The sequence below is a fragment of the Pezoporus occidentalis genome, unplaced genomic scaffold (assembly GCF_034315485.1).
Source record: "Pezoporus occidentalis ecotype Australia unplaced genomic scaffold, CSIRO_AGI_Poc_V1 ctg144, whole genome shotgun sequence".
In the NCBI taxonomy this organism is placed as follows: Eukaryota; Metazoa; Chordata; class Aves; order Psittaciformes; family Psittacidae; genus Pezoporus; species Pezoporus occidentalis.
The window spans coordinates 1,171,801-1,243,889 of NW_026913252.1; the positions used below are offsets into that span (position 1 = coordinate 1,171,801).

A 72,089-nucleotide genomic window follows, 5' to 3' on the forward strand; every position below is an offset into this window, starting at 1 on the left:
TCAAGTCCACAGACCAAGGTTTGAAATAACGCAATATGTGCTGGAGATGTAGTACAGCTGGAATGAACCAAGTGTGTGTTAAACTGTACAAGTGCCCTGGGATATCTATTTTTACAATTCCTTCAAACAAATCACAGACAAGACAAATATTAAGAATTACTCAAAAACACAACCCTGTACCCATAAAACTCCATTTGGGCAGGGACAAATATGTGCATGGCTCGAAGGGAGTATACCTTATGCCTTCTGTAGTTTAGAGGCATGTGTTTTATTTTATTTATTTATGTCAGTAATTCCTCTGGGTCACTGAGATTTTGAAATCTAAGGCCAAGGGCAGTGGCTACAATAGCAGTTGTTGGGGTCTTTGTAGGCAGGAGGTGGAAGGAATGAGTCTAATTCCCCAATGACACCAGTAAGATATGGGAACAGCCAAGCCAGCCAGACTTGCCAACCGACCATGAGGACTCTTGTCAAAATGGAAGCACTGAAGGTTCCTAAAAACAGATGCTTTTACTTTTTTTCTCTTGCTGTAAACATTGCATGCAGTTTGCTGCCAGCCTGCACACAAAACTCTCCCAGGTCTGCTGGACTGATAACTTGCTTACGTAGACTCTGTGGTTATGGTTGTACTGCAAAGAGAGTAACACTGAAATGAGCATGTAAAAGGTAAAATACCAGTGAATCTGTGATTCCTGGCTTGACTAAATCTCCCAATAATTTGAATATTTGTTCCACTCTGATTTTTACTGTTCTGAATTATTCTTTTCCCTTATTCTCCCCTTGGCTTCGTAATTTGGCAAGTCCTATTTACTGATTAGTTTTGTTTCCTTCTAAAAAGGAAGATCAGGGACTTTGTGTCATCATCTAGGTCAGCTGGGTCACTATAAACATAGCCTGAAAGCATGGAATGAAATCTGCACAGCCAGCCTCACAAGTGCACTTCTGTGGAGCTGGCTGTCTGCAGGAACAAAGACAAAACCTATGTCCAGATGTATGCAGAATCCGGACTCTGTTTCCCAAATGTTACTCAGTAGCTGACACCCTTTGGCAAGCGAAAGAAACCCTTTTGATACTATCCTGAACATTTAAAAAGCAGTACTAAATAGATGGTAGCCTTAGAGGTGTGATTTATTTGTTTTATGAATCACAGAAGAGTCCATAATTCATAAAAGATTAAGGCTGAAGCAAGTGGAGATTAATGTCTTATTTCATGAAGCACCATCATTAGCCGGTCCACACTACAGTACTTTAATGGTAGTGACAGAAAGAATTGTCTTTTAACATTTTTTAAATATTCTGCATTTTGCTTTGTCTTTGCCAGGGGGATTTCTCCAACACCTGAAAGATTTTAAAGGGAAGAAATCCTCTCTCAGCCCTAACATTGTTACATACACCTGCACCCCACATTACTGTTACAGAGATCCGCAAGATCAGCAAGATAATAAGGACAGTTTTCTCCCTGCGTGTTGATTGCTTCAAGCTTTTGGGACCTTTAGTCATGCTGGGTCACACTGAGAAGACTTTTCTTCAGTATATTGTCCCAGTTTACAGCTCATCTACCATGACAAGAGTGGCTTTTGGTACAAATGCACTGCAAAAATCTGGCATAGCTCTCCTCATCCACTGTGCCTGCTTCTGTTTCTGTCAGACCAAATAACCTTGTTTTATGCTTTTAGGGGCTTCACTCTTTCCAGGACCATAATTAGTTGAATCTCATCTTTTATAGGAATCATCATATTTATTTTTGAACCACAAGTTATGTCCACAAATGACTTTATCTTTCATCATAGACTGCTGTATCACAACACTACAGTATTGAATACAATATAATTTACTCAAATCTATTAAAACACTCCCATTTCTGAAATCCATTACAATCTTCCTTGTTGTTATTACCATATTCAAGAATGCCAACACAACAAGAGAATTAACTTGATGAACAGTCCTGCAAAATGTGCCATTACAAGCTGTTTCTAAAACATCTTTCAAGGCATCTCTGTCAGTTCATGGATTTTCTTTGGGTTTTTTCCTTTCTAGAACTATTTGCTAGCCCTTAGTTGTGGTAAGTGATTATTTGTGCTTTCAAACAAACTCCATGAAAAACGTTTTTCAAGTGGAGATCAAAGAGCAAAGGCAAACATAAAAGCAGTCTTATAAAAACTGTGTATTAAAAAAACTAAGCTCCATCCATATGCCAATTACATCCAAACCTCATGGCCCCTTCTCTATAAGTTTTCCTAAAGGTGATAGAAATGTCAGATGAAACAAAAAGGGACACATTATATAGACAGAATTTATCATGGAGACGGGAGCTGGCTCTCAGTAACCTTCTACTGAAGATTTCTGGTTGGAAAGTGCAACTCCGTAGAGCAATGCTTACAGCACAAACTGTGGTCCCCAGTTACTACACTCTGAGGGCTGTAATCATTTCTAATGGTTGCAGGTGCCACTAAACAGGGCTTCCACAAGCCTGGGGCTTAAAACGATGCCCTAAACCTACAGAACTGCAAAGTCCTCAGCCCCTAGGAGGGATTTGTTCTTAAGAACTAAGGGCTAGTGTTACTCTCTGAGACCACACATTTCCAAAATTCACATCTAAAATGAACTTACAGTCTATCCTCCTGTGATTTCCCTGAACACCTCTGTACCAGTTGTTCATTTTATTGGCTTCTGCCAGTGATGGGATGGTAAGGCACAAGCAGGAAGATTTCCTCCTAGGGCATAATGTCACTGACCACTAAGGACCCCAGCTACTCAGGTGTCTGGAGTAATGACATGGCATCAGCACTCAGTGTCTTAAGTAAACAGCGTAAAAGACTTCAAGTGCAGTTATTTTAGATAATTAAACGTCTTGCACTTGCTGACTAAAGTCGGTCCAGATTGTTCTGCCACATTCATGCAACCATAGCAACTTCTTTCTTGCACTGTGTCCCAGATTAATGGGAACACCTGGAATCAAAAACCTCAGGCTTGTGAGTAAGGTACATAAAACTTTATTGATCCTTCGTGTATGGCATGGATCCAGTCACACAGCAGTGATTCACTTTCCAAAGCTCTGTCTCAGCAAGGAGCAGTGGTGGGCTCTCCAGAGATCCTTCTCTTCTTTGGCTACTTCAAAGTTCCAATCAGGAATATTGTAAGATGATTACAGGAAATTACACATTCTTTCAAGAGATGTGGGCTTTCGTCATTTCGATTTTAATAGATTCAGGTTTTTAAAGATAGCTAACAAATAAATATAGTTTTGTCTTGACTATTGTGTTTATGGGCTCATTTCAACACTTTAAAACCCCCAGATGTCAAAAGGGTTCAATGGCAGAAGCCTGTGGGTAATTAAGGTTAAATTTTAGCTTTGGTCATATGTGACTGCTCTTATAAATGTGGTGAAACACAGTTGGAGCACATATCCCCGGAGAGTAAATAGGCAATGTTTTAAGGAAGCCATGGAAAGATAAATGGATGCAGAAGAGGCTCTGGAATTTTGCTTGAAATAATTTTTGCTTTGCTTTTAATGATCAAAACCATTCCTCCCACTGAACCACATAAAAAATAGTATTTGTGTCTGTGCCAAAGGTGGAGCATAGTGTAGACCCACTGAAATAAAAGACAAGTGAAAAATTAATGAGAAACTGGAAACCAGCAGCTCGCACCCTGTGAGCAGTAGTCTTTTATATACTTCTTCCATAGTGAGCATCTCAATGGGGCTAAAATCACAGTAGCTCTTCTGACTTCAAAGGAGATGTACCAGTTGGGAAGTAGAGAAAACAGTCTGAAGAGCACTGTACCACGTCTGCACAACTTAGGAAAAGAAGAGAGCCCCTAATAGAACAGTTAATCACTCAGCAGAGGAAGGAATATTTTTATCATAAAAGAGTTTTAAGTTAAGAGTAGAAGCATCTACAGGTGATCCAGCTTTGACTGAGGCACTCATTGCCCAAAAGGGAAAGCAGCTTGGAACTTTAGCAGTGATTTCTAGAGTCAGGAAGGCACAGACAGGTACAACAGACAAGCCTGAGAGATACAAGCGTCTTTTCCTGTAAACCCTTCACCCTCTAGTATCTCTTACAGAAGAAATCAGGAGTCTGAGACTGCCCTTTCACAAAGCCTGCTGACACACATCTCTGGAGGCATCACAGACCTGGATTATGTCCTAACAGGGTCTTTTCCCCCCCTCTACTAACTACAAAGAACCCACTAATTAATTACACCTTTTTTATCTAACTATGTGATGTTTACAATACTGGTTCCTCATGCTCTTTTGGGAAACTTCAATGAAATAAATGGAAACATTCTCTCTCTCATCTGTTTAGCAGTCATGCAACACAGTTTTCCAAAAAAACATTAGAATTTATGGGGCGGACATCACAAATCACTGCAAATATTCATGTGTGTTCTGTTGTTATTTATGAGCCAAAAGAAGCTGTCATGCATATGATACTGAATCAGAAATCTGAGGGTTTTTCCTGATCTACTGTTTTTCCCTTTATATTCACATAATAACATTTGTCCTTCGTAGCATGTTTAATAAATTCATGCTATGGTTTGGAAACGATGCCTTTGTAACCTAGGGAGTTCATTGCCACCTGCATCCTGTAAGTAGCACTTCTCTAAACCCACCCTTTCTGAGGAGTTAGATATATAGTGTTTTAATTGCATGTCATTAAATGCTTTACCTATGCTGAATATTCTCTATGAAGTCTATGGGGCCATAATCTCCTCCCTTGAAATTAACTGCATTCACATAGCAGCACTGGCAAAGTATCTGTTGGAAGGCAGGGAGGCAAATAGGATCTGCACTAGATCTGAGTGAGACCCTTATTTGTACTGATACCCGAGTCCTGGGTTTGTGGGTGTTATGATGACAGAAGTTATCAGTATCATATCACTCATATCCCTGGCAGAAGAAACTTCTGGTCAGGTCAGATGCTCCTGAGCCCAGTGGAGCTCCTTGTCCTAAGACTCTCTTTGACCTTGCTTTTACTGCGTGTGATCTCAGCAGGTACGCTTCTGCGCCACCGCTCGTTTTTTGAAAGGCTGTTAGCTAATGAAACCTCCCAAATTCATCAAACAGAAATCAAGTAGGTGACAGTGCTTGAGAGGCTAATTATGAGTGAGTCAGTATCCAAAAGAGAGAAGCAGGACATGAAGAGCCAAGAGCTGTGTGGACCCACCACCAGTAGCCATGACTGTAGCATCGCCAGCCAGCTCTGCTTCAGCACTGAGGTCTCTGCATTTCCCAAAGCCAGGTTTTCCATGAGCTCTGTCTCCTGGCTTCCAGGGAAGATGGAATTAAGCAGTGTTTTACATAGGTTAGGCCATTTGTACAGGCTGCTCCCCAGCATCCTGTTAGTTTGGCACTTTCTGAAGCCACACAAACTCTTGCTGCAGTCGCTCCTGACACAGGGAACACTTGTAGACTGACTCTCCCCTGCTGATTTTTACAATGCTTGCAGGACCAGCAGCACCCCTGGAACCTCTACCCCCCCCCCCCCCCCCCATCAAAATAGGTTGAAATTGAGCAATGAGTCCAAAAGTTATTGGGGAGGGAAGGAGGATGTAGACACAGCCACACAGACAGCACTATTGCATAAGCCTCGTTCCCATGAGAAACCAGGCTGAAAAACAAACTGTCCTAACATGGATTCTCATAACTCTGCCTAGTAAGTAGGTCATGCCAGGTCTCAGACTCGTGTTAACTCTCCCTTTATCACCAATGGGCTCTCCTCTAGGAGGCAGCCCTATTTTTGGCAGATTTGACCCCTCACGTTTCAGCTCATGAGACAACCTTAAGGAAAAGGCAAACAAACAGACCCTCTCACGGGTTGATACAATGCAATGTCAAACCCCACCGTGGTCTGGTACTACAGCAAGATTTATGCTGTGGGCAGAATCAGGGAGCTAATAAAACATCAGGGAACAGGCATCACACTGACCAAACCTACCTACCTGCTCCCACTGCTCTAGGAGTTCAGGGCTCTAAAGTGATATCCTAGATCTCCAACGGGTCTGTTCTTCCCTTGAAGTAGGAGAATCTTCCCCATTAACATAAATGGGAAACATGTGTCTGCCCTGAAAACAGAGTGGACATTAGGCCTGTTCCCGAGAAATAAAATCTTTGCATGCATGATACAGAGGGGCTTAAAGACATCTGTGCAGAAAATATATGAAAAAAAGTAGCCTTTCAGCTTAATTCTGAGGCCTCACCCTCACCTCTATGCATTTATCTCCAAGCTCATGAATAGATCTAGATACACTTTCCTGGAGAACCCCAACAGACAAAACCAGTCTGTTTTGTCTGCTCTGAGTCTGATTTTCAGACTCTGCAAACTCCTGGCACCGGTCACCCTCAGGCATGGACCAGGCGTCTGGTAGTCCAGCAAGGCAGGACTTGCCATTGGAGCAGCCCCGAGCGCTTCCTAGAGCTACAATCTCTTTGCCTGTGAAGGGGAACTTCATTTTGCATCCCTTTTGTTTCCACATCAGCTCCTGTGTGTGAGAGGGGCTGCTTGGCTACTGACCAGGGCACAGCTGAAAGGGAATTCTGCACACTGGTATGTAGAATAATCAGGATTTCTGCAGTGGATCAAAACGTTTCTGGATCCCTTCCCCCTCCATCAGTGGGAGTTGCAGTGCTAATTGCTGTGTCTTGTGCACGGGCCAAATGTGAGATGGGGTGACCCACTCTGGGCTATCCTTTGTCATCCGCACACTTTGGTAGGCAGCAGCTAGATACACAGCTGTTCCAGGGTGCTGAAATCCTCCTGCTTTTGAGTAGTGCTTGCTGGGAATGCTGATACAGGAATATCGTCACACCTCCGAAAGCCAAGCGGCTGTAGGACTTGTGAAGGAAGTGGCCCTGATGGAAAACAAGAGCAGTGCAAATGCACACAGGGAGAAGCCCCCCTCATTTCAGCGGGTACCTTTACAGAAAACCACTTCTTTTTTTTACACATAGAGGAACCTTCTTTCCCTTTCTCTTTCTTTTCTCCGAAATCAAAACAAAACGAGAAACTTCTCCACCTTCTGTAGCTCACCAGTTCTCTTCTCTTGTGGGAACTCTTCACAAAAATGATCGCCTCTCAGACTCCCTTTATTCCCACCAGCTACTTCCTTGGTCAAGAGCTGCCACATAACACCGATCTTTGTGTATTTATCCCTACAAATCATCAAAGTAATCAGGGTTTGGTCAATGGGGTCTTTCTGTGTTTTTCTTCTTGATGTTTGATTAGGAAAGGTTGTCACATATATGTCTGCTCCCCACACAATCTGCCCTGTTCCTGTTCACTTTCTACATATGCTTTCCATAATGTTCCAGTGACAGGCCACAGCTTTATCCAGTGTAACTGCCTGAAAATGAATTCTGCAAATTTTTTGTTTATAAATTGGACTGGCATCTCAAATTAAAGAGCTAATGGCTTTACAGCTCCGCCTCTTGCAAATTGCTTTGTGAGCACAAACATTACAGGAGCCAAATACCCCCGCATAAAGGGACAGGCATAACCACAGTAATGATAATAAAAAAAAACAACATGAATGCCTTTTAGGAACAATTAAAAAAAATGGAAATGCATGCACTATCATGCTCACTTTTAATTTCCATATCAGGTTACTTAAGTCACACATGGGGATTTTACAGGTGATACTACCTGTCTTGCATGCAGTGTTACAGCTGGATTTAAAACACTTTCCTGGAAAAAAGGTGAAGAAACTCGACGGAAAAATAAACATTGCTCTGAAAAGTAAAAAAAAAAAAAAAAACAGAAAAAACAAACAACCCCAAAACCTTCTACATTCCAAGATAAACTGTAAAGGAATTGCAAAAAATACCTGGGAACATTTACTGAGATTTAGGAAAAAAATGAGATTTTTCAAGTTTTACCTGACCATGGAAATAACCAATGTTCCTTCAGCTGATTTGTTCTCCATAAACCTCTTCTATTTTCTGTCACCTAAAAATATCTGGCTCTTTCTGAAAATCTGATGAAGAACCAGGCTCCTTTCTCTTCTCCCAACATGCCTCAGCTTGAAATCATCAGAGCTGTGATGCTCTGCTTCTCTCCTCAGCCGAGAGTGTGAACAGCGAGGATAGGATTTCTCTCACCTAGTTTTAACCACTGAAAAAGTGAGTATCAAGTGCAAGGTACAGCTCTAGGTGCTTTTTATGACCAGAATAAAGAGAATAGCCCTTTGGAAGTGCCACTGACTATTGATGAGTAATTTAGACTAAACCCCTAAAAGTAGGTGAGATGAATCCCACCCACAGAGTTTTCTTCTTCCTTGAGGCCAATTAGATATAAATGTTGCTTCACCATGATCTAGTTTCAAGACTTTGAAACAAGGCTTTCAGTCAAAAATGCAAATTCAGTGAAAACAAGACCTTTTTGTGGGAAAGGGCTGGTTTCTGATTCCTGTCTTAAAAAGATATTTAGGAGAAAACAATAGGTGTGGTTTCTACATTTTCAAAAAGCAAAATTTCCATTTTATGTTTGAAATGAGTCTTGCGTTTGAAATTCACATTTATATAAAAGTCATTAAAAAGTAAAGGGTCAACATAAAAAAGGAATCCTTCCATTGGCCCAACCTTTCCCCTTGTATTTAAATCACAGATCTGCAAAGAAATTTCAAATTTTCCCTTTCATCCTGATTTAGATGAGGAAAAAAACCCCAAACCCCAAACAACCAAAACTTCAAACATCTATTTGTGAAACGAAAGATATTTCCAATACAGCTTTAAAGCTTCATCTACAGCTGAATCACCCTGTGCTAAAAGGGTAGAGCTGATTTCATTTGGGCCAGTCATGCTGCTGTTTTTGTCTTTTGCTGTTCAGTGCCCCACTCCAGCCCTGGTTATGAGTACCCCAGATTCATGGTGGGGTGCTGCTGCCAGTGCCTTGGCCATAAACACTACGAGAGGTGCTGGGCACAAATGTGGCTGTTTTGCTCATGCTCTGAGCCAGAAGGACTTGACCTAGATCCCATCCGAGAGCCAGGCGAGCAGGTCAGCAATGTGCAGAACACCAGCTCGAACACCTACCTCTGCTTGGACTTGGTGCCTTGCTGCCGCAGCCAAACCAACCCCTGGTGGGTGCTGAACTAAAAAGCCAACAAACCCTTTAATAGATGCACAGAACCCAGAGGGAAGATTTGCTGTGAGTTTCCTTCTGGGTGAGCTTATGCTGGGCTGCGTGGGGGAGTTTGGCAAAGCATCCTCCAGCTTCACCTGGTCAGAGCAGAGCTGTCCTGTTCCTTGCAGACAGTTTCCATGCCCACAAAGTCCCACAGTGCCCTTTGAGCTGTTGCCACTCCTTAACGCAGCCACATGAAAACCAATATTGAAAAAGAGTTAACATCTCAGCATGAAACTAAGCTGTACAGCATATGCTTTTAACATTAGAAAGAGGAAACAGTTCAGGGAAAAAGATGCAGACCTGGCAAGTTTTTCTTTGTGGGGGAGAAAAAAAAGAAGAAGAAAAAACTGGTGGAGAGTTTTGCCTTTGCTGAGAGGGAGTGGGGACAGAGGAGCAGCAGCGCAGGGCTGAGGGTGCAGAGTGGTGCCTGAGAGCTGCTGCTGCTGCTGTTGTGGGGTTCAACTCACACAGGTCCCTGCCCCATTTCTGACAGTGACTGCAGGGTTGTTTTCCCAGTGACAGCCCCTTCCTACCGCAGCCTCCATGGCTGCGAGATGGGTTTTGCAGTGCTGTGCAGACCAGTGTGAGGAGCGGCACCAGCTCCATGTGACTCAGGAGCGTGCAGAATGGTGCTGACAACAGCTCTGAGGTTTGGTGCATTTTTACAGTCCCCAGCTCCTGCACCTACGCAGAAATCTCAGCCTTCATTTATTTCAGTAATTAAGTTAGGAGGGTGTTTTGGCTACAGAGAGGGACTTCAAAATACTGATTGTGTGGATTCCAAAAACAATAAGCAAATATGTGGAACATCATTCCCTTTTTTCCTTTATTTTTTTTTTTTCTTTTTTTTTTTTTTAAACTGGAAAAAATATCCCTCTGTCAATTTTTAAACCAGTCAGTATCTTGTGATATTAGAAAGGCTGCGGTTGATAATCCTCTCACAGGAGTAAGTAAAAAGGCACACAGATCAGCCCTGGAGCACCAAACCTTGTTCTCATTTCTCCAGTGGGCCAGCACGGGTGTAGCTGAGAGTAAAAGCAGACCCACAGGCACTGACTGCTCCAAGAGAGGAACGGGATATTGAAAACAGCAGGCCAGAGCTTCATTTTTTGGCCAGTACCTTTGAGACGAGCATTGCTCACCCATCAAAGCCACCCAAGCTGCCATCTTGGATTTTCCTCCTGATTTTTAAGCACCGTCATTTGCAGGCCTGCTAATCAATGCCAGGCCAAAAGCCCTGTGCGCAGCTGGCTCACAGGCAAGAGAATGGCAGAGCAAGAGGCTGCCCCATCAGGCAAAGCCCTCGGATGGTCCAACCCTGCTCTTCTAAAGGCAAATATTTCACTGTGAACCATTGAGAGCTTTTGAGTTTGTGGGATCAGGGTAAGGGCTCCTGTGTTCTTCCTTCGCAGGGAGATAAATCAATTATGTGTGATCTGAGGGTTTATTGGGAGCTACATACATTCTCTTTATGTCTTTAATAAGGATAGAGCTCATACTTTGGATCTACTTCCCTCCAGCTCTTTTCTTCTCTGCCGCCTTCCTATTTACTGCACGTGTGTGAACACACGTGTGCACAAAAACCACAGACATGTGGACAAATAACCCACCAGACTCAACCTGTTTGAAAGGGACTTTCAAAGAGAATGAGCCCCTTCCCTTCACTGAAATCAGAAAGAAAATGGGACCCTGAAATGCTCTGGTAGGAGACCAGGAATACTTCAACCTCACTGAGATGCTCTTGCATCAGATTAGTGCCCATCTGTGCTGCAGTGTTTCTAAGGATTGGCTTCCACGTGTGGGCACTCAGCTGAATCTCTGCGAGTGCTACATTTATCTTAGCTCCTGATTTCCTTTTTCTTCTTGTTTCCATCACTTGGGACAGCTTGACCTTCCTACTCCATGAAGTGCACACCCAGCACCTCCCTTCATCTGTGGCTCCGCACTTGCAGGGGGGGCAGGAAGGGGACAGGCAAACCCCACCAGTGTCAGTGTGTCCTCATTGCTTATGGACCTGCTCTCACATATCTGAGGATAATTTGCCAAGGTTCTTCATGCTTTAAGGGAACTTTCTCACTCGGATGTGTAAACAACAGGGTTTTTTTCTCTCTGGAAGAGCTGAGGGAAGGCAGGTGGTTAAAAGTTTTGTGTATAGATCTAGATTTTAGGGAATCTGGGCTGAAAACATTTGAACCAGCCTAGGCCAATACTTCAGTGTGGCTGTGTGAAGTCAGAACAAATCCATTTCTTTGGTTCATGGGCTCTGTGCACAGGGAATTGCACAAGACGGACCCTCCCTCTCGTCCTCTGCTCATGTCAAGGATGCAGAACGGAAACTTTACATGTGAGAAAAAAAGGTTGCCTTGAAGTTCCATGAATCATTGTGAGGGGCATTGCCCTACCTTGCCTCTTCCAAGTCATCTCCTCTATTTCCTCTTCAAGGTATCACGTGAAAGCAAACCACAACAGGCTGTGCCATTGCTTGCTCAAGCATCTTATTTTTATCCAACAGCAAACATCTTCACTTCCCCCTTTTCAGTAGATCAATGGCTCTCCCAAAATCTCCTACTGCAACAATGCACCCTGCAAATTTAACTGTGTCTGCACTGATGGCATCTTTAAGAGCCAAATAACTGACCTGCTCTCATTTTTCTTAAATGGTGACATTTTTATCATTCGAGAGATCATGGAAAAAAAAAAACAGTGAAGAAAATGATGTATTTTCACCTCAGATGATGGTCTCTCTTGACACCACAATCGCTCTCATGCCTCTGTTTCCAAACTTAAGATGGCCAGTACTGAGCAAAATCAGTCAGTTTACTCTCAGGTTTTCTCCATTCATTTTCATACAAATTTAATTGCTTTGAATTTTGGCTCTCAAGGGATGAATGAAAATTGGTAAAAGTATCAGTAGCTGACTTCTTTTACGTTTAGAAATAAGAAGGTGCCTATGGTTTCTCCTCTACTTTCATGTACTCAAAAAGCCAAACCAGTTGATAGTATTGTAAAGACATAAAATATTGGTGAGTGAAAAGTCAGACACCGAAAGAAATGTCAATGAAAAATGCATGTGCTACCCACCAGGTCATGTGGCCTGTCACAGCACTCAGTTATGGGCCAAGGAATAAAGTGCTAGTCCCTGATCTTACATCCTTAACTAAGAAAGGAACTATTTCAGCCACAAAATAAACTAAACCCAAACAGGAATGTGCTGGGAAGAGGAGGATTTCTGGCCATGCAGGGCACTGATGTTCTCTCTAAAGGGCAAGGAGCAGTAGAGTGTTTCATTTCTTTTCAGCCAGGTCTTAATCCTCCTTTAGGCACCTACAGCACAGTTGTCAGCAGCTCTCTGTGAGCTCTCCCTGAGCCTGCAGTCTGGATTCATACTACAGTCCATGTGAGGAGAAAACATTGATTTTTTCTCTTGTGCTAACTGGGAAATGGGGAGCGCTGGAATCGAAGCAAGCATTCATTTTGGTGTGCAGTTTATTACATTTAAGCAATTTACTATTAAGACATAATAACTCTCCCTGTCCCCCACCACCAAAACAAAGATGCCATATGCATCCCAGCTCAGGAAGGAGACAAATCTTTTAGAGTCTTCTGACACTACTAGAAACCTGGACATCTGGGCAACCTGGAGTCCTGGAGCTCCCAAAATGTGTGTTTTTCCTTTTGTTTAAGACAGGGACAAAGCACAGCTCCCTGCTGTAAGTGACTGCTCAAGATTTCAAGCCAGACACCCTCCTTTAGTACATAACATTGTGCTCTTCCTCTTTTATCTGAGCCCAGAGCAGGTCCAAACTGGAACTTCAAACATATAACCAACAGATGTTGTGAACATCTAGGGCCCCAGAAGGCAATTCAAATCCCATGATCCCAAAAGAGGAACTTGCTTCATGAAATGTTTTCTTGCACATACCCACAGATACTAGAAATCTCACGAGGACAACTGTGAACTGCTAACATTTCCACTGTTCAGAAGGAATACTTTTCCAGTCAGAACAAATAAGGACAGTTTAGTAACTGCAAACATAAACCAGAGTCCTGCTTCAGCCACACAACTGAAATGCTGCATCTTCGCCTAACCACAAACCCCATCTGGATCCTGCCATCACCCTTCTCGCTCACATTTAATTCTAGCAGCTATCAAATCACTTCTCTGACCCAAGTTTTGCCTCCCTGTACCTGTTAGTTTCACTGTGCCCACCCAGTTTTCAGCTTTTGGGGACATCTGCAAAACATCAAATGACTTTATTAAAGGTTTTATTAGTCAGAAGAGGCAACCTCTTTAAAAGGAGAAGCAGGAGGGGTTTCTTTTTCCCCAGGCTGCTGAAATACACAAATATTGTCACATTTGCTGAGGCCATTTCAAAATAAATAGATGCAGCCTGCAGGCTGGATGGTGATGGAGATCTACAGCTGGAGGGTGTAAAATTGGAATCCCCATCTATGGACATGCCACAGGGCTGCTCCCCTTGTGCAATACGCAAAGGAAGGAAGTTGAAAGGAAGCAATTTATGAGTTAGCCCTGAGTAATACAGTGATATGGTTAGCAATGCAGAGGTAGAAAAGCCTGTATGACAGAGTGAATATACGCGGGCTTGTAAATCAGTGCTGAATAGGAAATGAATGCGAGAAGGAGAAAAGTTGCCTAGTATTATTAGTGTGCATCCAGTAAGGTCACGGGCAACAGTAGAGGCATAGGACAAGGGAATAGAGGAAGAAAGGCTGCTTTTTGTATTTTATGTCTACACCTCAAATGTAACATAAATGGACAAGCAGTGTTGTCCTTTCCTTCATAGTTTCCTCAGAAGGAGGCAAGTGCTGTAGAGCACAACTATTAACTCCTAACACCCAGTCTGAGAAGGATGGGATATATTTACTTATTCAATAGGCAGAGTCCTGACTCAGAGGTAATAGAAGGGTTTTTTCTCTTATAATTTTGCTTATCCCTCCCATTTACTTTTTCACAGTTCTTCATAATGAACAACTTCAGATGAAACAAAACACATTCAGCTCCTGTGCTGAACTTGAATACAACTATACAGCAACTTTTGCTGGAGGTCAAAAATGTTGAATGAGTTTTTCCCCTCATTTGGCATTTTTGCCAAATTAACTCCTTGGACCCATCAATGATCAAAGATGTGATGAAGCACATGAAGGGGTAAAGGCTGCCCACTGGTGCAATTCCTTTCTTTTATTTATTTTCTGTTATACTGAAAAAGAACCACACCTCGGGTACATACTTGAGTTTTGATTAACCTCTGAAGGTTTAGACAAGGTTTGGGGTATTTATTGAAACATATACATGAACTTCAGGCTTTTAAGATTTGGTAATCAAGATTTAATTTATTTCTGTATAGACAGTTCCAGCCTACCAATTGTTATGCATTTGTTTAAAAGAGGAGGTCTAATGGCAGCACTTCTGGCTCCAAAGATACAGTCCAGCATTTAGAAAGGCACAAGAAATGTAAATTGAACAAAGAGTTTGAAACCATCTGCTGAATTTTTATTTAATTAAGGCCTCATCTGCATTTAAAACTGAAATTAAGGTAAGGGGTGAATTTAAATGAAAAAGAGATTGATGAATAACTTCATGGGCATTCGAGTTCGGGAAGAAGAGAACATTGTCCCGATTTACCTTAACACACTTCAAAATTATGTTATTTGAATTAGAGACACAGACTTCCCTATTCAAGAACAGGAACATCGATACTTGGAGTTAATCAGAAACACTTACTAAAGAGCAATCTATATGCAAGACAGTTTATGAAGAAAGCCAGCAAGGAATCCTGAAGTAAGCTTTGTGTTCCACACGTAATTCATAGAATTGCAGTTTAGGGAAGTTTCAAGCACACAACTTACCAAACCTCACACAGATTTTTCCTAGTAACATCTTCTTTGGGTGTAAATCTGGTGTAATGAATAGAAATAAGGGTGTGTTGTTTAAGGACAGAAATAATACCAAACACAAGTGTAATCATAGGCAGTTTGGGGTCACATGGGTCTTTTTGGTTTTGCCAGGTAGGCTCAAGCTGAACACAGAGAAGCTGTGAAAGCTAGACACCACAGGGACAGTTTGAGGCTGAAAATCCTGGTCCAGCTGAGCAGAGGAGATCCAGAAACCCGCCCCGAAAGTCAAGATGTCCTGGGATCCCTCCAGACACAGAATAAAGGATCTGTCTCATTCACTGTGGCACCAAAGAAGGATCTTTTGTATTTTTCAAAACAGGACTTGCACCCATGCATTGAGAAATCTCTCCATTACTTGGCACGAGCTGCAGCAAGCCTGAAACTCCCATTGAACTGCCCTATGAAACTGATGAGACATGAGTTATTCTAACAAAAGCCCCAATGGTGAAATGCACTGATTTCAAGTCACACTTTAGCCATACTCAGTTTTTGCTGTCATCAACAATGTTTCCCTGACCCCCCTGCCCTGTAGAACAGGACCAACTTTATTAGGCCTTAGAAGACCCAAAATTTTTATCTCTGGATCTTCTCCCACAAACCACACTTTAGTGATTCCTATAAAATAGCCTTTGGAGCCAAATAGATGCAATTTTGCTAAAGTTAAAGAATCCATTTTTCATGGCTTGTCGGGATGAATAGAAGCCAGGGCATTCAATTCAACCTGTGCTCGACCACACAGATTTGGGAAGTGATACTGTCTTGCTTGGCTCAGGGAACTTAGCCATGGATTTCAAGGGAAACATGGAAATGGAGACTGACTCTGAACTAGCCCAGGTTACTGGCCTGCTTCTAAAAAATGAAAAGAAATGTAAATTCTTCCTTCTCAGAAAACCAAAACATCATATTAACAGTGGGCTTACATCAGGCATTTCATTACAGGTCACTTATGACCATGTTCCTCTTCCTTTGACAGTTGGGTGGACCACCATATAGGCTGGAACAGTACTAACATAAAAAATTAAAATTAAAACCCCGACCACACTAATAGCCCCACCAGGGAACAGTGATGAACTCACAGTGTAGATGATAAAAAGAGCAGCTGTGGCGATCTCATATTCATTGCTGGTGCTTACAGCATCCTGCAGAAAGTAGGAAGCACTTCGCTTCACCACCCGAATACATGTAATTTCCCCCCCAAATAAACAAACATTTATCTTAGTTTGAAGTTTTTGATTATTTCCCCCCAAATTCTTTCTTCTCGGAGTCACAACTTACCTCAAGATGCATAGAGCTAAGACACTGCAGATTGCACAGGAGCCTAAAACCTGCCTGTAAGTGAATAAAATCAAATAACCGTAATAAAAAAAAAAGTTAATTCTAGGCTTTTGTTTGTTTCCTTTGTAAAATTGCCATGGGACTAAGGAAATATAGTAGTGCTTAATTTTAATAGTTCCATCATTGTAGATTAGCTGGGTATTAATTGTGTTAATGGTGATCATACTGAATTCATTTGGTATTTATTGAGAGACCACCTGTGCACCCATATGGTTTCCATCATTATTTAGGAGTAGTTAATGGACCCATTAGGAGTTAGCAGAAAGATGTGGGCTGGCAATACTTCCCGAGAGTGGTCGAAACATTCTGCTGATATCCATTGCGTTTTGAGGATTTTCCAAGGAGCTATTTGCTTCCCACCAATTTTCCTTCTCTCTAAGTTCCACATAATCTCATCTTAGCTTTCAAATGCTCCTGGAAAAATGAATTCATGTTTCTTGGCCTCTCACAAACCTAGGGGGGCAACCTTTAGCCTTCTGATCTTGCAAAATGTCCTTTAACATGTTTGTGCGCAGCTCTCAGAGCAAGGAGGGCACAGGAAAGACTTGGGGGGGGGGGTGCACTTGTGTGCTGGGGGGAGAGGGAGGGGAAAAGGGGAAATGTTGACTGGGACTCTGCAGTGTGACAGATTTGCCCACGCAATATGTAGCCTCAGTTGTGCAAGACCAGAAACCTGTGGTGGGGAGGGGATGGCGGGGGAGTCACATGAGGGGAGTCAGCCTTGACTGTCAGCAGAGAAGGAAGAATGTTTTGGCTGGGTGTGGTGGTAACCAAGGCTGCTCGCTGACCGCAGTGACCTCCTGCTTTGATCCGCATATCTGAAAAGGCACTGCTGAAGCTCCGCTCTGCACAGGGCGAGTAAACACGCGCGAGGGTGTAGAAAAGAATTTCCATTTTTGGTGCCACGACAATGGGCAGATGGAGGAGCATCTGTGTAGCTTCAGTGCAAAAGGACAGTTATTTTGTTCAAACTGGAATCTCCGGAGCAGTCTGAAGTGAGAGAAGTGAATTATTTCCCCAGAAACAGGGAGCCTCACTCCCCCCCGAGTCTCCTACCTAAAAACTTTAGGTGTATTTTCTGTGTGCATCCTTAACAATACAAGGTTTGCAGGATCTCTGCTCTGTACCAATATCCATCTGTCAGCCATCTCTAATAACTTTTGAGCTTACTGGCCAATTGCAACCAAATTTGATGAAACAGTAGAGGTCTCAAAGGTTTTAGGTTTTGTAAAAATGGGGAGAGGATAGAGGAAGGGTCCCAGCTAATGCTGCGCAAGAGGCTCAGTCTTCCTCAGCTGTAGCCCTAGACAACAGACTTCACCCAGGTTTTTTCTCCTCAGGGAAATCTGTAAGTTTCTCTCTCTTACAGGTGTCTGAAAAACCTTTCCCTCTGTTTAAAGAATTTTAAAACTCTCTTCTTCTCACATACAAAATTAACAAGGAAAGCATTAATGCTGCATCTCTTCTAGAGTTCAAGTCAGGAAGCCACATGGTACACATCATGAGCATCCCAAATTCATTAGTTCTCTTGCTCATGGAAATACTTGTTTTAATAAACAAGGAAGAGACCAAGCTGTCTTCTGTTTTTGGTAGAGAAACTATTAAATTAACAGTTACTCATTATAAGTGTATGCACAAGGTGAATGAGGCCTGAAACAATCATTTCTGCATGTGAGGAATATAATCAGGGTGCTATTGGTATGACTCTGGTGATTATTCATACTTATATTCACAACCTGATCTTGTTAAATGAGGCTGTGTTCTCAGAAATAGCACACTTGGCATTTAAAGGAGGCTCTTTTCTGCAGCCAGCTCAGACTTCAGTGCATCTCTTGACAGGACCCCTTCCTTTTCTAATCTGTATATATTTGAGCTGTATTCTTAACCTCCTATTAATACCATAGATGCATCTGTGTTAGCATTTTCATAATTCCCTGTTGAGGGAAATCTCTCAACTGTCTTCATTTATGATACTTACGTTTGAAATTCACAAACTAGATTATGTTGGCGAAAAGTTAAACCAAAAGATGTGCATTGAAAGGGCTTCAACTGCTAGTAAGCTTTCAGTCCAGTGTATCAGACTAGATCTACTGCAAAATAGCCTCCTAAAACCAATATGATACAGAGGTTGGGTTCTCATCACCAACAGTTTCACTGCACAGAACTGCCTCCATTGCATTGCTTCTCCGGTTTTTGTTCCTGTGTCAGCTCCCTGTGGAGGTGAGAGCATTTGTACAGAGTGGGTTATTGCACTTCAGTAGAAGTTTCTTAACTTCTGATTTATGATATTATGAATATTTGTGATGTTTATGATATTATGAGTATGAATATTAAGATATTCTGAAGTTATTTCCCAAGATTTAAGAAGGTTGGGTCTGGGCTGGTTGTTACAGAATTAAGTGGCATTTCTCTGATAAGGAACAATTTGAAACGCAAATAATTTCTGCCATGAATTAATTGCCTTTGACTCCTCAGGTGTGCTCCAGTCCCCCCTTACCTCACCACCAGGGAAGAACTTCTGCCTAAGATCCCATCTCAATCTATCTCCTCTCTGGCAGGTTAAAGCCGTTCCCCTTGTCCTGTCCCTACAGGCCCCTGTCCAAAGCCCCTCTCCAATTTATTTATTAATATTTATTTATTTGTATTTAGTTTATTTATTAGTGAGGGGCTTGCACAGTGTGCCCAGAGAAGCTGTGGCTGCCCCATCCCTGGCAGTTTTCAAGACCAGGTTGGACACAGGGGCTTGGAGCAAGCTGCTCTAGTGGAAGGGGTCCCTGCCTGTGGCAGGGGTTGGAACTGGATGAGCTTTAAGGTCCCTTCCAATGCAAACCAGGCTGGGAACCTATTTCACTGCCTCTTACTTAAAATCCCTCCCTTGTACATTTTTTAGGGTCCACACAGCTGAGGCTGCACCTGAAATGCAAAAGCATCTCCAAGTCTTACCTCCTGCTTTATTCAGTAGCAAAGCACTGAAAGGACTGGAAACAAAGCAAGTTGAAGCTCTTTTCAAAGGTGTTGAAAACCCTTGCAGCATCTCTTTTAAGCTAAGATGAGCAGACAGTAGATCTTCCTAGAAATCCACACTGAAGCTGCTTTGTCCTGTATGGAAAAGCATTCCATCACATCTTCCACCTACATGTGTTTTTAGTGGAAATCCATTACTTCCTTTTGATGTGCTTTTGGGGTGTAAACAACAATAATGAAAACAAGACTCTGAAGGCAGTTTCCCTGTGTGAAGCAAGGCCTACCCAAGTGACAGAGAAGCCAAAGAGAGCATTTTGAGATTATTCCAGTTCCAAATGGAAATTCAGCAAATGAGAAGTGTTTGCATACGTGCTGAACATCGTGTGAAAGCTGGATGCTGTAGGGGCTGTCTCTAAGGCCACATAGCTGTTCCCAAACAGTAGCTCTGTGTTTAGAGGTCAGTGCTGCACTTAGCAAGCTCCTGTGCAGGGATCTGTATGAAAGAGGCTGTATGCCTTCCATACTTGCAGCACTGGTACTGGGGCACCCAAAGGTGACAGGAGAAAGCTGCACACCTGCGGGGTGGTCAGGATGCTCCGTCTCTGCAGGAAGATGCAGAAGAGGAACTGAACTGGTTGGGATAGGTCTACACCACCAGTTAACAACAGATTTAGGCATGTTGTGTCCAGCTCTCTGTGTGTGTTCCACCCACACTGCTCAGTCACACAGCATAGGAAAGATTTCCCCCAGCTTTAGATATCTCCTGTGTCTAAATACATTTGAGTAACCAATGTAAGCCTCTGTGCAGACACGACACTTGAGCTAGCTGGCTAGCGTGGCCTTGTTTATAGCTATTAGTGGGCAGAGAGGAGTGCTGCTAAAGCATGACTCTTCTGACCTGCTTTAGAGGGTCCTTCTTAGAAGCAGATAGTAACCCTAGAAATGCTTGTTCTTCTCCTTTGATTATACACCACAATTAGCTCAGCAGCAGATACCTGAGGTTTAATGGAACCTGAGGTTTAATGAACCCCAACTGCACTGAGGACACTCAGACACAGAAAGATATTGCACATGGTCAGGGTATAAAGCTCTTCAATGAAAGGTCATAGACCTTTGGAGACAGACACTGGGTGCAGCCAGGTTCACTCCTGCCCTGTATGAGGGATCAGGCTGAGGCCAGCATGTACTATGGCTGGTCCAGCCACAGACCGTGATGCTGGGCTAAGCACTCCTCTTTATGTGGCTTGTGCATTAACATGGCAAGGATGGAAAGATCTAATCCTGAGACTGGGTGTGAGCCTACACTTTCCTGACAATCTTCAAGGTCTTTTCCAACCTAGCTGATTCTCTGATTCTGTGACAGCACAGAATATTCCTGAGCCACGTGGAGCCAGTGACACACAGCTTCACAGAGGGGTTTGCCTACAAATGGGGTCTAGCTTCGAGCTGGTGATATTTAGTACTGAAATAGGGGGTGATCTCTGTCACAAAGCTTGGGAAACAGAAGGTAAGATGTATGGAACCAGGAAAGTAATTGCCACCAGCCTTTGATCCTTAACCTGTCTATCAGACTCCACAGGAACTCCCCCCAAACCTGAATACTCATTATTTATTTTTATGATTATGTTTTTCAATGGACTTTTACCCTTCCTTCCTCTGGGTACAATCTGTGTGGCCAAAAATAATGTGAGATCTGGTCTTCTACCGTGTTTTGACTCCCAGGGAACTGAAGAACCGTGAGAAGATCCAATCTGATGTTATTTCAGCCCCACAAATGCTCCCTGAGTGACTCAAAGTGCTTGGAAAAAAGAAGTAAACACAAATACCTGAAACAAAAATATAAGTCCCCAGAGCCACACGCACCACAGTCCGTCAGAGCAGGAAGGACAACCCAACCCCTCCCGGTGATGTCTGTCTGCAAGGTTCTCTGGGTTATTTGTCCACATTTAATGCAGCTCTCAAGGGGAAGTTGAACAAGTTGTGTTGTTCCTTTTAACGAGTTATATTCATCTGCCTATTTCTCCTCTTCTTCTCCAAGAGAAGAGACTGAACCAAACCTCAGAATCTAAATCAGTGAAGCTCCGTGACTGTCAGCTATAGAGCTGGATGCAGCATTTTTCCCTTTCAGTCCTCTGCTCCCTCAGGCTTGCCTGAAGGATGGCATGAATTTCATCGTATCTTGTGTGCTGCTTTGAATCATCAGTGCTTTCACCTCTAAACACTGGGCTCATCACTGTGACCAGCCACACTTAACACAACCCACCTGCTCCCAGTGCAACTGCTTGCCACTGCTTATCCCATCCCATCCCATCCCATCCCATCCCATCCCATCCCATCCCATCCCATCCCATCCCATCCCATCCCACTCTACAATCCCCATGTTCATGACCATGCCGGAAATCTTATTTTACGCAAAACTTGTGTTCTCACCTCAGAGGAGACACCACCACTGTGTCTCCTGCCCCTTGCACTTAAGTGGGTCTTTCAATAGACACTGTGGGAACCCATCTACAGCTGATTATGGTGCAGACCAACATGAGTTTTATCCCTCTTTGTGGGAGACAGAAGATATTTTTTAGGCTGCGTAAACTACCGCACATTAATCATAAATGCTTAGTCATCTGCAAGGGGTGCTATGCCCCCTTCATTCATTACCTTATTGCAAGCTTTATTTTCTTAAATGCATGAATCTTTATTTAGTTTTCTTTCTTTTAGACATGAATATGTGAGTCACACGTGCAACACGGATCTGAGAATCTATTGACACAAGAACTAGTTTTAAAACATGGAGTATCCAAATATTACAGAATGGAGAAGTCATACTGTGCCATAGCAAATTCCAGCCAGTAAGTGTTCAATTTAGGATAATACTGAAAAGTCTGACCTCAGTTTTACCCATGCAGTGTCAGTGTTCCAGTACAAACCAAGAGTTATTTACAGTGGTGCCCTGGGAGAGATGGGATCTTCTGGGACTTTCTGGCTGCCAGTGATGTACAGTGACTATTTGGGTTAGAAACAGTATGCCTGGACCACTGGGTTGTAGGTCATAATACCAAAGATATTGCTGTCTTTTTGATTGCGCTCATTTCCCCTTAACATAGGACAAACCCTTTTACCTCCTTGTGTCTCCATCCAGCTCTTGTCTATTCAGCTAGCCTGGGCACAGCTTAGCTGCAGCAAGCAACAGGTGATTTTGTTACCCGAATTGGGTGATCTCTAAAATTAAAAGGTCAATCAGACCTTTGAATCTGAAAGACAGCATTTCTATTTCGGGAGGAAAAAAACTTTTTGGAGATGGGTTGCAAAGCCACATCTCAAATTCTCCAAGTTTCCATCTAATTCAGGCTCAGGTTTTTAGCTCAAGCACATCTGGAACTATTCTTCCTTCAAACATGTGGTACATGTCCTAGAAGAGAGTATTTTTAAACAAAATAGTAATAAGAAAAGGCCCCAGACCAGGAGCAACCCTCTGCTTTTCCACAGAAGCAAGGCAGGGCTGCTACCCAGGGCAGTGCCAACAAAAGCCCAAAACAAAGTTATGTAATAATGACAAATATCAAACTGAAGGGAAGCCGGGAGGGGGGAATGTCGCTCTCCCTCTTCCCGCATAGCTCCCTCCTCCTGTTTTCCTGGCCCACTCATGCGTAACTGACTCCAATAAACCATGAAAAGAGCAACTTGGCAGCAGCTGGCACGCTGGACCTGGGCAGATGCCAGCAGCGGGGCTCCCACTGGCTTTGAAATTTGTATTTTCATATATATATATATATATTAAAATACACGTATGTCAGTCTGAATGGCTGAGTGAGCCACTGAAATGAAGACAAGCAAAGGCAGCGATTGGCATACACTCTGCATGTTCTCCAGATTTTGTGTCCCCTTACTCTGTCAGGCTAACTCCTCTAATGAGGTTCTTATGCAACTTTACTTACAGGGAGCCTGAGTCCTTCTGCTTTAAGTCAGTAGGAAGTTTTCAGCTGATTATCAAGACTAGTATTTTGTCATATGTTCATCAGTCACAAGAAGCTACAGAGTTTGACTTTCAGTGTCACAGTCAGGAAGATTTCTCTGTGCAATGAGCAATCAATTAGATTTCTCTATGCAATTAGATACATAAATATGCCATTTTCTTGTTTGTATCTATTATTTATCCTGTGGAGTATCTCTTTCCTGAAGCCACACTTGATGCTTTGTGAAAAGGGAAAAAAGGACAGCCTCAGCCCCAGGGGAATGCCCGGTGTGATGCCTGTTGCTGACTTTCCAAAGCAGCAATAAAGATCTGCAAAGAAGGGGATCCCTTTGAACCAGACTGTAGTGGTGAGAGCCCTTCGGGAAACAAAGGGCTCATGTGGGTCATAGAGGATGAGGCAGCAAGGCAGTTGCTATCAACATCCAGACAGGAGCACAACCTGTGCTAAACTCTCTGTACCCTGTTATCACAGTTCCTCCACTTGTTTAAAGGGCAACCAGGATCTGCTTGAGCACATCTTGGAGTCACACCAACATAAATGTCGCCTTTTGCTTCTCTGACCCCTGACAAGTCTTTGAGCATCTGCCCTGCACAGGCATTCAGCCATCTCTGAGAAGAGGACTCTTCAGAAAAACAAAGTGTTTTCCTGTGTCTTGAGCTGACAAATGGAGCAGAGACTCCAACAACTCACAGACTAAACAGCAGAACCTATTATTTCTTTTTTGTTTTAGGACTCACATCAGCGACAGAGAATGGAAAAAACGTGTGAATCAGGTCATTTCCAAGTTACGTGATTCACTCCGATAGGATGTTGCATTTCTTTGTCTCTCTTCAAAGAATCATGTGGAACAAAACCACAACATGCTGCTGACTTGCTATGGGGTGGGTGGAGGGAAAGAACAAAAGTGACCCTTATTTTAGAAAATAGCTATCATGCTCATGTTCTTCCAGGTGTCTTCAAGGCCTAGAGAGGTTTGACAGAATTCCCATGAATGACCCACAATTTGCCCACAATTCTGTCCCACTATCTCTCTCTCATGTATAATAGAGCTGGAAGCTTGTGGTTGAGTGACCTCAGCATCGTTGCAAAAGTTTGCTTGCATTATTCTCACAACACGTGATTCCATAGGAAACACTACTCTATGCCTAGCTACTTTTCATTAACTCTTTCCTAGAAGGCAGAGCACTGAAGAAACCACAGATACGGGACCCTCTCTCCATGGGACCCATGCAGGGCAGTTACAAGCATTTGCCCACATCCCACACCCTCCAGGGTGGATTTTCTCTGCCCCAGAAGGACTAGAGGGAGCAGTGCACGGCTGCAGCGCTGGTCAAGTTTGTGTGCGTTTGAGCTATGCTGCTTTTTACCAGATGCACTGAAGAAATCTGCCCCTGCCCTCCAGGATAAGGTGCTATACACAGGAGCACTGACCTCACAGTGCCTGTTTGCCAGCCCAGAGTACTCTGGCTACCCTAAAACTACATGATTGGTATCTTAGTCCTATACATGTTAGGAGTGCACAAAGGGAGCAACAGAGTGTTAGATGAAATACATTTTTCTTGCTTTAAAACATTTGAAATACTGGGGGAGACACAACACGACACACATAGAGAAGCACTGTCCACTTTGAACTTCTCTATCAAGTGTATGTTTTATTCCCAAAACACTTTTTTTTCCCTCCTTCTTTCTTTGTATAGAGATATTGGGGGCTGGGTATGTTAGAGGGGAAGTTGTCCTCTCCCTCCCTGAGCCCTCTTTGCTGTGAGGAAGCAGCCCAACTAACATGGTCACCAAAGGCTCTGGACACTGGGATGAACAGCTTGTAAAACTGTCTTCCTGCATGTTTGCAAAACACTTAGCACAGCAAGGGTCTGATTGTATTGCTACAGTGCTGGTGATAGATATAGCTAATAATGAAAGCAGAAAGAAACTGTTACTGGGTGGTGCATGAGAATGGCAGAATTGGCTATTGCTGTTTCCAAGCATATGAAGATTAGGATGAGAAATTCTTTGCATGCATAGTGAAGTGTTGCTTCCAAAACCCAACTGAGGATGTATGGAAGCAATCCTTAACATGTTTGTTTCAGGTTTGGTATGAAACCTTCTTCATATTACAAGACACAGTCCCACTGCAGGTCTAAAGGAGACCCCAGTCAGGAAGGATGCAGTGGATAAATGCCACAGGACAGGGCAGGCACTCTTCAAATCCGACAGTGAAACCAGCATAATGAAACTTCCTACTGCCATGCAGGGAAATCTTGTTCATTTAATCAAGTCCTTCCAGTGCACTGGAATATAGATGTTTCCCAAGGGATGACAGCTTCAGACAGGAGACTCCCAGCAGCAAGAAGGTAGAGCCAGTAAAAAGATGGGAACACACAGTAACTGATCACTGTGTATGGCTCTAGGATGAAGGTGTCCCTGCCATGAATGGAGGTTGTCGTGTTCCAGAGTCCCCATTTAAACATGTTAGGTCTTGTTGTACATAATCTGGATGAAGTTCAGGTGTTGCAGAGGGACAAACCATCATCTGCTCCACAGTGCACCCCTTGTGGTGTGGGTGCTGAGCACACGGAGGGGTCCTGGGGGCTGCGAGAACTTTGCAAGCCACAGGAGCAGCCGTGCTCTTCTCCCCTGAGACAGGGCCCTTGCTGGCTGCCAAACTGTATGCGGTGATTATGCAGCATGGGCATCCCTTCAGCTGCTAAGATAAGGCCTTCTGACTCATTTCCACTTAGAATCTAGATGACAGTTTGGTTTGAATTAGCCACAAGCTAAAGCCAAAACCCTGGTTCTGAACTTTCTCAGATTTTGGGAAGACTCCAGTCTGGATCTGAGCTTAGTACATGGCTCTCACTTACATAGATTATAGCCAAACTGTGGATCAGAACATTCCCAGAATATGGGGAAGCTCAGTGCTCGTATTTGGTGCTGGGATCATATCAATCACAGGTTTCAAGGATGAAATACTGTCCCTGCGTTAGCTTATTCTTTGTTTTCTTCCATAGCTGGTGTTTAACAAGTGCCTTTTTAGCTCCGTAATTGTACCTTCCCAGTTCTTGCAAACAAGAATAAACAAGAAAAAAAGAGATGAGTGTGTGTGCATGTATATTTCAACTGGGAAAGCATCTTCTTTTGAATTTGCCTATTGGATACACAAGAAGCTTTTTGGTTTCAGATGACAGTTGTGTCTCATTCATAAAATTCTGGACACAATTCCAGTGCCCTGACTACCAGAGCCTTTCAGCGCGGGATGTGGCACCATGACTGCAGTGAGAGCTTCTCAGGCATGCGCTGCCCCGCAGCTTGCCCTTGGATGAATCCTTCAAAGAATAGGACTGAAGAGTAACAAAATTCCACTTTCAAGCTGTTCAGAAGACATGGTGCTAACAAACAGCTCCCGAAAGGCGAGATCTTGCAATCTGCTGTTGTGGAGCAGCTGAAAAGCCGGTTCTCAAGTCCCGGGCATCTCAGTGTGTGAAGCACAGGCAGGGAAGCACAAGAAATCCCACAGAAGGTGTTCCTTCGAACGTCTGGAAAATGTCAAACTGCCTGCCACTCTGTGCTGAGGCAAATCTCAGCTCCAACAGAAGGCTTTGTCAACACAGTGCCATATCATTAGCTCGAGGTTTATACACTTCAGTTGACACCTCTCCCTTGTCCTACAGATGTTGCATTACATTTAGGATTAAGCCTCTAACAATACAGCTGTTTGAACACATGTGCATTTTCCACTCAACAAACCGCAAGGATATGGCAGCAGGGTTACAACGTTTGGATCCTAGGGCTAGAATGAGAGAAGCAGAGAAAGGTGTTTCATTGGGAAATCTCTGTAGTTTCTCCTGTAGTTTCTCTCTTTCTGATTTTATTCGCTGACTGTACTTAACTCAGGCCATAGGGAAGGTAAAATCTGATTGATATTGCAAGTGACAACTGAGGCCTTGAAATTATTTCCTCAGTTCATCTTCAAGAGGTGTTAAGCCCACAGCATTTTGCTAGTTCTAGAGAAGTAGAGCCATTTTGACTTTTATTTGCAGAAATCCACTTTATTCCAATTCCTGTTAATCCTGTTACTTGTGAATAAATTCCTGTTACTTGTGAATAAAGTAGAACCTGCCCCAATAAATGGGTTTAAAGAAGAATTATCATATATGCTCATAAGTGAAAGATTTTATAATGTTCTTTCCACTTTTGCCACTACAGAATAGGAGAAGCAATGGCTAGGTTTTACTGGGAGTCTCACAAAATCATTGAATGCCCTTTCTGCTATCAATAAAGTACAGAAATTGGGGAGACTCACATGGGTGATTTAATAAAATAAAGTGAGCCCCCAAATGGGCTTCTTAAGGAACACGAGGACTCGGGTATCATTCTTCTCTCTTTGCCAAGGGCATCTATTGCAGGTACATTCAATTATTTGACTCCTGATTTACATCAGTTGTTGTAAGAATTGCATTTCTTTTTCATCTGATCAACATCTGCTTTTTTTTTTGAAAAACAGATGTGCACAAATCAATCTGATTAATGTGCTTGATTCTGCAATTACTGCGGGATAAATCAGCAGCGCGCTAAAATCAACCTGGTGTCAAATTTATCCTCCTACACCTTCAGTGTTCAGCCTGACTTCAATTAGATTTTTGCTTTGTGAAACTTCTTTAGATACAAAAGGGGTAAAGTAAAACCCAGAGTGCCAGGACACGGAGCATTTCTGATGATGTGGTGTGGAGTTACCACTAACTAGAAGTGTCCGTTTGGGACTGCAATGACAAAATGCAGCAAATCTTTGAATAGGCTGCAGGCTATCTCATGTCTTAACAGGGCAGAAGGGACCCTTTCTCATAGTTACTCAAGCATCTGAGATAGTAATTGGAGTTGTCAAAGCAAAATATAAATACGTATAATTATAAAAATGAAAAATATATAAAATATAAAAATACAGACTGATTCAAAGGACATGAACCTTTCTTAAAGCAGTGAGGGATGCAACTGATTATCTAGTGGAGAACAACAACATATGGCTGTTTTCTTTGTGGCTCCTGCTGCTCCAGGAGACAGAGGCAACATAGGAATTGAAAGTAGTGGAGTGTTCTTTACAGATTTAGTTATAACTTATTTTGATGTCTACATGAAGGGAAAGGTGAGTGGGAAAATTCACATCTTCCTTACAGGACCCTCTGCTGCTTACCTTAGCCTAGTGTAAGGTGCTATTCACAATGCCCTGTGTTGTGAAAAGACTTTCATGTTCGCCGGTGTCATGTTCTGCATCACTTTTTTAAAGCTCCTCCAGCTTCAACCCCTCCCACGGGCAGGGACCCCTTCCACTGGAGCAGCTTGCTCCAAGCCCCTGTGTCCAACCTGCCCTTGAACACTGCCAGGGATGGGGCAGCCACAGCTTCTCTGGGCACCCTGTGCCAGCGCCTCAGCACCCTCACAGGGAAGAGCTTCTGCCTAAGAGCTCATCTCAGTCTCCCCTCTGGCAGGTTCAAGCCATTCCCCTTGGCCTGTCCCTACAGGCCCTTGTCCCAAGCCCCTCTCCAGCTTTCCTGCAGCCCCTTCAGGCACTGGAGCTGCTCTCAGGTCTCCCCTTCAGGAGCCTTCTCTTGTCCAGGCTGCCCCAGCCCAGCTCTCTCAGCCTGGCTCCAGAGCAGAGCTGCTCCAGCCCTCGCAGCATCTCCATGGCCTCCTCTGGACTTGATCAGCTGTAATCCCCCATGACCTGCCCAGTTCAGCACAGCAGATGTTCATGGGTCATGGCTGCAGCATTCGTTTGTTGTAGGTGCGGTGCTGATACTGTTAGCACTGGGACAAATATACTCCTTGACTTTGATATTTTTATAAAGAGGGGTGATTTAGGTGAGAATAAAATGAGGAATACTTTTTTTCCCTTATTCACTCTGTCACAGCTGACTTTCATCTTCTTTAAATATGGGCCCTATGATCAGAACTCAAATCCACATCCAAACCTGCATTTCCCCCAAATCTGGGGGTGTTTTGAGCTGGAATCCATCACTTACTTTTTTATTTTTATTTCTTCTTCAGCTAGAACCTAATAAATGTGCTCTATAAAAAATGAGCTCAGCCAACATCTGGAGGCAGATAAAAATCCTCCAAGCTACTGTTCCACAATCTTAGGGATCATTAGCACTGCAGAATGTCTATACAGAATATTTATCTTAAGCATATAATAAAATGAAAGCTACTGTGCCAAATTCAGAACAACCTCTGATGAAAAGAAATGCCTCACATCAACATTAAGCTAGAGCTTTTCTAGCCAGAGAGAATCTTTTCTCTAGCCAAAGTACAGCAACTTGTAGTTACAAAAACTTAACTCTAAACACAGGTATGGGGGGAATTTATTATTTTAATTGTGAGTCTTCATCACTGGTTAGTTTAATGTGTCTCGCCTCCTTTTTGTTTTAATCACCATCCCCCTCTCCTTGGGATGGTTTATCGCTTGTAAATTATTTGTCACATCGTTGTAATTCTATCCAGATCCTTAACTTTCTAATCATGCATCTTTTATGGGGCCTCTTTTAAAGAAGCACTATAATTACTTGCCAAGGGTCCCTGTAAATTTTATCAGGCTGTAAAATATTACACTTTAATCATTTGGAAAAAAAATAATTGGAAATGTTCCCTCTGAAAGGGTACACGATCGATCCTGCGAGGAGCACGGCACTTTCGGCAGTTTTGCATTTGTTCCTGATGCATATACCTCAGGAGCCGTCAAAACTCCTCCACTGCATTCAGTGTCATGGGGAAGTATTAATGGAGAAACTGGCCTTTGATTAAGCTGAAGATATTGCTTACTGCAAGTTTTAGCTGTTGCAAAATACACTGTGAGGATGGCAAAGGGTGCTCTCAAATTCTCTCAGTTGAAGTCTCAGCAATCGGCTTGGTGAAAGAGGTGTTTAAGAGCAGAGCAGAAATGCAAAATAAACTGTAGACACAGGAATAAGCCGAACCTTCCTTATAGGAAATTGAACCTTTTTTAGAGAGATAATTCTCTGTTTCCAAACAGATTTTGCAACTATCATCTTGTCATTTAGTTTTATTTGTAGCAAATAGACAGAAATACACATAACATTTCTACTTCTAATATTTCACAGAATCACAGAACTGTTTGGGTTGGAAGGGACCTTAAAGACCACCTGGTTCCAACCCGCCTGCTATGGACACGGACACCTTCCACTGGCAGCAAGCACTTTGGACTCATTTCTGTCAACCTTTACAGCAGGAACTAGCAACTTCCATGATGCTGTTTTCAAGAACAAGTGTGAGGAAATTATGTACGTGATAGTTACCTGAAGTGTTTTCTGGAACAGCGTTTCACATGCACCATTCCAAACATTGCTTTGCAGTTATTTTAAGTCTATATGTGTATAAGGTTTAAAATTCTATGTCATGCTCATCACCAGCACTTCAATTAAAGCCCTTGCACATTTCTGGTAAGTACGCATTTCCTTAGATAGCTGAGCTGAAATACGAGCGAGTTAAATGATTTGGTCAAGGAGCACAGTAAGCTGGAAGCAAAGTAAAATATAGATCTCACCTCAGCTCTATACTCCTGGGGACAACTATGGGATATGCTTAAGAGGAAGGACAGCCTATCTGTACTATTTCTCTTATGCTGAAAGAAGCCCTGAAAGGATCCTCTTATCCTATCTGTCCAGTGGCTTTCAGATACTATCATGGGAATACCCACAGTTTTCTTTCTCTATATTGGACCAGATAAGACTCATCAGTGCTCAGACAGGTCAGGTAAAGGCACTGTTAGATCTCAGCATTCCTGTTTCCCAGGTTTTCTGTAAATACAAACTAAAAGTACCTTTCCTGAATGCCCTTTCCAGAAAATCTCTGCACCACAAGTAAACCATCCACATTCTGCGCAGCATCAGCTTTGCAGCAGCCTTTGGCTTGGTGATCAGTGGCATTGAGCATGGAGAAATCTCTGTGCATCAGCACACGTGTGCAGGTAAGGCACAGAGCTGTCAGAGCTGAGAGTGATGTCTTACAGCTAAAGCAGTCCTAAGGGCCAGTGCACTGCACCACACAACAGCGTTCAGGGGACCATAAAGTAAATTTCTTTCATTCATGATTCAGGCAAAGTCAAGAGATGATTGTTCATGAATGAGACAGACCCTGACCATTATTTACAGTAGTTGTTGACCACCAGAAACTGTTGAATGAATATCCCTTATAAACCATACATAGGTAAATATAAAGCTGGCTCAAGTTGCTTATGTTGTTGCTATTCTTAATAGCCGAATGCTGACAGAAGGCAGTGATGAGTTCTAGCCATCGTTAAAGACAGATATAGTTATGGATGAATTAGTCATTGCAAGACAGGGGTTCAACTGAAGTAACATTTCTACCTGTAGGCAGGTTGTCCACAAAGACATCTATGTTTGTTTCATATCCATCTCCATACTAATACAGCAAATAAAGAAACTCTAACAACAGGTAGCCTGAAAAGCATAAAATACATCCACTTGCAATTAACCAGACATGCTGCAGATGTCTGAAAATCAGTATAAGAATGATTTCCACAGCCTGACATCTGGTCCTACAAGGGTCCCTGGGGACTCCTCTGCTGCTGTGTGAGCTCAGGGGTCAGGTTCATGCTCCAAGACAGCTCCCTAAACCCTTCAGCTGTTTACCTTGCTGCTGTAAGAGTTTACACCTCTGCTCACAGCTCAGAGGGAGGAAGCTGTCCTGCTGACTTGGAAACGCAAGTACCAGGTTTTTAGTCTTTAGCCCTGCTTCAGAGCCACCCCTCCAGGCAGGCAGTGCCACAGGCTGAGCCAAAATGGGTTCAAACCTGGACATCAAAAGAAAAAGATAAAACAAAGAAAGAAGAAAAGGCACGATATGCAGATCTATTCTGCATCCCAAAGGACAGGGAGCAAAACATGCAAATAGTTGCTTTTTGGAACCTGCGAAGTTGCCACTGCCTGCAACCAGCGTTACCCCCTTCTCTGGTTAACTCAAGCCACTTGACAACCACTTCAGCATTGCTCTTTATTCAAAACAGCCACTTCCCTTTGATTCCTCCCAGTCAGGGACAGCACTTATACTCCAGCCTGCATTTACACTCCCTCCTTGTCTAGATTTCCTGCCTTTATCTGGAAAGCCTGGTCCCCCCTGTCTCGCTCTGCTTACCCACCTGCAGCGATGCGGATGCAACCTGGCAGCTCTGAGCCCAGCTCCTGTTGGGACTGGCAGGAGCAAAGCCTGCTGTGGTACATCAGCAGCTTGCTGGAGGGCAGGCAGCAGCTGGAAAGCAAACAGGCTCCCAGCTCTGGGGGTACAAGCTGTCCTGCAGGCTGGCTGACAGCTACACATCAGCTCCATTGAACAGGAGGGCAGGGAGACACTTTCTGCGTGTCAGCTTTGCAGCCAGGGATGCGGGGACTTGCTCCTTTCTCCTTGCATGCAGACGGTATCCATCACCACCACCATTTTCTGTAGCAAGGGGAATGAAGAAGAGGAATTAAATGCAGGACCAGAAATAAACACTGGTTTTGGCGCATGTTTTTGCTAATTTATCACTTGCTCATTTCAACAACTGCTTTGTAAGTGGTTAGCAAACTTTATTAATTTCTGGAGAGTTTAGTGATCACTATCTATAATACTGAGATATGACAGTGAAATAAAGCATGTCCTCAACTGTTATGGCTATAGGCACACAAAGTAGAGTCTTACAAGCTGGACACTAATAAAAAAGCCATAACCCCTTTTCTCTTCCCCTTTTCTCTTCCATCCATTACTATAAAAGCATCTTAGCTTCTGGTCTGAAAAAAATATACTTCTCAGTATGTCATCTACTAAAGATCTCTACAGAATAAAGATCCTGTATTTTTTTCAATATAGTAATTAAAAAAAAAAACAACAATAAAACCAAACAAAAATCAACTTGTACTGGACTGAACACCTGAGGGCTTACCTAATGGTGATGACCTGACACATGGTGTTTTGAAGATGACAGGGCCAAGATCACAGTGCCAGTGTGACACCGCAGCCTGACGTAGGGCTTTCAAGAATACACTGAACACGAAGCCTGAGCATGCAGGACTAATACATGCAATCACCAAATGCTAATTGGTTTCTAAGGCAAGCTGTATCAGATGAAATGTAAACCAAAACAGAATCTGTTTCTCCAAGGCTTTTAAAGTTAAAAGCCTGGCTAAGCTTGGGTAGTTAGAACCAATAACACTCAGATATTCCCTTTGATCCCATATTCCTGCATGTCCATTATGAAACCATCAATATCGTGTGAAGGTTAGAGGGAAGGTGTAGGCTCTCTGAGGATTGGCCAAATGCTACCTTCGCATCTCTCCCAGCTCCTCTTTCCAATATTTGTCTTCATCAGTGATTTTGATACCATAAACAATGACAGCACACATCAAACTCAAGGCAGTGAGGGGATAAAGAAATAAGAGATGTTTGCTAGGGAGGATGCTGGCCCAAGCAAATGCGCTGCTGCCTGGCTAGAGATTTGCTGTAATACTGCACCTCTAAGTATTGTATTTGCCTCAGGCAGCTTCCCTCCATATAAAGAGGAACATTAAATCAACAAATATTTATACACATTGACTTAGAATTCTGTGAATGCAAAAGTCATTCCATCTCGGGGCCCTAAACTGTAAAGAAGTTCCTAGGAGGACAGAGCATGGGTACAACAGCAATGAGGTCTCTGACCATCTGCTCTTGCTCCCCTGGATTAGATGGGAACTTTCTTCATTTATTTGGGATGGAGAGCAGAGTAAAGGTGTGCAGTTTGTCCCCTTAAGTATCTACCAGATTCCAAAGTCTAAGAAAATATCAGCACTGCTTTGCCAATGACTCCCAGAAAAAGATTGTCACAGGGATTATTTGCTGGGGACAGAGGAGGTAATAGCCTACTGGTGCTGTGCAATCAGTGCTTAATTAAAAGTCCTAAACACAGCAAAAAATCTGACAAATTGTTGGGAAATGGGACAAAACGTCTATGGCTGGAGTTTAGATTTTTTTTTTTTACCAGATGCTAAAATCAATGAGCTGAGACAATAAATGGAGAGAGGTGTAGCTGATCTACAGGAGGTCACTGCATGCTTCTGCCTCTGTCACCGAGAACAGTAGAGTTCATGCCATGGAAAGGCTGCAGTATCTTTTCCAGCTTCCGTAATGTCTGCACTGCCTTTTTTAGGACAAAGAAACCCCTACCTGAAGGCTATGCTGCATAGAGGAAAGTGGCATAGGCGGGCAAAGTTCCGTGAAAAGATTCACAGTGGCCTGCTCCATAGTCCCAGGGCAAACTCGGCTTTGCGAATGGGATGCCAAAGCTCAGGTGCCTCATACACCAGGCAGTGGTTGCTTTGGGGTCCCATTAACTCTTTGCTTTTGGGTCACGTGGGTGGAATCACCATCCCTTGCATTGTCCAAGACCACGTTGGACACAGGGACTTGGAGCAAGCTGCTCTAGTGGAAGGGGTCCCTGCCCATGGCAGGGGTTGGAGCTGGAGGAGCTTTCAGGTCTGTGATTCTATGAGCTCTTGAAGGGACTCTGCTCCTGGGCAGGTCTGAGCTTTCAGACTCATCAGGATGTCCTGATTCCCCCAAAAGCAACATCTTTCTGATACAAACAGATCTCCAGTGCTAAGAAGTGGAGCTGAGAGTGTGCTGTTGCCATAGCAGGGGCAGGGGAATCTATGGAAACCCTTGAAAGGGGATTGCTGTACGTACTTGCAAAACAGCACAGCCAAAAGCAGTACCAGGGCACTTACAAGGCATGCTGTGAAGCTGGGATAATTTCCATCCATTTAGCAAAGTGCTTCCAGTCCTCGTTTCAGAGCAGGTAAAAGGAAAATACAGTAAATATTGAACAAACAAAGTTAATCTGTAGCCACAGCACTTTACCCAAGAGAAAGCTCAAACCATCTGACTGTTGCCTGCTTCTGGTTTATTATTTTCCTCTAAGGCAGGATGCCTTTTTCTGTTGTTGTTGAAAAGACTACAGCTGTGTGATGGTTGGTTGCTCTCATTCCCCTCCACACACAGACATGCTAACCCATAAGGCACAGGTGAAAATCATGGGGTAGTCAATCCCTACGGCAAACGCAGACATTTTAGTAACATGATATATATCTGTGAGTAATCGCACACTTTGCTCTTCAGTTTGGTGGAAAAGTGCCCTTGAAAATTGCTTACTCCTACTAAAATATACTGGATTTGTACTCCAAGGGACAAAGCAGAAGTACAATGAATAACTGCAAGCAGGAAAAAACAAGTAAGGTTCTTTGAATTTGTCCTTTCACAGAGATTTAGGACTCGGTTCTTAAAGTTTTTCTTACTATTGCACTGTGCTCTGTTCTTGGCTACAGTAGTTGAAATATCAACTGGTGTGGCTAAATTGGTTCTTGAAATTTGCAAGCAGGGTTACCAGGGATGAATTTTATTTTCAAGGCTAATACAGTTATCAGTCTGATTTTGTCTTTTACCACTTACATCATCATGACAGTCAAAAGCATTATAAAATGCCTGACCAGAAATGTTCTGTTGAATACATCATGAATGGACCCAAATTGCCTGTGAAGATTGCAAATCCTTTGTTTTGTGGAGAAAATGCTAATTGCTCATTTTCCATTGAACTCAGGCATTTTGGGACAAGATCATATTTCATATTCTCTTTTCTGGGGAAATCTTCACTGGATATAAATAGTTACAACACTCAAATGACTTACAGCAGTCTTAGTGAAGGTGTTACTCTGGTAGGGAAACGTAACTGGTTCTGCAAGTTTCCTTGAGATGATTTCAACCTGCCTGCTGTTGTGCCTACTAGAGACACTTCTCATCCATTGCTAGCTACAGGGACCTTTGAAATTGCAGAAGAATTGGGGTGTTTCAGGGCCAAAAGGGCTCATTTTGATTTCTGACTCTGGGTTCTTGCATTTTAATTCTCATGAGCCTTTGGTCCAGGCAGGCAAGCATGCTGACAGCAGGTTCAGAATAGGTGGCAGCAGCTACCCTCATCTTGATCAGCTCAGAGTCTCCAGGATATTTGCAGAGCAAGTCTTGAACTTGACATTCTGTGTCAGGTAGGGAAGTGTTTTAAAAGTCCTCTGCCACCATGTTTGTTCAATGTACTACATAGCCCTGTACAGATCACAGAGGGCAGTGTCATTTTTTGGCTGGGTCTTTTTTGCCTTTTCTCAGAACCAAGGATGAGCGGAGGCCCTTTCAAGAACATGCAATCTTTTGGGTAGCATCAAGCTACCTTTTTGTTTGTAGGGATTTCTCAGTCTGCTCAAAAATGAAGATGCTCTCCCAGAAGGGAGGGAAAGGTCTCTCTCTTCCCTTTTCTCCAGAGGAGAGAAGATTTGAAAATGGCAGTTATCAGACATTCAGTCAAGCAGATGGTCAGCTGTGCTCAGCACCATTTGGATCACTGTCACAGTTTAAGCTAAACTAGAACTGGTTTAAACTAAAACCATCAGCGTTATCAGCATTGTTCCCTGGCTGAAAGTCAAAAACACAGCACTGCACCAGCTACTAAGAAGGAGAAAAATGACTGCTACTGCTGAATCCAGGACAATCACATTTTCAGAACTATAACAGAATGAAAACAGTAACACCAGAGCAGAGGTATAACACAGCAAACCATACAGACACGTAAGGCACAAGCAGCCATTAGGTGAAAGGCAAACATTATTTAGCAACTCACAAGTTCATAAATGGTAGGTTTACAGAAACTTAATCCCCTTCTACTCGTTAGGGGATTTCACTACAAACCAGAAATAGCTGATCGGGAATAGGAGCAATGTATTTAAAAGAATGAAGCACACTTCAGAAAACTCCTCTGAATCCTTCAAAAAGTAAAAGCACTAATTAAAGAAAGATGTTTCTGTAAGAAACAGCCACAGGTTTACAGGGTGGGAATTGGCTAACTTAGAGCCTGTTCTGTGCGTCTGGCCACTGCCTGGCAACTGCAAATCTTCACACTATAAAAACTCTTTCAGTAACACTTTGAAATACTTGCCCAATCATGTTTAGTTCACTTGGGATTTATTATAATACCATTAGATGGGATTATATCATTTGGTTTATTGTCAATTGCATTTCCATATTGTGTCCAGTGGTTTTATGATGTGGACAAATATTACACCAAGGACTTAGGCTCAGGCCATCACATTTAAATTCTTTTCCTGAGTAACAGTTGGCAGAAATCCTCATCTCAGACATCCAGGCTGCAAAACCCTCCTTGGAAGCAAAGGGGAGACCAAACACAGTTTTATGCTATTGAGAGGATTGCTCCAATGGTGCTGTGTGTTCTAGAGTTTGCTGAATCCACCTAAGTGCTGGAATCAAATGCAAAATGCATTGTCTATCTCTCCCTTCACCTTGACTATAAAGACCACAGTGAAGTACAGATCTGAGATCTTCTGATTCATAATGGCCGGCCAGAGCAGGAGCATGAGCACCAGGACAGATGCCCTAGCCTGACAGGTATCTAAACTACCTGGAAAGCTGGTAATGAACTGAAGCCCTCAGACTCAAATGTCTGATCACATCTGCTTTCATATCCAAAACATTAAATGCTTCCAACAGTAATAAGGCCCTAGAGAAATGAAATCACCATCAGGGGCAACAAGAAGGACATCAGACTTCTTGTCTCACCAGATTAAAATCCTTTTGTACTATGCTTCTCACCACTCTTTCAGGACAATAAGTAAATAACCCCTTTTCTTATAAAGTGAACAAGAACAGCTTAGATGTATTGGATTGCATAATGCATTTTCAACAAGAGTTTTATTGCTGTCACCTCTAATAGAAATTAAACGTGTGCTAATGGCCTAGGTAACAGGAATGCAGGTTTCTCTGTATGGGAAAAAGTGTTGCTTTCTAACAAACTTACAGTCATGTTAGAGAAGAAGGTGGATTTTGTTGTTGAAAGCTGCCTGGAAGTATTTTAAAGAAAGCATATGGCAAAGCACAGAAAACATCTAAGGAAACAATAATAAAACCAAAACATGATAGAAGTATCAGTACTTCACAGCAGTAATAATAATAACCTTAATAATAAAAATAATGCATAATGGGACTATACAGACAAAGAATCGGCTCTAAAACATATGTGGTGAAAGATCTTCATGTTGATGAATCATTTGTTCTGATCATAAAATAATATCCATAATTTGAAAGTTAGGTGTTAAAAGAAAAATTAATCTGGTCAAGAGTTGGTCTGCTTGTGAAAATGACCATGATGCTCTGATTGCAATGCGTGTGCCTGTGTGCAGCACGTGAGCAGGGAACCCAACGTTCCTAACCCCTTCCACCCCAGTGGGAGGAGGCAGTCCTCCTCAGTGGAAACTTTCCCTCTTTCCCCTGTGCAAAAGCAGAATGGGGCAAGACTGTGGTGGAGTCTTTCTGCAAGCCTTGGAGAAATGTGATGTCTTCAAGGCCTCTTTCCCCCTATCAGGTTTGACCAAACACAGCTGCTGGCTCAAAGGACGTGCAATGAGCTTTGCAGATAGTCCTTTGCCTGTGTTGTCCCTGGTGGGAACCAGACAGCCCAAGGAAGCTGTGAAGAGGGTTTCTCTCAGTTGGAACCTGGCCTGTGGTGCTGTTTCTAGTGGAGAGTCTCAGTGCATCTGTAGGGAGGTTTATGCCTCCTTCTAGGCACCAACCAATATTTGGCCTGGGGAAAGCAAATGAGTCACATCTGCACAGCTCCTTGGCAAACAAAAGCCCTGTAAAGCTCTTTCTTTTAGTTAGTAGGTTCTCACAGGGAAGATATATTTTCATGGGAATTTACATTTTTTTGCCCTTGAGAGAAATTTCACTGTTTTCCTTAATCAAAAGCCGTGTCATTTTTACCACTAAACATCTCACTTCTTCCCATCTGGCCAGAAACACTCCAGTGAGACATGGGCTTGGAAGAACTTGCAAGCCTTGGAGGGCCAGATACAGCAGACCAGGCTGACTCAGTTCCTTTATGGCTCTATGCAGTGGGCTTGCCTATAAGCGCATATCCCTGTGTGGATGTAACCCCAGCATGTGCAGTTCCTGGCAGGTGTAGAGCAGAAGCCAAGAGACAGAGCAGATCTAAACCGCACTCTCTCCTGGAACAGTCAAACAGACTTCAATGGTGCTTGAGCAGTGGTGAGCCTAACTGGAAGTGATGGATTTGCTGGGGAAAGACCGCTACTGACCATGTGGGCAGTGTGGAAGAGCTGCCCCACACTGTCCTTGCAGCACTTCCCAGCACAGCTGGGCAGCTGTGCACCAGCTTAGCCCTGGATTGCAGTGAGATGGTCCATTTTGTTTTGGACTTGGGTCCTCCCAAAGTCACACCTCAAGCACACATGCCCATGTAACCTTGCGTAACCTCATGTATAACTGCACGAGGAAGCAGTTTTGGGGTCTATTTAAGACGTGTTTTGCCTGTAGGTCTGTTGATCATGGAAGTTATAGAGATCTCTGAAGAAGAGCTACTTGAAATTTACCATTGGGTATATTTTCCACATTAAGAGGGAAGGAAACCTCAAGGAAAAATGTCAGTTTTTTTAATTAATTCCAAAGAAGTAAACCCCTGGTAATTGAGAGAGTTCATTTTGCATTAGCCAACAAGGGAAACATTTCTCTAACAACTGAGAAATGGAAGTGTGCAGTCTGTCATGCAGATATTTCCTGAAACATTCAACTGGATAGCTTCTTCAGTTGCTGAAAACTGGGGGGAAAAAATCAATGGATTTTTCTTCTTGCAATGAAAAATATTCTTAGTTTGTGCACACTCAACAGTTTTGCAGCAGGGGAGAATTTACTTGACCCCTTTTGTGTCCAGCACTACAGCAGTAAAATACAGGCTTTCCATTTTCTCTCTGCAGCACTTTGCTTATGATCCTCTCCCTTCCCATTGCGATTTCAGCTGCAATTACCAGTTCTGGACTCATGTAGGATTGACCTGAGGACTAGAGAGACCTTTTTACCCCTAAGGAGGTTGCCAACAAGCATGCCATGGAGAGAGCTATCACTGGAAATGAGGTCTTACATGTGCTACCCTCTGAAGCATGCCACAGAGTGAAGGGCAAGAAATGCAGGACAAGAAGTTCTCAGTCTGCTTGCTCTAATACCCTCACAAAACCTAGTTCTGCAAAGGCCAAAATTATCAAATGGGGAGACTGAGCCCAGGAGCCTACCAATCGAAACTGACGGGAAAGGAGACAAGAAAATGAGGCTGGATGACTTAGAGTCCACTGAATTTATACAGAGCCTCACTTTTTCTAGCCCCATTCAGGTTCTTTAAGAAGGTGTGTATGTTCCATTTCTTTTGTTAGAAAATATCTAGGATGTGGCTGACGGTTTCTGTTTCAGAGGATGTCTGAGATGCAGGGCCATAAGTTCCAGCAGGTTGTGTAAGAGGTATGTCATCTTTTCTGTTTGTTTACTTGCTTATCTGTGGGGTTTTTTTTCTTTTGAGGATAAAATCCAGTAACCATTAATGCAGTCATCTAACATGTTCCTTCTAAAGAACAAACTCAGTTGCCTTCCACCACCTTCCCTTTCCTGTGCTGTTTCTGAGAAGTGCTGAATGAAAAGAGAAAGCTGCATTTTGGTTTTGGTTTTAAATTTAAAGAGGGGTATTCAGGCTGGATGTGAAGGAGAAATTTTGCCCAATGAGGGTGGTAAAACACTGGCACAGGTTGCCCAGAGAGGTGGTGGATGCCCCATCCCTGGAGACATTCCAGGACAGGCTGGATGTGGTTCTGGGTGACCTGATCCAGTTAAAGATGACCCTGCTCATGCAGGGGGTTGGACTAAATGAGATTTGAAGGTCCCTTCCAACCCAAACCATTCTGTGATCTTATGATTTTCCAAAATGACATTCAGCGTGGCTATGCACATTTGTGCTTGGTTTAAAAATATCTCTATGCTTCTAGACATGTTCGGCTCCTGCTTTGTTGAGAAAAGATCCCCAGTTGAGTGTTGGGCCACATAAAGATGAGCTGGACATGTGTACTCATGGATATATGAAAATGCTGAGCTGAGAAGGAAGAGGAGGAGGATATGCTGTCACGGATGGAAGAAGTGTCTGCATGCTGGTGCTGACAGGGTGGCATTTAAAAGCAAAGGAATTGGAGAGCACAGAGGAGGTGGCATTATTTAATGTAGGGCTGATATTGTTAGTTTCTCTTTAAACAGTTTCTTCAGAAGTACTTCCACAACATGGAGCTAAGGACCAAGAAATGTCAGTTTAATTTGGTCTCTGATACTCAATCAGTGCATGGCCTCGGGCAAGTGACTTATCTTTTTTCTATCTAAACGTCTGCATCAGTGAAACAGAGGCGAAAGTACCTTCCACTAGAGTATCAGTGAGTTTAGCATAACTCATTAATGTTTCCTTGGAGCTTTTAAATCCTGCAGCAGAATATCCTCTGCAGGCTCTGGTGGTTAATGCACTGTAGGGGTGACAGGCAGGAGAAAGCAAAGCTGGGCACCCCCATTTTGTGCTCTGTGACTGACAGCTTGCGATACGGTATTAGGTACATGGCTGGTGTGCCAAGTGCGGGTCCCCATCAGTGTGATTAGAGGATGCTCCCAGTGGAGAACACTGTGACTGGGAGAGTGCCAACAATGTCTTGCTGAGAAACAAACAACCAAGGTATCAGCCCTGATCACTGCATTCAGCTAATGAAAATGTATGTAATTGATATTTTATAACTATATGGAGAAAGGATTTTTATTTTTTTTTAGGGCTTTAATGGTATTGATTGATGGGAAGGAAGCCAGATAGATGTCTCTAAGCTGCAGGCTATAGGGCTAAAGTGCTCTTGAGTCAAGAAATGTATACTTGTTTAAAATTCACTTCAAATTTTCACATAATTTGCAGCTTTTAATCACGTTTTTGGACCCTGACAATTAATCACGTAGCCACTCCAGTCAACTGATTGTCTCATTTCTGATCAATTATCGTTGTCAACATCTTTCCCCTATATTCTGAGTACTGACTTGTACCATGAGGCCCTGGGATATGGTTCGGAATGCTCTCTTTGCAGATGCTCTGGCGCAGAACTTTCCTGACATTCATCACTGCTCATTTCATGTGAAGCTGCTTGGAGTAGCCCAGTGGAGGCAATACTGATGCTTTAAAATACATGCAGATATTGCTGCTTTCTAGTTCCATGAGCCCTTCAAGGCAAAGATTGTCTTTTGCTTTGTGCTAGTACAGCCCCTCAAAACGACAGGAAGGGTCTTGATCTTTTCTTAGGCTCCTCATGGTGCCAAAATTCGTTAAGTCATTTGGGTTCTGTTCATATCCAACTGTGATTACATGGGCTGCTTTTTCTTTGCCCATGGCATCACACTGGGCAAAGCAACATGTAGAAATAACAGTTCATTTTTGTCTATAAAGTAAGATTAAAGAGCAGGGGATCTACATCATCAGGTTCCTACTGCAGAGAAAAAAGGATAACCTGGGCTCCCCATGCAGGTGACTAACATGCAACCCAGATCTAGACGAGACTGTGTGAAAAGCAGGCAAGTAAAATGAGCTTACTGCAGCAAAGGTATGGTTTGAAAAAGCTTTAGACTTTAGAAAGGGTACTTTAGACAAAGGGTTTATATTGATTTTAATGGGGTTTGGACAGTTCAACAGCACTGGCTTAGGTTTAAGCTCTCTGGTTGGCTTTGGTCGTTGTAAATAAGATTCTCTTTCTGTTGTGACATGGGAGGACCCAGCAGTAGTAGGCACTTAGAAGCCCAATTTTCAGCCTGCACAGTGCATGAAGCTGTGAATTGGTTTGTGTTGTTTTCTTTGTCTTTTTGTTTTGTTTTCCTTGAGGAAAAAAATGTTGCTCATTTTGAGATATTTTAAAAGGGATCTCCATGTCCTTCCCCTTTTTCTCTTTTTCACTCTCACTCACTGGAGCAAAACATGAAACATTCACATGCAAAGCATTAAACCAAAAGAAGATAATAAAAAGAGTGGAAGACAAGGATGAAAAGTTGACTTTCCTGATCTACCTCTCCATGCACCCATGCATGAAGTGTCTTGCACATACACATCAAAGAGACTTAACTATGAACGCAATGTGAGATTTCATTTTCAGTTCTTACTAAATGGAATAGTTACATGGAGAGAGAAAAGGAACAGGCTGGATGTGAGAGGAAAGTGCAGAGTCATTCTTTCTCTTCTTGTGGTCAATGTGTCATTCCTTGGTATAGCTCTGCTTGGGACATTTTTCTGTGGAAACAGAATGAAGAAAATCAGATTTGTTTTAATACTATTGGTAAAATTATACTGAAATTGTATGCAAGACTCTCATTTGATACCAGGTCTTAGCAGGTTGCTTCTAAAAACATAACTGGTTTAGTGTTCCTGTTGTCTTCTCTCCCACCACTTCTGTTTCCAGTTCCTCTAATCATTATTCTACTTACTTCATTTGTAAGAGCTGGCTTAAACAATCCAACATTGCAAAATAGCATTTATGGAGATTGAAAGTTGTGGTAATTAATCATCTTTGGATGAAATTCTAGCCCAATGAAGTCAGTAGCAAAACTCATGCAGCTTCAAGGTTTCAGCTCATGGCATTTTAGTGCCATGAATTACTTGTACTCTGGATGTCTTTTGAAGTTTTGTGTACATTAAGGAGAAATATTGGGGTTGTGTGTTTGGTCATTAGGAAGGAATAAACAATGGCTGCAAGAATAAAAAGTTATACAGAGAGTAACAGTGTTTGGTATTTCTTTTGTCCCTGCAGACCTGAAGCCCAAATCAGTTTTTGTGACTGCTCTGTAAACAGTTGGGGATCTAGAAGTTGAGCCTTGCTCTTTCTGGCTAAGTAGTAGTCACAATTTAGCTCATGTGTGTGCTAATGATGCATGAGACACAAGCCAGAATTCTCCAAAGTTTCACTGGTTTTGCAGAACTAACCATAAAAAAGCTTTCCTGTATTTATGGAGTCTTAGTTACAGCTCACTGAAAACACTAGTAAGCTTCCCTTACTACTAGTTGATGTCAATGAACTTTTGGCTCAGATCCACAAACATCTGATTCTCCTATTCGAACTGGTATGACTCCATTATGCAGTATTCAAGAGTTTGTAACACTTCATCAGAATACACCATAGATAAATTGAAAACATGCTTATTTAATCCATGTAATAGGATCAATCAATTTTTTTCCCAAAAAAAATTTACTAAAGCAAAACCTAAGGGATTCCTTAAACCCCCAGGACCTGCACTAACTGGGCTGCCTGCAGTAATCCCTCTCTGGCCTTAGAAAGACAGGCTCAAATATTATTTCAAAGCACTTAATTTCTCCCCCCAACACCACACATTCTTCTTGAGTTTGTGGCACTGCCAGATATAGACAGAGTGAATAATCTTTGGAGAAGCTGCAGATGTCTTCTTCAGACTCTGGCAAGCCTTGGTCATTGATGAACAGCAGCAACTTTCTCAGTGATCAGGTTTGGGTTTTTTTCCTTTCTTAATGAAGCGGTCAAGATGGGACCACACGTGATGATAATACTGACTGGTCACAAGCAGCAACATCTCTAAATATCGTGAGCAGTGTAATGCCAAAGTTAACACCTGCAGTACCTCTCAATTTCTCACAATGGTTAAGAAGGTCCTTAGCAGACAGGAGAAGGAAAGAAACCAGGGGTACTTGTGTGATCTGCTCATGTCACAGAAGTCAGTAGCAAAAGTCATAAAACCATCTAGTAGTGGATATTTTCTCAGACAAGTACAGAATTTCTAATGAGGATTTTTCCCTCTCATATCAGTGACAATGTTGATTATCCTGAGTTCAAGGGGAAAATCCACCTTGCCTCTGGGCATGCAATAAATCATCTAATATCACTCTAAAGAATTGATCACCCATGAGGGGCCATGATCTCATCATTGGCTTGGAGAAAGGAGCAGTTGATACAAGGCAAAAGCACTCCTCGAGTATGTTGTATAACTTTTTGTATTCATTAAGATGCTTCAGATACAGAACAACCGCCTTTGTTCAATATTTATCTTTTCATCTGCCCTGACCTGGGAAATGAGAGCACTCTGAGAAGTTAATTGAAAGCTTGCTTTGTTTCATTTTAGCTTTCAGGTCTAAAACTTCACTTTCAGTAATGGTACTGAGAACACTTTTGTCCTGTCTGCAATAGCTCAGAAACCTTTTCCAGCAACAACTGGGAATTTGTTATTGATCACCATTGTCTTATTCCAGGAATTGTCCACTGAGCTGATTTTTCTTATTGAATGACAACAGGAACCCCCAGCCCAGGAAGAGGATTATTTCTCTCATATTTCCATAGTCAATCAATCACAAGATGCTCTACACAGGATTCCCATGTTGTCTGTCCTCGATGAGTCAGGGGGGTTTGATTTGTATTTTATTCTATCCTTCCTCATCCAAGTCTGCTTCCTGCCAAGAGAGGCTGAGGTCTGAGCAAGGATTGCAGAGACCTGCATTCAGATGCTGAGATGTAAAAGCTCCTTGTGTAACTTTCGTGAAATATTTGTGCCTGAACTAACATATATGAACAAACATACATGCATTTATATGGCAAAAATAAAGATATAATTTTGTTATTAATATGGTCCATACATTTTTGGGACCAGGGACTCTTTCTAACAGGATTTATATATATAGTACTTTTTGCAGTACTGTCCATACCTGCTGGCAGAAGAAAATATTTACCAGGGTCATATTAATTAAATAAAAACCCACAAGATTGCAAATTGACAATGTTATTTTGAGTAAAGTTTGAAAAGCCACTAGGTGTGGGACATGGAGGACTGAGCCATGAAGAAAGTGGTAGAGTATGTGCAGAGGTGCCAAGCCCCAGTGTTAATAAATCTTTGAGTCCTCTTTCAGGACAGGACTAGGTAGGTGAGGGCACAGCATTCCAGCATTAGCCCCAGTGTCCCTTAGACATTCTACCCTGACTAATAGGGGATAAATACTATTAAATACTAATGAATAAATTAAATACAAATAAATAAATATTAATAAATTGGAGAGGGGCTTTGGACAAGGGCCTGTAGGGACAGGCCAAGGGGAATGGCTTTAACCTGCCAGAGGGGAGACTGAGATGAGCTCTTAGGCAGAAGCTCTTCCCTGTGAGGGTGCTGAGGCGCTGGCACAGGGTGCCCAGAGAAGCTGTGGCTGCCCCATCCCTGGCAGTGTTCAAGGGCAGGTTGGACACAGGGGCTTGGAGCAAGCTGCTCTGGTGGAAGGGGTCCCTGCCCGTGGCAGGGGTTGGAGCCGGATGAGCTTTCAGTTCCCTTCCAACACAAAGCAGACTATGATTCCGTGATTCTATTTCTGATCATTTCTGAAGGTGGGAATTCATGGAGCAGCTGATGAATAATGATTTATCAATAGTTCCACGTTAACATTTCTTTGCATCACACAATGTACTCAACCAGCTCCACACTGCTCCCTTATTAGCACAGACCTCTATTTTACAACAGCTCTTGTATTTATGTTTCAAAGGACAAAGTAGCAATAACAAGAAAGCAATAACAAGGAGCCAACACAACTGAATGTGTCCTAAAACAAGGAATAAAAAAACTCAGCCAAGAATGCAGTGTAGATAAAACCATGTTATTTCCAAAGAAGGGATGAATCCCAATACTTTACATGAAGTGAAAGATGAAACAGTAGTTATTTTGAGATTGGCCTTAATTTGCTGGTGATACTGGTGATGTTAATAAAGTTATTTATAAATGTTTACCAGTGTGTCCAGCATCAGCTGTGATATCATACTCCTTAGTTGAAAACTCAAGTTTTCCCTTAAATGAGATGTGTTCAAAGAGTTCAGAAAGAAACAAAAACAAACACATAAAAATGAGGCAACACCACCATGTTGGTGCTGCACCATTTTTCTGCTTTACAGATTTTGGTCTTTTCATGTTACATTCCTGAATTCTTCTCCACAAGCCAAGGGTGACACACACCCGTTTTTGTCTTGGGTCTTTGCAAAAATCAGTGGGGTCCCAGTAATGGAGCTCAGAGAAACGTGATGCTCATAGTAAAACTTGGCACCACCTTAGATATACTCTCTACAGCAATACAGGGAGCTTCAAAAAGCCTTTGCCCTTAGTACTCTCTCTTGGTCCTTGTCTAAGGATTTCATGCAAATGTTTTATTCATTTCAGTCCAGAAACCACTGAGATCTTATATTTTTATTTTAATCCTTAATTATTCCAAATCTCTATATGTCTTAATATACTGAAAGACTAAAAATAACGACCTCAACACCCTCACCCTGCCCCAGGCACTTTGGGTTTTAATCTTTTTCAAGGGGGTTAATTTTAGACTTGGCATCTTTGCCCCATAAACTTCCCACATGTGGTTAAAGCTACAAGCCAGGTCCTGCCACCAGCCATATTTACCAGAAACAGCAGCAGAAATTTCCAGCAGAACAGTAAAGGGGCTGCAGTTCCTGTTGTTCTGCCAGTATATTTCATCTAAAAATATTATTCATCTTGCCAACCGCTTTAATGCAATTGGGGAATGGCAGAGCTGGGAAGGCAGAAGAAAAGCTCTTTGTTAAAGAATTTCAGCTCAGAAGTGACTCTATTTTCTATACTGTCTGCTTCTCTTTTCCTTTCCTTTCTGTATGTCCTTCTTCCCTGTTTACCCTGCCTGTTCTCAGACTTTTCCCAGTTGTATTAATTAATAGTTCTATTCACCAGAATACCTACCATTTAAGGTGCCCGTGCTTGACTTTTAAACACAACTTTTTAAAGTGAACTTGAACAAAGAGAGATAGTGTAAAAAAGATTGCCCTGCTGCAGGATTAAAATCCTTCCTGATACAACTACCTGGGTTTAGACCATGGGAGTAACCTGGAAATAGTTACAGGGAGCATGGCACACAGGCTCTTCCGAGCCAACCACAGCCACAATCTTTGGCTTTCCCTCATTTCGTTGACTCTGCCATTTCTTTCCTTTGTAGTTTTCTGTTGCTGAAGCAGAAGCTGGAAGATGATCAGAGAAGAAAGCAGAGACACTGAGGTCAAGTGTCCTTGAAGTCTGCTTGTGACTAATACAGCAATGAGCTTATTTGGGGAAAATCCAAAACCAACTTGTTCTGCACCTGAGCATGAAGGGTACCTGCTCAAAGAAGGGCAGTGGAGCTGGTGCAGGGGCTGGAGCACAAGTGTGATGGGGAACGGCTGAGGGAGCTGGGGGCTTCAGTCTGGAGAAGGCTCAGGGGGGACCTGATCGCTCCCTACAACTGCCTGACAGGAGGATGGAGCCAGGAGCGGCTGGGCTCTGCTCCCAAGGAACAAAGGACGGGATGAGAGGAAATGGCTTCAGGTTGTGCCAAGGGAGGTTTAGACTGGTTGTTAGGAACAATTTCTTCACTGAAAGAATTGTCGCATTGGAACAGGGTGCCTAGTGGTGGACTTGGCAGAACTGGGTTAACAGTTGAACTCTATAATCTTGCAGGTCTTTCCCAACCTAAGTGATTCTATGATTCTATGGTCACACTAAAGCAAGCAGGAGTGGGCATTGAAACCGACCCACTCCTAGCAGCAGAGAAGGAAAAAAACCCACAACACTTGTAGGGATTTTTTAATGTTTGAATTCACTTTAATGACCTGACAGCCTCTTATTTACAACAGCAGAAACCCTTCCAGGTGCTGTTGTGCACCAGGCTGGATCCAGCTACCATGTCTGCTGTGACCTTGAGAGGAGGGGATGAGAGGGTGGTGAGAGCTGGGATCTGTGCTCTGGCATGGGCATGAGCTCCCAGCCTTCCTCCAGCTTGATGCAGCTGGGAATGGGCCCTTTGGAGGATGCTTACAGGTGTGCTCTTGGCTTTCAGGCTAGGTCTCCATGGTTCAACCCAGGTGAGTGCCTCAGTGAAGCTTTGTGGTACTTCGGCAGTAGAAATAACCTGTTGCCTTCTATTTGCTCTTTTACATAGATCTGTGAGGATACAAGCAAGTAAAGAGAAGCAGAAGAGGCTAGATTATAAAACAAATTGTGGTTCAAACCAGGCAGAGGAAAGCTTCTATCAAGAGAGTTTTAACCTTCCACACGCTTTCATTTATAATTATTATTTATGATGATTACTACCATTAATTTGTTTAGTGAGCTGAGTGTACATGTTATCCTGGCAAGTGTCAATAAAATAAACAATCTCTTCCCCCTCCAAATCTAATATTCTAAAAGTGGCAGGATACTAACTAGATCTTGCACAACCTGATAAAATCATTACAGCCTGAAAATGGTGTAGTACAGAGGAGTCTTTTAAGAAGATCTCTGAAGGAAGAAACTGAAGGATGCTGACATACATTAATAGGAAAGCTGCTGCAGGCATATGCACAGGCTGAAGATGTGCAATCTGGAGTGTGCAGGGGACATGAGGCAGGGTTGAGGGCAGGCATGGGGAGGAGAAGGGCTGATCCAAGCCTTGCTGTTGAGTTAGGACAATGCTCAGAGCCAAGTAGGTGATTTTACTGGCAAACCAGTGTGGTGAATCCAGCCTCCTCATCAAGACTGCCATGCAAGAGAGATATTGCCTCTGAAGAAGGTACAGTTTAGCCTCGTACCCTTTGTCCGGGAGGCAAGGAGAGAGGACCAAAAAATGAGGAGAAAGAGGAGGAAATTGGTGATGGGCAATCCACAGCACCATTAATGCCAGGTTGCAAGATGAGCTACTTGCTTGTCCTCACTGTGGTGACATACGAGGAGTGCAGTGAGAAGGTCGCTCAGGCCCCCACCTTGCACCAGCAAATCAGGTTGAGAGCTGTTCTGTATTGTCTTGGCCAACTGGCAGCTATAAATGTACACACTGGGATGATCATTGCCTCCTTACAGTCTTATCTGACGGTCTCTTATCCAGTGGAGGAACAATATTGGGTCAGGCTGTGTAATAGCCAGCCCCAGAACAAACTAAATCAAAACTCCCAAGGGAAAAACATCTCTGATGTGCTTTGGTCCACCCCTCAGAGCTGGGTGAGCTTATGAAAACCTGTGCTGTGGTAAAGGAGTCTTATCTTCAACACATAGTATATGCACCACATGAAGTTGTGGCCATCTTACTCCACGGATTCCATCTCTGAGCCTTTTTGCTCTACAAGAGCAGTGTAAAGCAGGAGAGCTGACTCTTGCAGCTATGCACAATTAGGCGGAAAATGTGGAATATGAAGAAAAAATTGTGGCTATCCCAGTGTTACACATGATGGAGTATTTCCTTTCCAGCCTTTGATAGCATCCATTTGGACTTATGAAAAAGAGGAAAGGACTCTGTGTGCGTGTGTGATGGCGCTGGGGTCAGGAGAGCACTGGAGAGAGATGAATTCCCTGACCCTCTTCTTTGGAATCTTAATAACGTGTTAAGTTATTGTGCAGCAGAGGAATGCAATTAGCACAGCGGCCAACTCCTCCTCCAGCAGGTCATTACTGCATTAGTAAATGGAGGCTGTTAAGGCACACAGCATCCCTAAACATACCAGAGGGGCTGCTGGCCCAACAGGACCCAGGATTGATGAGAAAACTCCCACTGCTCTCTACCCTTCTCCATCCACTTTTCATTATTGCTTTTCTGATCAAGCATGCGACCACATCCTTCCCCTCCTCCCCCATACACTCTTCCTGAGACACGCTCCCAGGAGGCCTCTCTGGAAAATCCAATCACAACCTACTGAGAGCTGTCTGTGATATATGCAAAAGCAACCTCCAGCTGTGAAGAGCTTAGCATGGCCACAGGAAGCTTCCCCAGCCAAGCCAAGTAGGCAGAGATGAGGCTCAGAAGTGAGGTGCAGAAGCAGAGCAAGGCTGCTCTGTGTCAACTTGGATATGGAAAGAGATCAGCCCAGCCCAGCCCTGGGTGCTAACGCACTCACTGGTTTGTCCTGCTGGATTACAGGGAAATTCCTATCATATCCTGAGGTGCAGGTTACCAGCACTCTGCTGCTCAGGCTCAGTGGAAAGCAAGGAAAAGGGAAAAGGTTTCTCCACTGAAATCACTGGACAAATTAATCCTGTGGTTTCCTAGGTCGGACAAATGCCATCGTGCTTTGTATTGCTCCTGCTGTCTCTTGCATTAGCCTAAGCAGTTCCAGAGGAGCCCGGAGAACCCTGCGGATTGGATAACAAATGGCATTTGTTTTCACATGTTTTCAGTAATTCTGATTATTTTGAAACCATTCTGATTAGAATAAATGCAAGTTGGCATCTTTTTCCCATGATAAAACATAACAGCCTGAGGTTAGTCATAACAATGATGAGAGAACCGGCGTCTTGCTCATGATAAAGACCTCCAGCACAGCCAGGTCAGGACATTGATGGCCCCTCGTAACTGATAAGTTTTTAATCCATACGCCATGTCATCCTTGAAACATTCTACAAAGTGCACCCATATTGCATGAATTTTGTGCCCACCAAAGTGCTGAAGATTATTTTCAGCAAGCTTCAGGATGACACCATCAGAAACAACCATGTAAGCTCTTCAAGGAGATGGGGAAGGTGAAAATCACTGCTACTGTTTCCTTATTTCATCGAGAAGTGAAGAGCTGACTCTAACAGATATCTGACTCCTTTGATAAGATACAACCCAATGAAATGACATCTCATAAGGCAAATAAAAACACAAGGACGGAGTAAGAAAGCAGGTCTCCTAGATTGTGGCACTCTTGACCAATCGATGTCTTCAAACAAGCACAGCCATGTTCAGGTGATCACTGCCCACTGGTCATGGAGACCACTGCAAAACAAATACTCCAGATTTCTTATTGTGCATGCCCAGCAAGTAGAAATGTCTGCAGTAACAAAGGGGTATGTTCTATACAGTCAAGAACCTGTGAATTACAGACCATAGGACATGCTTATAAGTAAATAGAACTACAGTTTTAAACATATAATGACTTTTTTTTTACCAGAGTACTGTCTCCAGCTTCTCAGTATTAGAGACCATGTTTATATTGCTATGCAAATTATTCCTCATAACGAGTTTACAAATTTTATGTTCATTAGTAATAGCTTTATGAGCTTTTCCCTTCCTGTTTGATGCTATCTATAGTGCTCTGGTAATACATAATGAATGTTAACTGCTTGTGCTCTGGCCGTCGTGCCAGTTTACATTAGGATATTTTTCCATGCCTTTTGTTTCTAGCAGTTGGAAATTGGTGTTCAGTGGGAATGAAATAGCCAGATTACTTCATGCTGCTCCTCCCAGGTTTTTCATTTATCTGACTGATAAGGTGCTGGTGGATTAAATCACCAACTTCTCTTGTTTTACAGAATTGGGTTAAATATATGTTTAAGCTTTGGCAAGTACAGTAATTTGCCTTTGGGCCAGGTCTTAGCCACAGACTCAAAGCCCCCCATGACCCATCTGTGTGCTCTCATAGCCCAGACTCCCTCCCCTCGTGTGCCGGGCTGCACCCCCAGAGCGTGAGCAGCAGCTCAGGGAGGGGATCCTGCCCCTCTGCTGTGCTCTGGGGACAGCCCCTGCAGCCCTGATCCAGCTCTGGGGCAGCAGCACAAGAGGGATGTGGAGCTGTTGGAGCGAGGCCAGAGGAGGCCATGGAGATGCTGCGAGGGCTGGAGCAGCTCTGCTCTGGAGCCAGGCTGAGAGAGCTGGGCTGGGTCAGCCTGGACAAGAGAAGGCTCCTGAAGGGGAGACCTGAGAGCAGCTCCAGTGCCTAAAGGGGCTGCAGGAAAGCTGGAGAGGGGCTTGGGACAAGGGATGTAGGGACAGGCCAAGGGGAATGGCTTGAACCTGCCAGAGGGGAGACTGAGATGAGCTCTTAGGCAGAAGCTCTTCCCTGTGAGGGTGCTGAGGCGCTGGCACAGGGTGCCCAGAGAAGCTGTGGCTGCCCCATCCCTGGCAGTGTTCAAGGCCAGGTTGGACACAGGGGCTTGGAGCAAGCTGCTCTAGTGGAAGGGGTCCCTGCCCGTGGCAGGGGTTGGGGCTGGATGGACTTTCAGGTCTCTTCCAGCCCAGACCATTCTACGATTCTATGATCTATTGATAATACAGCCAGGATAGCTAGATGCGATTCTCAGTGGTATTTTCATATCACAACAGTCCTAGGTAGATGCAAATACATGTCAGACAATCCCCCAAAACTGCCTTTCCTAATAAAATGTATTTCTGCTGGGAAACCGTCATAAACCAGAGTACCAATAAAGTAGTAGAATGTATGGTCCAGTTTACATGTCTGGACAGACAATTCCCTTTGCAACAGACGTAACCTTCCAGGTCAAGCGGCTTATTTTGTGATAGTCACCAGTTTAGATTAATTGTCAGTCTCAGTTTAAATGGCTGGAACAATATGGCAGGGGTGCATGTGTGATTGCAGTGATAGTGATGGAAGGAAGTTTCAGATGGGGACAGAAGCGCTTTGATCGAGCCGTCTGTATCAGCCAACCTGCTCCCTGCTTGTCAGGCTAAGCTCTACCTCGTTGCACAACATGGGATTGCAACCTTTATCTGCTGAATGCATCTCCCAGAGGTGTAAACACCCAGGAGGTCTGCTGCTTAGTGAAGAACATCAGCACGAACGAAACACAGGGAAGGAAAACCCAGCACTAGCAGTCTCTGAAATGGAGCCTCTCCAATCCCTCATGCTTAAGCCCTGGGAAGCTGTAGGTGTCCCCTCTATTTTGAAGCAAGATGCTCACAGAAACATTAAACTCTGGAACCAACTTTTCACTAAGGCGTATCCAAGGCAGCAGCTTCCCTCCCATCAAACTACCAAGGGTACTAATAAAACTTTGGGACGCTCCTACGCTGATGTCTGAAGTGCCATTAACTAGCTACAGGCTAATAGACCCAGATGACACCACCTTCCCTTTGTGTTAAACCAATTATTAAACAGAAGTTCAAGATGGAGCAACTGTGTGGTGATGGGAGATTTGAATATAGCAGCTTCAAATCAGTCCCACGTACTGCTTCTTGGTGAGGCATCAAGATGAAATAATACCCATTTTGGAAAATTAATTTATCAGGACAAAATTCTACATGCTCTGTACCCCTAAGGGAAGAAAACACAGGGAAGTCCAATCCCAGAACATGGCCAGATCCCGTTGCTGCAAACTGAAAGTTTCTGGACACTTCTTCCTGCTGTGAATTTATGAGCAGAGACATCTACCTTATATACAAGAGCAAGATTCAGTGTAGAATGAAGTCGCATGATCTAACACTGCATCTGTAAAACAGGCTATTGAGTTTGATCAGGTTACAATTCAAAGCATTTTAAAAGTTCTAATCCCATCTCTGTCATTCATTTCAGTGATACGCTTTTGCTTTTGTGCAATAATAGCAGACTGTTGTGCCATTTATGTGCCCTGGCAAGTGTTGCAAACATACTTTGCAGGTTCCCTTGCACTAGGAAAATGGGGTTTGTGAGACCAACCCAAACCAGCCTGGGGATCTGTGAAAACATTCCCGTGTGCTATTCAGAGGCCTAAAAGCCTGGGGTTTTTGAACAACTGAACGTTAGGAAGCCAACTGTATTGGAGGTTGTTTCATTTTAGATCAACAGCTGTCTTCATTCAAACCTCTGGGTTGATTTTGCACATACAAACTCAGCTCTGGGTGATGCAAGAGAGACTCCTTCCCTTTATTGGTGCCATCCCAGCCTCCTGCTACATGGGAATAAGTAGAGCACTCGCAGTTATTTGTGCCTTCTCTCCTTGTCTCTCTCTCTTACTGTCCATGTCATGTTTGCTCAATTTACTACACAACAAGTATTTCCACTTCTTACCCTGAAGGGTCAAGTGAGCTTATAAAAAAGTCTGTCTGTCTCCATGCATCACCCCTAAGAGTGCCCATCAGGCCCAAATCAGAATCTATTTTCTGTTGCTGAGCAATAGGTGATGGCGTATGAAGGAGACAGGGGTTAATCCACAGGGTTGAGAGAGTATCAGCTGCATGTTTGAACTAGGAAAGGAGCACCAATTGCTGGGAAGCCAGTGAGTCAGTGAGCAAATGTCTGTGTTTGTGTATGTAGGTGTGTGTGAGAGAAGAAGAGAAGCATACCCAGCCATATGCAGTGCATTACTCAGGACCAGACTTATCGGGCTGCAAGTGGATGCAGCTCCCACTGAAATCAAGGAAAAATTATTCTGTCCTCCTGGCCAAGTGCACTTCTGTCCGGCCTTGCCTTGCTTTGTGCTGAGGGTGCTTCTGGGCCTCTGTCAGGATGCATCAAGGCAAAGCTGTACAGCAAATCGGACGTTTCTGGTTTTCGAAGGACGATTTTGTATATGTAACATCTGATTCTATCACAGCTGATCTTTGCCTGCTAGCCTCCCTGTGAGAACTTAAATTCTTCCCCAACCCCCTAAAATCTGCATTGGCAAAACTCCAAGTGTTTCATTTCATGACTATTTTCTGCTTTTGTTTCTTGCCAGAATGAAATTGAGACCTTTTCAACATCTCTCTGGAAAGACACATACTCTGATCAATCTATAACCCACTAGCCTGAATACTGCCAGATGAAGAAGCTGCAGGTTTAGGTTCCTTTAATTTATTTCTTCTTTTTTCCTCCCAAAGAATAACTACCCAGGTGGAGCTTCTAGAAGCACAACTTTGTTTAATGACACCATCACACATATCATTATCACTCATATCATAGCTTGGTATCATCCAAACTTGTTCCACTTGCTTTTGCTTTTTTGCCCTGTCCATCAGGAAGCACAATACTATCCTGAGCTATTAAGGGATTTGCATGTCATCTCACTCATTTTAGGAAAGAATTTGGTTCCTTTGAATTTTTACTCTTGGGTTCAATAGAAGAAGCATGGCATAAAGAACAGCCCATTCTGTAACTGTAAAGGAACATAAATCTGTCATGGAATGTGCTTCTATGCTCCCCTTCCTTCCAGAATGTGGTCTTCAAACACTTCATAAACGTTATTGTGTGTCCTCCCAGCACACCTCTCAGTCAAGGCAGCTACTATTCTCATTTTAGAGATAGAAAATTAGGGTACAGAGATACTATGCCATTTCAGGGTCACCCATGAAGACTTTTTAGAAAGACAAACCCAACCTTGGTTTCCTCAGCTCCACACCATCGTCCTTTCCCTCTGGAAACACAAATAAATACACGTTTTAAAAATGAGACATTGATAAAACACAAGAAACTCCTTTCCCAGTACGGGTTGTCCATTGAACAGGCATCACTGCCCTGTAGACTGCAGAAGGAGCCCTGTGTGGCAGATGAGGCACAACCTGTCTCTGAGATGGCAATTACCTGGATGGCACCAGTGGGTGCTGGAAGAGGCTGATCCCGTGGGTGGGGTGTGGTGTTCCTAGAACGTGCTGGCTGCATCAGGAAAACCAGCAATGCCCTGCGGCGGAGGTGCTCATCGAAGCTCTGTATTTCAGGGAGGTGTCAGAGACAGACTACAGCCTGCTCCTCCCAGAACATGTCTGGGTCTGTCTCCTCCTGGGAAGCGATATAAAAGGGCAGCTGCAAGAGGTGGCTGGTTGTCAGCAGGCAGCATTGTGCAAATCAGGCCTTTTGGGGTTGAAAAAGGATAATTTGGTATGAGCAGAAGGGGGTTTTCCTTGCATGATAACCTCCATCTTGCAGCTCCCTCAGCTTGAGGATATGCCTTGCATTAACCTGCAGACTGGATTTAATCCTGACTCCCAGAGATACAATTAATTAACTACAAAGGAACTTCAGTTTTCCTGTAAAAGTCAATCCTCCCCCTTAGTTTTCCAGCCCTACCACTGAATTCCTAATGTCACTTTGTCCTCAAAACTTTGAGTGAAAAGAACAAACCATTTCATGTTCTTGTTTTCATTAGTAACAGTGCAACCCTTGATTTTCTGATGCTTGGTTCAGTTGAATTTGGGGGGGGGGGCGGAACAGTGCTGGGGTCTGTGGCTCATAGTGGGGCTTGAAAAGCAATTGCATCATCAAGTGTGTGAAACTTGCTTTGAGGAAAGCTGGGGGGGGGTTAAAGAGGAAGAGAGTTTTTCTCCTCTTTGCTTGCTTAGGTTTGTGAGTCTCTCTTATCAACATGCATCAGGCTTGTGTTTATTGAATTTCCACCAGTTGCTGCGATCTACTGTGTGATTAACACGACATGCACACAGGGAGTGGAGAGAGTGCCTTAGGAATGGGGAGGTCCTTGAAGCAAGGCTGTAATGATTTTCTTGTCCTTTGCATGGAAGGAATGCACACATTGAGTGTTTGTACAGCATCCAGCACTGTGAAGCCCCAGTGCGGTGAAAGCCTCCTGACTAATAGATTCAGAGTGATAAAAGTGGTTGCTATCTACTAATGAGAGTGGTGGGAATGAAAAATGAATCCTTGGTTTCATCATTTTCCAGGAATGCAGCTCCTTCTGGCTACCCAGAGGTTCATCTACCATCCAGCTGCCATGTGGGCTGCAACTAAGCATGCAGTTAGGAGAAGAGGGGAGAAACATGGTTCTTCATCACCTTGATAGTGTGAAAACAGTATATTTGGGTATATGATATGGATGTCTTCAGATACACCAACCTCATAGTGATACTTTCCGAAAAACACACCAATTGGGTTTTCTGTGAATGTAAAATAGGGGCAGGAAAATCAGAGCTTTCAAAGATCCAAAGACCAACAATAATAAAACTCAGTCAAACTTTTGACTGGAAGACAGAGCCTTGCACCAGAGCCAGAAAAATAGTTCTTACTAACGCTCTGTCATGATAGCAGCCCTTCGGGAGTCTGCTCTTCTGGGTCATCTCTCAGTCATCTTTTGATTCATTTCTGTGGCAAAATATGGCCTTGAAGTTGCCAAGATTTGGGGCTATAAAATTTAATAGAAAATGATTTGTTAGAAGATTTCTCTTTTACAGGGGAAAACAAAGAAGAATCAACCTACAAAAAAGCTCTATGGCCTCTGAAGGTGAGAGGAGAACCAAAGCCCTGGCATAAACCAAAAGGATCCACCTTTAAAAAGAAAATTAAGAGCTTGAGTGTCTCAGCAATCAGCGGATGCCACCCAAGTGTTCAGTGGCGTACTCAGTCTCCAGTACAGAGTCAGTCACTATGTGTCAGAACGTTACGTAATAATTTAAATGCTGTATAAAAATATCCCAGCAGCCGTGTAACATAGAGGGGTAAATTACAACACCCATTTGTGTTTGAAAAACTGGGAGACAGAGCAACTTTCTGGTTCATTTTAATTTTAAACCAAATAGGATGAAATCAGTGATATAAAGAATGCATCTGTTATCAAATCATGTGTATATAGGAGTTCTATGATATTTTCTTCCATAGGCAGCTCCCACTGATTGTGATCCGGAAAAAGATGCTGGGCCACAGATTTTCTGAGAAAGAAGCCCACAGACCCTGGTGCATCGTCTCCGAGGCTGGTCTTTGGTCTTGCCTTCTTCTGTTTTCATGGAAATGAAGGTCTATTGAAATGTCCAAGGTGGACTGCTGGCTTCAACACAAGAATGGGGCAGTGAAACCGTCTGGGCAGTACTGAACTGAAAGGGGAAGGTATACCAATACTGAAAAGCAAGACCATGAAAACGATGAAAGAACTGGTGTTTCATGACACAGTAGTTGCTCAGTAAGCCTAGGCTTCATTTCCAGGCGCTTTAGCAAAGTGAAAAGAAGTTGCATTTACATTGCTTAGATATGAAATCATGCACTGCAGATACCTATCACTGAGATTTTGTCAGAAATGGCTTTCCTTTTTTTTTTTTGTATTTTCTTTTATTTGTTTGGTTTTTTTTATATCTTAAGTCAGTTCTTAAATCTGAAAATGAAAATAAGAAGAAACTAAGTTCAAATGGAATTTTGTGGGCAAGAAGGACTAACCAGCTTGGAAATCCTTGATGCTTTCTGATTTCTTTTCTCTCCTCTGAGTGCTGAAAGATTAGCTTTGTATTTTAACAATTAAAAAAGTCACACAAATCTTGCAATAAGGAGATGCAAAGTCACAGTATCAGGGAACAGCTACTATTTCTTATATCAAGAGGCTGCCTTACATTAGAAAGCCAGTAGTAGACAACTTTGTCACTGCATTTTCATAAATGAACTGTGCCTCACCTCTAGTGCGACACTATTATTTCCCACATATTATTCCACTTTCTCAGCTCAATGAACCACTACATAATAATCATATTTAGTCATTATACAATATTTTTCTTCCCACGTTAATAGCTACAAAAGCTAAAACAGCATTTGAGGCTAACATTTTCCAGAGAGGCTTCATTCTGGAAGCTTCAGCTTTCTGACTTGAGGGAGTCTTGGACTGATTTTTTGAAGCATCTACAGTCCTATGCTGATCGCATTTTCCAGTCATGAATTGTCAGATGTGTTTTCTCAATTTGAAAATATCTTGGCCTGCTTTTAAGAAACTGCTGAATATCCACACTCTGGGTGCTGCTAAAGCCTTGGAACTCCTCTCCCTAAAAGTTGGTTTTGAAAGTCTTAGCAATGGACTTCAACTCAAGTTGTTGAAATCTCCAACAGAAATGGCATGACTTCAGAAGTCTGATGAGAGACTGCATTTGTCTGGAGTTGGCAAATGATCCATTACTCTGCTGGTTTTTGTACTTGCATCCAAGGTATTTCAATAATTTTTTTTCCCCTAATTAATGACAGGAAATTTTCCCAGGACCCAACTCATCAATACTCAGCTCCCACTTCATCTTTGTACTGGGTGAAATATCTACCAGGCCTACAATCAATCAGCCATGCAATTGCACTTCCTTCTACTCAGTTTGGTATTGCACTGGACAACGTGGGCAACATTTTTCAGGAACATCAGGAACGGTTTGCCAAATATGTCACAGGATACCTGACAATACTCGAATGGGAAGATGCAAATAAGATCACTGTGGGTCTTGTAGAACTCGCAAATAAGATCATTGTGGTTCCCTCAGGGGAGCCACAGTATCATATGCTCAGTTATTGCAAAATTAAAATGATTCTTCCTAGAGATATGGAAGGCATTTGGGAGAGTAACAGGTTTTCAAGGAACCTTCTGTTTTTTTATCATTTAAATACAGTTCTTAAAGAAAAAGAGGCTGCAAAGACTCAGTTGAGTGACTCTTATCAACACCAGTTCCATGTTTTCTGATTTTGCAGGGAAGGGATTGGTACTCAAACAGAAGTTCTGGAAACTCCTCCTCAGACACACAAATCAAAATATATTTTCCTTCTTCAAAATAGAATGACAGAACTAGATCAAAGATGTGTATTTGGAAAATCCCAACCTCCAAGAGTTGGATTCTAAAACCTGACACTTTCTGAGGCCATTGGCAGTCCATTTTTCTGTAAAAAAATCTAAATGAATGTATTTTCATTTAAGAGCAATGAGCTGAAGGACACATCCTGAGTTAGTGAGATCAGCCACATCATAGACTTCTCATCAAATCTGCAAGCTCTGCAACCTAGAATAAAACATTTTCTGGGCAGAGCCCAATTCTTTCTTTATGGAAAAGGATATTTTAGATTACTTCCCCCTTCCTCTTCCAGCTCCTCATTTCAGATATGCATACACAGGTAGCTGCTTTCCCATATACTTGTAGATGACCTTTTGGGTTTTGCCTCAATTAAGCACAACTTCTCAAACTAGAGGAAACCATTACACACTTTCCACTTTGTCTCAGCACCTGCAAAGCCTAATGATATAATCCAGGGTGAGTGGGCCATTGCAGGAGAATTTGGTGCTCAAGGAGAATGTGTTTCCTATTCACTGATGAGGTAAAAATGGAATCACCATTCTGACTCATTCAAGTAGCAAACTCCTCTGAAGATCACATGCCGGCCGAGCCAATGTTATTTTTGGCAGCTCTTCATGGAAACCTACGGGGTTTGTTTTGCCACATCTGTTCTCTCAAGTATATTTTGCTTTAGATGAGCCTGTTCCACCTTCTGCATTTTTTTTCTTGGGGGAGAATGGGGGGCCTAAGAGGGAAAGGACCTAAATTTGAATATTGTGTTGCATTGCAAAAGCACATTTTCATAGCAGAAAAAAAGTTCTCCCCTCTGGGTCTTAAACAGTATTTCCAGCTATTGTGTATACTCCCCAATCCTTACACTGTTTCTGAGAGAAATGATTTCTTTTGCAGATGTTGAAAGGGATACACACACAAAAGACTCCAACAACATTTATAAAAAATAGGGAGATGGGGCATACAAATGTACCACAGACAAATGGGGCAGAGAAAGGAGAGGATATTTTATGTTGTGCAGAATATGTGTAGCTTTGAAAATCTGATACAGTGAGGGTGCTGTTTTAGGGAACCAAGACTTGTATGGCTGAGTTCAGAGGCCAGGCTGCGTTAAGCCAGCCCATTGGGCTACCCAGCAGGAATCAGAGACGCACAGTTTAGTGAGAACCATGGGCTGACCTTCAATGCTTCTTTGAAATATGATTTTTAGTTTTTAGCAGCAGTTGGTTTTGATTGAATCCCAGTTGTCATTAATGGAATGGGGCACATTTTTTTATTAGAAGGTAGTTATTTGGAAGCTGCACATCAGCGCTTCAAAGATGCATTCCTGTGCGCCAAAGTGTGCGCATAGGTGTGCTTGTGAGCAGACCTTTAATAATAATGCCCAGAACTAATTTGATGTGCAGATTGATGCATACCTCTGGTGCAGTTTATATATATTTGCTTTTTTTCTCCCCTATCAATTCTCTGATTTGTATTAGGGAAGAAGGATAACTTGGGTGTTTTTTTTTTTACTCCTTTCGTTTCACAAGTACTAGCCCTGTACCCCCTTGCTGGATGACTCATTCCCTTCTCCTTCACATAAAACACCCTTTCAACAGTTTAGCAGTGAAAACATTAAGCCTGTCTCTTGGTCACAAGGTTATTGTTTTCATATCTCTTGGAGCAAGACTCTGGGATAGCTCCACTGACAAATTAGCAGTCGTGTTGAATGAACAATTACGTCAAGGCAATATTAATCTGGGGGCCTAGCTGAAGCGGGGAAGGTGCCTGATTTCAGTATAGGAAGAGGTGCTGAGAGGAGAACCTGTGTGATCTCATTAGATAAATGCACAACACATACTGGTGGGATCTCATTAAATGTTTAACAGCTACGTGTGTTTACATCAGCTTTCCTAGAGGAATGTATGGTACTCAAAGATAACCGGATTTTTTCTCACTAAAAATGGGCTTTCTTATATTAAAAGCCCCCTGTGAGGTAGACACTTTTCTCCTCTTTCTGCCTCAGTGTAGACATCTACATAGGAAATGGGTTTACCTCCAAAACAATATTTTAGATGAATGAATGTTGTTGCAAGCCTCCCACCACCTCCAGACTGAGAGGCCTCAGGAGCTTTCCCATGGAATTCTCCTGTTTTCATGGTCCTTTTGTGAAACGCTGACGAAAGGGGAAGCTGCAGACATTCCAGCACCAGCCGCTCCGGAGCAGGAACGTCAGTGCCTGCCTTCGGTTTTCACGAGCTGGGATAGTCCAGGAAAACTGACACCAACAATGCTTTCCTATGTACCCTCGCAGACCAGAACTGCTGAGATTCACACGGCTGCGCTGCTGCAGAGCTCTGCTTCCTGCGTGGGTGGTGGACTTGCTGACTTATGCATCAGGGAAAGCTGAGCTCACTTCCAATGGGCACATCCCGGTCCTGAGCGCAGCCCCCTCTCTTGGAGGCACCCGAGTGAAGCCTCGTGCCCCACAGGCAGTGGCAGACGCCGTTACTGCTGCCAGAGCTCTGGTACCACGGGTTACCTGCCAGATGGAAAGGACAGTTCCTGTTCTGCCAGGTTAGGGCTGCAAACCAAGAAGAGATAGACCCAGAGGGAGGGGAAAGGGAAAGGAGACAGAGATGTCTGCTCTAGGGCCAGGAACAGCTTTCACGCAGTTGTAAGTCAACATGCATTAATTCATTTGCTGTACGCTGACAAGGAATTAGCACAGCTACATGGGGAGTGGTTATGAGATGCCACACGGATATCCATCACATAAATCCCTCATATGGAAGTGAAGGGTCTTGTGCAATGGATCTGTACCTTTTGGTCATGGACTAATTATCCTCAGGTGCTTTCCTAATATCTCCTAAATTTGCCATAAGGATGCACAGCTAAGCAGAGCCCTATCTGAAGGCTCAGAGCAAACTGTACAGATACCTAGGGGCCAAACAGAAGTGAAAATCTAGGAATCAGGTTGTTATCAACCTGACTAAGATAGTCTTGGTGTGAAGGTACCTCCTTATACTCTCAATATTTGGAGTAGTAAGACCTGGCTTGCTAGTGGAATAAGTAGAGGAAATTTTAATAATTGTTTGGTTTTTTAAACTTCATTTTTGTGTATCTTTGCACTCAGAAAATAATCCCTGGCTCCAAAGCTGAGTGTCTGAACCTCAGACTCCTCAGTTGCACCCCAGACACCCAGCAACTGGCACTCAATTCTGTGAGGTTTGTTCAGAGTGTGGCCACGTTTTGGGGTACAAGACATGCTCTTTAAAAAGGAGACCACTCCACTGAAAATGCAAACCTCAGCAATGCCTGTGAGAGAGAGCAGTGCCTATCTAATGCACTTGGTCTCTTCACCATCTATACAACTTGCTATGTCACAGTTATGGATGGCCTATAGACAGCAGCATGTTAATACCTACTTCAATACTTTGGCAGCCTGGGCTGTTTCAGTTCTACTTCTTTCCTTAACCTCAAAATGAGATTAGAGCCAGACTCATGTCAAGTGTCCCACAGCTAACCTCTAAACTAATTTTTTATTGCCTTGAAGAGAAGGATTGAGAAAAATATTTATAGGCCCTGGAAGAATAGTAAAAGTTTGCAAGCATTTAGGGCTTTTACTCAATAAACCTTTATGTGCCCTTCATGCACCCAGTCAGCTCTGAGAAAAAGTAAAAAATAAGAAATTATAAAAAGCACAGGGAAATCGTGCTCTGACAGTAAGTCGAAAATCTCATAAATTCCAGAGAAAACCAATACCCACATGTTGTAGGAACCCATCTGTAGTCAGCTTATTGTAGAAGCCCAGAAGCAGAGAGAAGAATTAGGATGGTTCAGGCTTCTCTTCAGCCTTCTCACCGATTCCCATTTAGGTCAAAACTCCCTCAAATCTTCTTACAATTTTTACACTGTTTTATTTAATCTGTGCCCGGCTTCTCTGTGATTCATCTCAGTTTTATTCCTTTTACTGTTTTGCGTCAATTGACAAATTTTATCCTTATATCTGCAGTTCCTGAGTGATCATATCTCCTCTTTTCCCACCTCCTGAATACCTACATTCCACTCTTCCTATATTCTTTCCTGTACTTCTTCACCTTCCATAATGCTCACTATTCCTTCTCACAGACAATGACTTTAAAAGACACTTCTGAGGAAACCTCTGTGAGCATTACCTCATGGCATGGTGCGTTTTCAGTGCCCAGTCCTAACCCTGTTTTGGGGTTTTCAGTCCATTGTGGTTGCAAGGACTTTCTCATTTTTTTGATTGCAAAGCCCATTTGACTTGCAGATAAATATTAGGGGTTCTCATCGGTCTCAGTGCAAAGAATGGACAAACATTTTTCTTCTCTGTTTCAGCAAGCACTGCTTTCCTTCCACTTTTCCACTTTTCAGATTCCTCCATCCTCATATCCCAGTTTATTTGCTTCTTCAGCCCATGGCCCTGTGAGCTCCTACTGCAATCACATTTTCAGCTCACTGAAGAGAGCTGCTCATATATATAGTATGGCTTTTATTAATTACAACAAAACTAAAAATGAAAATCTTTGCAACTTCTTTGTTAGCTAAGGCCCTGATTTCCTATGAAGAATAATGAGTAACACAAGCAAGAAACGAAACAATCCCTAAGATGGCAAAAAATATCCCTTCATAGGTATTACTGGGATTTTGTTGTGGGTTTTTTGGAGGTTGAGACAGACCACAGGACAACATCTTGCTGATATTTATATAAAACATTGTCAAAGCCCAGACTAATCTGAGCAGGTGAGACAAAGTACAGAGGAATGGAAAAATCAATGTCTCACACTGGGAAACAGAGCTGAAAAGCTGAGAGATGCAGTCTCACAGAGCAGATCTCAAGGCAGAGACAAGAACCTAACACAGGCTGATATTAGTTGATCCTTTTGGTATAATTCATGCAAAAATCTAATTCATCAAGTGCATATAAAATATTCAATAGCCTGAGAATCTCCGCTCTGCAGTGCCAGCTGTGGAGATGTTGACCCGTCAATAAATCGTTTGGACAGTCTGCCCCAGACCTTGCTCATGTGTTGAAAGTCAGCTTTCAGAATAACATGCCATTTCTAGCATGGCAATGTTTGGGACAAGCATACTCACACTGCCTTCTCTTTAAAACTCGTTTAGCTCCAAATTGAAGGACAGCACAATGCATGTTTCAGAGGCCAAGGAGAGAGTACGCAGGAGAGGCTGGGTAGAGCAGCCACAGGTCCGTATCTTACAGCTCTTCAGTGCACAATGGATTTCTGCAGTTTTGCTGGCTGTGGTTGTCTGATCCAGTTATAGAGTCAAATATGATCTGATTCCTGGAGGATGCATCTATCTTTTTTCCTGGCTAATTTCTCTACTCAGCTTTATACTCGTGTCATTTGCAGTAAATACACTGAGTTTACATTTCTATTTCTTTGCAAATATATGTCCAGAAGGCTGCATTAGCTTACTGTGGAACTAATGTGAATTGGGCTGGGGGCCTGGGGAGGGAGCCAAGGTCAGGCAGTGACTCAGGACCCTGCCATGCTGAGGGAATATTTACAACATGAGGTTTCCTGGCCTGGTGGCAGAGGTAGGTTTATTGCAAAGGCGTTTATATGCAACTTGGTCTGTGCAATCTGTATCCTCCTCTGATGCAGAAAAGGGGAAGAGTGAAAGCAAAACTCCAGAAGGGGCAGAACTGCAATGGAGAGCCCCCTCTGTGCTCTGCCACTCTACACTGCGGGGTTAAGTGGCTGAGGGAAAAAACTTGGAAGGGTCCTCATCTTTTTCAATTAGCTGTGATGAAAGGGTTCCTATAAAGCTGAATTAAAATTAAAAGTAATAACTATGACTTGGCCTACTCCAGCAGGGAAACAGAAGCACATTTCTGACAGGAAAGACAATTCATCACAGGACCCACCTACCCAGGGATGGGGCAATTCTCCATCCTTTGCTATTCTTTGTGTTGAAAAAAAGAAACAAAACAGTGTTTCTGGGCCTAGAAAAGCATGCTAAAAGCCAACAAAGCCAAGGCTTGCTCCAGATGCCTAAACAAAGTCAGGAGATTGCTGGATAATGATACACTGGAGGTCCACAGAAGCAGTGAGCTGTTCCCTCTCCAAAGTCTTACCATGAGCAAAACCAAACACATGGGGGGTAGCTATAGGCCCTGTTTCAAGAGGCATTTGAACTCTTGAGGGTATTTCCAGGCACCTCAAACCCACAAGTTTCCTACCATGGGGAAATGTACAGACTTTTGCAAAAGTGAGGGTTGCTCAGTATGAGGATTCCTCCTTCCCAACACACTGTGAGGCCATTTTCCACCCAAGCGACACTAAACAATGAAAAGGTAGCAGAGAAAAGAAACACAAAGGGAAAACCACGGCGAACAAAGGGCAAAAGCAGCAAGTAAATTGGAAGCAGAAATACAAACAGAGACAAGGAGATTGGGGAAAGTTGTGTCTCTCCTGCTTGTTTCTTCCAGACAGAGCGAAGTGATGTCTGAAAAATTATGAATCAGGGACCACAGGCAAGGACAGGAGCAACAAGGCTCAATTGTGTGACCTCAGGCACAGATGGGAAAGTAGAGCAGAGAGAGGGAAAGCAGAGAAAACTGTCAGATTTCTGTGGGCATTACCATGCTGTGTGTGCTCTTCATAAAACATTTATTGCAGAGGATGCCTCACTCCTTTGATTTGGGATTCAGAACCTCAACCAGATTTAGACCAAGCATCTTCTTTCTCTCTTTTTCTTTGTCCTCCATCTAATTTTAATATAGATTAGGAAGAAATGTACACACACACCCCCCCCCACACCCCCCCCATTAGCCTCCAGAGAGCAGATAAAGAACTGTATCAAGCAAACTCGGGTCCCTACAGTTTGGGTTTCTCCCTGATTTCACCAGCTTAATTCAAACAGCGATTAAAAAATAAACGAACCCTTTGCTCATCAGAACAGCATTAACATGTGAGAATGAAGAAGCGCTTATTTATCTTGGCAAAAGCCAGAGCTGGGATAAATGATTCCAGCTGAAGATAGAATTATGTCTCTCGACTCCCAGCTAAATTTGGGGCCAAATACGTACTCCCTTTACCGCAGTAAATGTCACTTTCCTGATCTTAACACATCAGTTCCAGCGTATATTGATGCAATCCTCTGCAACAGCAGAATCACTACCGCTGTAATATTGCTCCCATAAAGCACTGGATAGAGGCCCGATTGACTGCATTGGACAACAATTACCTCAAATCAAATTCTCTCTTTCTGGACGGTGGTGTAAATGGGGAGTATCTTCATGAGAGATCGATGGAGTCGCAGCAGAGGCGGTCAGGGAGGAGGGGGGTGTTAAGCAGAGGGATTGTGCTCATTTTCCATTTTTGCCCAGAGAAGCACGGAACACTTCTGCTGCTCCCCAGTAACTGCGCTCAAGGAAAAGCATCAACGCACCCAGCAATTATAAGCCTAAAAACATGAGTGGCCAGACAGCCCTAATAAAAGTAGCTGGGGCTCCTATCCCCATGCACGGTGTGTCTTGCCCGAAGCATGGAGCGTTTGGCCAGGTCCCAGAGGCTGTCAAGTGAAAGGGTCTCACCTGCTACCTGCAATCAATCCTTGCCTACAGTGTCAAGCCACCCTCACTGGGGTCATTTGGCAAGGCTGAGCCATTGCTCTGTGTTTGTCAGGGGGGATCTGTTCAGTGCTTCCTGTAAGGGTCAGTGGCAAAGGCTGGCAGTAATTTTCAGCTAGGTATGTGGAGGGGGGATGGAGCCTGAGGCACTACTGGCTTCAATAAATACTTAAGGAATTTAGCAACCCAGTGCAGCCCCTGTGTCAGTGGATGATGATGATGTGATGGAGCTCACACTCTGTCATTAAAAATCTCTGCTGCAGGGAGAGGGCAATCTGATACACAAATGGTGTGCCTCAGCCATCAGGTTTCTTCAGGGGATCAGGATCAGCACCCACTAACACCATCAGTGTCCTGGGTATACAATACTGAGCTGACTCATGGCAATGGCAAAAAGAGACTGGCGGTAATGTTCTGGCCCAAATTGCACCACATCACAATACAGGCATTACTCATGCTGGATCATTTCTTAAATATAGCACAATCATGCAATATGCCTATGCCTACAGGGTAAGTAAGTGCTCCTTTGTATCTTTCTGAACCCAAGAATTAGATGATTTTATTTTTCTGTACCCTTAAAGGGCTAGAGATTTCAATAGGGGTTTCCATTTTGCAGAAGAAAGGCACAATAACTGCAGGAAGAAAAGGAGGTTTTCTGGGCATTGAGCCAAACCAAGACACAGGTCACCCGGCTCCTATAATCTTCTGTGCCATAGACTCCCCATCTGCCTTCTGGCAAGTCATTTATTCTACCCTCATCCTTTGTGCTGCAGCTGTAAGTGGGGATAATAACAGATCTTTACATCATAGGGCAAATGTGAGGATAAGCATGATGGTATCAGTGCAACTATTGCATAATGTGTTGGTGGGCTAGGGGGATTACTGTCCCTAAGCACTCCCTGTGAGCCGCACAGCCCTCTGAATGATCATCTGTCTGCTTATCTGTATCTTGTAAAGACTTAAGCTGAAACTTCAGCTTTATCTGTCACAGGTTTTACACGTACCAAGACATTCTGCACAGTGATGGGATTGCAGCAAGTTACAATTTTCCACTGAAAGCAAGAGATCAGCCCTGCAGGAGATGATGGGGTTCAGCAAAATTAAATGATGTGTTTCTCAAGCAGACAAGTAAAGAGGGATAGGCTGAAGTGAGTGAAGAAACTTCATGTACCAGCATCAGCTGCTTCTGATGAGCTTTCTGCCGCATTAGATCTGCCGGCAGAGTTGGTTGTGGGAAGGCATTTGAACTTCTTTCAGTTCAGATGTGTCAGGTTAACAATAATCTCTGATCTCAATAGCATGAACAAGTGCAATTTAGACTGAAATGGTCCTGGGAGTAAAACATGAGCAGGTCAGTGAGCACATAAGACTGTTGCTGGTAACAACTGTTGGTCCGAGCTGGGAGTTTCTAGGAAGAAAAGTGGAAGTTCTTCTAGGAGCTCCCACCAAGGTTTCCGAGGTGCTCATCTGCCCTTAGGCACAGCACTGCTGAATGGGCTTTCTCCCTGTATGCAAATCGTAGTGCTCATGAACTCCCCATCTTGTAGATCAAAGCAAGAAGGAAGAATAAGCATATAAGTTGCTCCTTGGTAAGTGTGTCTTGGAGATGATACGAGCCAATGCGGCATACAAGCTGACGAGGCCAGAAGCAATGGTAAATTGCAAAGAATTTTTGGCTTGTCTATATTAATTTACTAAATGAAGCTAAACCTATTTAAACAAGGCTTAAACCATTTTAAGTGTGTTGAGTTGGCACCAAAGTAACTTGATCCACTTTACATTGATTTAATTACACCACTGTGATTTATAGACCGTGCTGTTGTCTCTTACAGCCTTAGCTTCACCTTTGAATTGGCTTCGCAAGGGAAGAGGTCTCCAAAATATTTGTTTTTAATGTGAATTTGGAATGCATTTAATTATGGATGCCATGGGAGTGGGCAGCCAGCATCCCCCCAGGCATCCCACAATGTGGAGATTAGATACTTAATGCTACACTGAGAATCTTTCCATCCGCTCTTCACAGTGCTGATAGCATCACCTCAAAAATACCCAATCTGAACCCAAAAGGGAAGAAGAAATGGAATTTGCACATGGCTCAGGAGATTCAATAATTCATGATATTTCATTAGACAACATCTCCATTAGGAGCCTGACATTCATATTCATGGTTGAGCAGAGGGATAACTTATGAGTTATCTCTTCTGTCTTTGTGAGTGAAGATTAATGTCATAAATGCTCAGCAATCATGTATCATATATATACACACACACACACACTCAACATGCATTATTTTTATCTTCCATGATATTCAGGAGTGGAAGCACTTGAGACAACAATTTAGGGGAAAAGCAGTTTCTGAATGTTGTCAGACTGTGCACAAACCAGGGAAAAAAATGTGTCATCGGTTAAACAATCTAAACAACAGGAATATATCAAGCCAGGGACAGTGGTCTGGGTTGAAGCTGTTGTACACTTGCACTATTTAATATGCTACATATAACCCTAGGGGGTCTGTCCAAAATGGTGAGATTATTCACTGTGCAAAATGGGAGGAAGAGAAAGGAGAGGCCACTGCCACCATCCTGCTCTCAGAGGCTGTAGCCCAGTAGCATCCAAAGCCCATTCTTGCATAACTTAAAGAAGTTTGACTGGATTTCCCTAAGAAAGTGCTTGCAGCTACTGACTGGCATGGCTTAGTCACTCTGCACTGTGCTTTACCCCCTTACCTCCTCCTGTGCCAAAAGACTGTGTGGTAAAGAACAGGAAATGCCAATTTGTGCCATCTGGGGATTTCCTTAAGACAGCTTTCTGGCTGCTTCAGGTGAGAGCAGCTGAGCTCACAACAGAGCTTGCACAGTCCAGGAGTTGTTTCTAGTGCAAGTCTATTATGAGCATTGTATAAAGAAAGTGCATAATAAACACAATTTATTACATGGCTCTCAAATTCATTACTGAGTTCTCACCTACAAGCCTACAGATTTATAGACATTAGGATCCTTGGCCAAGAGGTGCTATGTAAGTGCAAATAGTTATGGCTGTTGGAAAGATCCTCTTGGATTATCCAGTCTAGCCACATGCATTCCCGCAAATGCATAAGCAGGTTCAGTGATTTGACACAAAAAAATCACTGCCTCGCATTGTCTAAAATGACTGATGTCTCTTGAATTATCTTCTTGACTGTGCTTTTCATCTTAATGAAATCGGCTGGCTGGACCATGCCAAGAGGTAGAATATGCCAGATTTTTATTAGTATGGCTACTAACATCTATTCCAACAGAAGTGAGCCCAGTGCAACCCCCTCGTATAACCAAAACCGCAGCCTGCTATGGGATCTGACTGCATATCTACTGATCTAAAAGCTTTCAACCCTCTTTTCATCTGTTCCCTGTCATCCCCACACCCATCTTACACAAGAAAGCCAATTTTAGGTAGTTTAGACAGATTTTAATTTCACTTGCTGAACTGCACAGACATTCCTTTGAAGTATTTGAGATGACAAAGACCAGAAAACATGTATAAAAATACTGAGATTCAAGCTCTATTTTTGCTGTAATTGTTTGTTGCTTAGGCAAAACAATACAAAAATCCAGAGGTTATGGCAGTACCTGGGAAAGAACAAGAGCTCACATCCAGGCAGTTCATGTTCAGCTAGTAACAGTCCGACTCCAAAATGTGTTCTGGGTTTGCTTGACTCACTGCAGTGTGATGCAGAAAAGCCCTGGCTCTGCCTGCAGGAAGCAGTCTGCCCATTTTGCTGCAGCATTTTGCCCAAGCTAGTTATTTCCACTGTGGGCCATTCATATTGTCTCCCATGCCCTTACTGGATCTCCCATCCTCTGTCCCAGTGACGTACCCTGGCAGATAGACCTACCAGGCTGGCAGATCAGGCCCATTTGATGAACCACTTCTCAATAGAGAGGACTATGTTTTAAAGAGTTTTAAGGCACACAAAATTAAGACATGTGCCCACAAGCTGCCGTTCTACATATTTAATTGGTTATTTTAAGAAGCACACATTTACTCTGCAGCCGATC

General features: G+C 43.1%; 2 long non-coding RNA genes across 2 annotated transcripts; both read left to right on the forward strand.

The window, feature by feature from the left end:
- The first annotated feature begins 16,412 nt into the window (after nt 1–16,412).
- On the forward strand, nt 16,413–27,665 carry LOC134159306 (uncharacterized). The gene is made up of 4 exons (XR_009963113.1): nt 16,413–16,882; nt 19,270–20,850; nt 22,059–22,189; nt 26,323–27,665. It is a non-coding gene; the product is annotated as an uncharacterized LOC134159306 (long non-coding RNA).
- A 7,811-nt stretch (nt 27,666–35,476) lies between these two features.
- Nucleotides 35,477–49,697, forward strand: LOC134159288 (uncharacterized). The gene is made up of 3 exons (XR_009963101.1): nt 35,477–35,582; nt 48,258–48,316; nt 49,236–49,697. It is a non-coding gene; the product is annotated as an uncharacterized LOC134159288 (long non-coding RNA).
- The last annotated feature ends 22,392 nt before the right edge of the window (nt 49,698–72,089 follow it).